The sequence below is a fragment of the Dromiciops gliroides genome, chromosome 1 (assembly GCF_019393635.1).
Source record: "Dromiciops gliroides isolate mDroGli1 chromosome 1, mDroGli1.pri, whole genome shotgun sequence".
Lineage (NCBI taxonomy): Eukaryota > Metazoa > Chordata > Mammalia > Microbiotheria > Microbiotheriidae > Dromiciops > Dromiciops gliroides.
The window spans coordinates 104,943,037-105,015,125 of NC_057861.1; positions in this window are offsets into that span (position 1 = coordinate 104,943,037).

The following is a 72,089-nucleotide window of genomic DNA, read 5'->3' on the forward strand; positions in this document are numbered from 1 at the left end:
CAAATATTTTATTAGTCTTTTAGGATTTGGTACTAAACAGAGAGGGAAAGAAATTGAGCTTCAGTCACTATTTCTGGGTAATGGTACTTTGCATTTGTTGGTTCAAATAAATCCTGTGTTATATTTAGTTGTTTAGGCTTGGTGGTTTTTTTTTGCTTGTTTGTTTTAAATTTTTTTTTTGTGGGGCAATGAGGGTTAAGTGATTTGCCCAAGGTCACACAGCTAGTGTCAAGTGCTCAGGTCCTCCTGAATCCAGGGCTGGTGCTTTAGCCACTGTACCACCTAGCTGCCCCCAGGCTTGGTGTTTACATAGGAACTGAAGAACCTTCATCCTTCTCCCTTTCTTCCATTCCTTTCTTTCTCTCTTTCTTGCTTCCTTCCATTCTTTGTTCATTCATTTTTTCATTCCTTCCTTCTTTCCTTTGTTCCTTCCCTCCTTCCTTCCATTTTCCTTCCTTTCATTCTTCCTTCTATTTTCCTCCTTCCCTTCCTTCCTTCCTTCCTTCCTTCCTTCCTTCCTTCCTTCCTTCCTTCCTTCCTTCCTTCCTTCCTTCCTTTTTTCCTTTCTTCCCTTCTTCTTTCCTTCCTTCCATCTGAATCTTATCTTCCTCACCACCATTATGATCAAGGCATCCATAATATGGGACTCCTTCATGATGATTGTCTTATGAGATAACATTTTGATTAGGTCCCATGATTACAGAGGTCACTCTCCTGCTTTCCCCCCTTATACTCTTAATTGTATGTCTGCCTTCTTTCATTCTTTCCATTTCTCTGAGACATTAAAAAATAATAAAAAAAGTCTTTTCAATTTCCTTCTCTTTCCTACCGTCTTTATTATGAGACACTGTGGGATGGCAGAAAGAATTATGGATTTGGAGACAGAAGAAGACCTGGAGTTTGGATTTAAGATTTGACACTAAAAAACTTTCTGATCCAGGAGAAATCACTTCATTTCTCTAGGCCTCAATTTCCTCTGCTGTAAATTGAGGGTCCTGGACTAGAAGACCTCTGGGGTCCTCACTAATGCTAAATTTTATGATCATATGTTCTAAAGCCCTTCACAACATGGCTCCTGCCTACATTCCCAGCCTCATCATCTATCACTCCCCTTTCTGCAGTATACAATTCAGTTAAAATGACTTTCTTGCTGTCCTCACACATACCACTCCGAATCATTCCTCTGCACCTTTGAAGTAGCTGTCCCCAATGTCTAGAATACATTCCCTCTTCCTTGCTGCTTTATAGAATTCTTTACTTCCTTCAAGACTCAGCTCGAGTCACCTCCTACATGAAACCTTCCCTGATGCCTCTACCCAGTTGTGACAGCCCTCCCTTCTTCAAGCTACCTTGTACCTAGTTTGCATATACTCCTATATGTATATGTTGTCTTCCCCAAAAGAATGTAAGCTTCTTGAGCATGGGGCTTGTGCAGTTTTTGTTTTTCTATCCCTCATGCCCAGGACAAAGTAAGTGTTTAATGAATGCTTGTTGATTTAGTATTTCCCTTATTACTTTGCTGAGAATGGAATAAGTCACTCAATTTATTGAAATATAAATGGATTGTCAATGGGTTGGTTGCTCATTCAGCTCTCCAGTTTGCTTCCCATGTTAGGGTTTCTTTCCATGTTTAATTTTGCCCTGTAACACACATTGTCAGGCATGCAGTTTCGAGTGTTTCCAAATTAAAGCCCTTCCCTCTTTCTTTCCCTGACAGCCTGGTGTCAATGTTTCCAAGCTTCTCACTCCAAGAATAGCTTGCAGTAAGACTGTTTAGCTATTGAAAAAATAAACCCCAATTTCCCTCCCTTGTTGGCTCTCATCCCATTTTGGCTTTAGGCATTAGTGTCTATGATGATGCCAACTAGTGGGACAGGCCACAATTCAGAGCTGTCAGGGAGTGCTTCCAGTCTGTAAGTCTGACTCAGTTGGGGGAGAAATCATTAAGAATAGGTCCCCTGGCTTTTCATTCCACAGTGAGTACAAATGCTGTTATGGAACAATTCTATGAGGCCTTGAACACTCTGAGATTGCTTGGGCTAAATTTGCTTCTTTAGACAATATTTATTGACAGGACATAATAGTTGGATCTTTGTGATATACTCTGGACTGTTTGTTTCCATATATTTTACATATAAATGCATCAACAATAAACAAAATTCTGTATATGGCTATATCTAGTTACCAATATTGTGCTAATATTTTCACACGACATAATATATGATGCAAGTCCACTACCTTCTTTCCCACATGTTTTCTTTTCATTGAGAGTGGAGGAAAATGGAACTTCAGAGCTTCTGTCTCAAAGAGGAGTCATTTCCCTAGACTGGGGTCAGTTCTCCTTATCAGCTAATAATCTTAAAATACTAGCCAGTTTTCTTGTTCCTTCACACTGTCAAACTGTAATGGGCACACAGGTAGGCCCCTGCCCTTGGTTTGGTAAGCCTTTCCCTCTCATTTATAGGGTACTGAAGAAAGAGCGTATTCAAAAAGGTCTTTGCTTCTGGAAATGAGAAACCATGTGGGCCATAGATAAAAAGAAACTCAAACCACTTTAGTGGGACCACTACTCTTGGAGAGAGGCCTGTATATCAAGGGAGTCATGAAAGAGAATCAATCACAGGTGGATTCAGAGGGAGATGGTGAAATGATGATCGGGACATGATAGGGAAGAACAAACCCATAGATCTTGCCCTTGCTAGAACTGAGGAGACTGGTTCAGTGGGGAACCTTATGCACTGAAGAGTGATAAGGCACAATAACTATGTGAGATGGAGTAAATCTGTAGAGCTTTCCCTTGCTAGTCCTGGACAGATTAGCACAGCAAGGAACCATAAGTTCCAAGGAGTGACCTAGACCCTTTCCTTCATTGTTACTATGAATGCTAGGTGGCACAGTGGATGGAATGCTAGGCTGTAGTCAGGAAGATTCATCTTCCTGAGTTCAAATCTGTCCTCAGACATTACTAGCTGTGTGACCCTGGGCAAGTCAGTTAACCCTGTTTGCCTCTGTTTCCTCGTCTGTAAAATGAACTGGAGAAGGAAATGGCAAATCACTTTGACAAGAAAACCCCAAATGGATCATGAAGAGTCAGATATGACTGATACAACCTAACATATACACTCAAGATGTAAGACTGGATAGGTAGGAGGGAGGACTTCGAATGCCAGAGGAGTTTTCATTGGGGTGGCTAGGTGGCACCATGGATAGAGTCTGTAAGTCTGACTCATTTCGGGGAGAAGTTGTTCAGAATAGGTCCCCTGGCCTTTGAGTCAGGAGGATGTGAGTTCAAATCCAGTCTCAGATATTTGACCCTGCTTGATATGTGACTCTGGGCAAGCCACTTAGCCCCAGTTGCTTCAAACATCTGGGGCCATCTCCAGTCATCCTGATACATATCTTGCCACTGGACACAGTTGGCTCTGGAGGATAGAGTGAGGTTTATAACTTTGCACAGCCCTGCATCACTTAAATCCAATTCACTGCAAGTCATGACATCACCTCTTAATGTCATTGTCTTCTTCAAGAACAAAGGAAAAACAACAACAACAAAATGAGTCATATGGGATGTATGGGTCCTGAGCAAAGGCAGGCAATTTGTCGAGGGAGGATAGTTTTTTGCCCTCTGGAAAGGATATAAGAGTTTCTCTGATAGTAAAAGGATTTGAGCATGAGTCTATTCTATGTTTCTGTTGGATTCAATAAAAGCCAATATCTTGTTAGCCTGAATGCTTGCAAGGGAGCCAAGGACCCTTTTCACAAGAGCTAAAAGAGCTGAATTTTAGTATTTCCAGACTTTCCATGGATGGAAATATGAAGCGGAAGTTTTTTGTTGATGTTTGTTTCTTGGATTTTTGGTTTTCTGCTATTTTTGTGAGAGAATCAAATTGTACCTGGGTCTTTTGTTTAGAGGCTGTGATCCAACTGACACACAGGTTACACATGGATGAGCATAGATTAGTTGGATCCCTATGAAGGTGTTCCTGCTTTATGACAAACATGTAAACAGGACATGACTTCTTGCACCAGTCTCGTAAGGGCAATTCCCCAAAACTCATACAAGGTTAAAAAGGAGTAGGATGGCACCATACCACAGCCTGAAAATTTCTTGGTCACATAATAAATTAAGAAACATTTATCAAGGACCAATTATGTGCCAGACACTGTGCAAAAGTCTAGGTCTTATTCCAGGACTGTTTGAATCCCACCCAAGTTCTGTTTGTGAGACAAACCAGAAGTAAATGGCCTGAAGTCAGATCACCAGCACTTGAGTTGTCTTTGACGCTGGTCTTTAGAGGACAATGTTAATTGTTTTCAGTAGAAGGAGGGTAGCTGCTGGTGAGATGATTCCTCAGCTTTACTACCTAAGGGGTTCTTCTGTTCACTGTGAAGACTTGTACTTTCTAAGTTACTGTGATTCACTCCTGCTGGTTCCGGTTATGTCAATGACATGGCTTTTGCTGAGTACATGTGGATTTGTTTACAATCTATCTGATGTCTGTGTTCTAGCCCTAAGTAGCTTGAACCACTGACATATGAGGCACTCTGACTAACATGTGGTGGCTTTATTAATTTAGCAAGCATTTATAGGATGCCTATTGTGCTCCTGGAATTAGAATAAGTATGATGAGGGGAGGATATAAAAAGCTGGAAAACTGTCAGAAGAAGGTGATCTTCTGGAGCAGTAGCTAAAATAAATACTCTCCTGGAAAGAGCACCAGATTTGGGGGTAAGGGATGCAAATTAGAATTTCGGTGCTGCCTCTGATTTACTGTATGACCCTCTGCAAGTCATATGACCTCTTTGGGCCTTCATTTCTTCCTGTGTAAAATGAGGAGATTGAATGAGATTATCTTTAAGATTCCTTCTGTCTCTAAGTCCTTTAATGCTATATGCTATATAAGCAAAAATGTTTGTAATTCAGCAGTGAGGTGGCATAATGGATGGAATGCTGGACCTGGAGTAAGGAAGACCAGAGTTCAAATCCAGTCTCAGACACTTCCCAGTTGTATGACCCTGGGAAAGTCACTTAACCTCTCTGTGCTTCAGTTTACTCATTTGTAAAATGGTTAATAATAGCATCACCCTGCCAGGGTTGTTATGAGGATGCAATTAGATAATATTTGTAAAGTCTTTACAAACCTTAAACTGCTCTGTAAATGCTAGCTATCATCACTGAGATTTTATTGGTATAAGGGACTCCTGAATTGGCCTACCAATACAGGTCAGTAATTTGTAGCCTCAGAGATTTCCTAGAATACTGAGAGGTCAAAAAATTTGCCCAGGGTTGCCCAGCCAGTGTTGGTCACGTGTCAGAAGTGGGCTGTGAACTCAGGCCTCCCTGTTTTCAAGGCTAGTTTACGCTCTGTCCACTGTGGCTCTCTACCTGATTTTAGAGTGAATCTTCTATATTGAAAGTAGTGAGAAAACGATAAAAGCACAATGCAAGCAAGAACATGGAGTTGGGTTGGAAAGTGTAAGTTAAGGAAGTATGGAGTAGGGTAGATCAAAGTGGGATGGAGAGTTTTAGGGACGGCTTCTTGGAGAGCATGAGTATAGAATCCAAGTACTTAAATGGGGCAACTGTGAATGGGTTACTGATCTTGGATTATACAGCCATTTAATTATGAGCTTCCGGGTCATTTTGTGAGCAAACATTTAATTTTTGGTTATTTTTATAAAGTTACAGTTTATCATCAACATTTGGGTGTTTAACTTTTGATACTTCAAGCATTCAGGTGATTTCATTAATAAACTTATTTCAGGAATGGGTCTAGGTTACTCCTTAGTGCTTGTGGTTCCTTACTGTGCTAATTTCTATGGGACTATCGAGGACAAGTTCTATAGGTTTATTCTTTCCCATCATAGCTCTTGTGCCTCATCACTCTTCAGTTGGCAACTACAAACATTGGTGGCTATGTGCAGTTAGAGAGAAAAAAAAGAGAAGCATGATGCACAAGTTTGTGGAGCAGTTGGTGTCCTACTAAGTACTTCACTGGTATTTTCAGCTTACTGTGGTAAAGAGCTCCCTGTGCATTTGTTGCATATTTTCATTCTTTGCCTTTAAAGCTTAAGTTTTATGTTATGAATATGCCCTCTAAATGTAGTGCAAGTCCTTTGGCCTCTAGGCCCAAGTGTGCAGTCAGTGATGTGGCTTAATGAGAAGATAAAGGTTCTAGATAAATGCCATGCTGAAGTGTTTGCAGTTGCTGCTGGCCGGGAGTTTGGTGTTAACCAATCAACGGTTCGTCATATCCACAAAAAGAAGGAAAATATTCACAAAAGTGTTTGAGAATCCACTACAGAAATTGCATATTTTCAAAATTAATATTTTGTTATAAAGAATTATATGCAGAAATATGGATTTCCCAGCAATCTCTAATGAAAGATTCCAGGTTTTGGTAGTCTCGGGATCCTAATCTCCTATTTTCCTCAGGTTTTATGTATCAACATTTGCATTTTTTACTTTTGTGCCATTTTTTAGGAACGTTGAGAAAGTTAAGGATTGACTATATTATTGTTTTATCAAATGAGACACGAAAGGAGTGAATGATGATTTGCCCAACATTGTGCAGTGGTAGAATCAGAGAGTGTTAAAGCTGAAAGGGACCTTAGAGAGAAATCTGGTCCAGAGGTTGCAGTTATGTTTTGGTTCTTATCCATTTTGTTTCTCAATAAATTTTCTCATAGCATCTATTCATTATGAAATAAATGAAGTTCTTGAGTTTATCATGTAAATACACAGAAGAAATAAGATAAACTATTTTTTGATAAAAAACCTCTTTATTTTGGTACATAATAATAGCTCTCATTTATGTATTGTTTTAAGGCTTACGAAGTTCTTGGCATATGCTGTCTCGTCTAGTACCACAACACCACTGTGAACCAAATGCTATTATTATCCTCATTTGACAGATGAGGAAACAGACAGAAAAAGGTCAAATGACTTGTCCAGGGTAACACAGCTATTGTTTGAAGCAAGATTTGAACTCAGATCTTTTAAATTCCAGTCTAATGCTCTATCCACTGTGTGATCTAGTTGCCTTGTGTGCCTCAGGTTGCAAACCACTGATTGGGTCCAATTTCTACACAGGAGGAGAAGGAGGCTCAGAGAGATTGAATAATTTGTATAAGGTCACATAGTTAATAAATAACAAGTGTGAATTGTCCATGGTCATGACCTGGTTGGTGGCAGAATAGAGTCTAGAAGCTAGGTGTCCTGACTCATTTAATCAATAAGTGTTTTAAGCACCTACTATGTGCCAGACATTTTGTTATTTGATTTAACAAAACCTTACTAAGCACATACTATATGGGACAAAATTTGCTGGGTCCTGGGGATACAGATATAAAATCCAACTGAATTTTGCTCTCAAGTAGTTTATGTTACGTTGGGAGTGGGTGCTGGAGGGTAGGACAAAACATATTCACAGATAACTAAATGGAAAGCACATTTAAAATAATTACAAGAGGGAGAGAATATTTACAATTGAGTGTGTGTGTGTGTGTGTGTGTGTGTGTGTGTGTTTGTGTGTTAGGAGGCAGCTGGCTCAGTAGTCAGAGACAGCTGGTGATGCAGTGTATAGAGAGAGTTCTGGGCCTGGAGTCAGGAAGACCTAAATTCAAATCCTGCTTTAGGTGCTAACTGTGGGTAAGTTATTTAACCTCTATTGTCCTTAGTTTCCTCAATGTAAAATGGGGATAATAATTGTTTTTTCCACACAGGGTTTCTGTAAGGATCAAAAAAGACAATATTTGTAAAAAGTGCTTAGCATACTGCTTGGAACATAGTAGGTGCTTAATAAATGATTGTTCCCATCCTTTCTTGTATCCCAGTATTTTCCCAGGACTAATTAATAGCTAACACATATACAATGCTTTAAGCCTTTTATTGTTTTTTGTTTTTTTTTTTGCTTTTGCGGGGCAATGGGGGTTAAGTGACTTGCCCAGGGTCACACAGCTAGTAAGTGTCAAGTGTCTGAGGCCAGATTTGAACTCAGGTACTCCTGAATCCAGGGCCCGTGCTTTATCCATTGTGCCACCTAGCCGCCCCCGCTTTAAGCCTTTTAAAGTACTTTATACATTCTCTTATTTGATCCACACAACAACCCTGGGAGGTGGGTGCTGCTATAATGCCCATTTCACAGATAAAAAACTGAGGCTAAGAATGATTAAACGGCTTGCCCAGGGTCACACTGTTAATCAATATCTATGGCATGTTTGAAACTTTCTCCTCTTTACCTCCAAACCCTGCAATCACTTTGTCCATCCTGGAGGGAGGGAGGCCCTAGATTTCTATACCTCCAGTCTCCTAGCCAGGCCAACATTTCCCCTGCATGACCAATACATACCGCTAATGCCATTGCAGGGGCAGCATCATTAAATGATGACAGGGGCCAATTAAACTGTCCAGATCCCAACTTGGTTTCCATTACTGGCACAGTTAGTTTGGATTCTCTCTTGGCTTTGTTGAGTTTGAGATTACTCAGAAGGCTTCTGACATCCTCCTTGGGAAATAATTCTTCACTTTTCATGCTCTTAGCGTGCTTCTCTCTTAGAATCTTCCCCCACCCCCAATCCCTCGAGCATATACTTTCCTGTTCTCCTTTCACCTTGGCTTCTGGTAAGTCCACCTTCATGCCCAGTGCTTACATTTGCAAACACATAGTCCTTGTCCTCCCTCTTCCCTTTTCCCCTGTTGCTTTTTATTTTAATGACACATACTTAATTCGTTGAACCTTCCCTGTGCACTCTTCCTCGAGGCTCTGAACTGGGGTCTGTCCTGGGAGCTGGCACCTTCCCAGCATGCCGAACAAGTACGGATATTGTGTTCCAAATGAGGTAGGTAATTATTCAGCCGTCATTTGGCATTGCTTCAGAATCCCCTGAATTCAGTTTTGGACACCACACTTAATGAAAAGACATCGACGAACTGGAGGGAGTTCAAAGGAGAGCAGAGAAAAATGATGAACGGTTCAGAGAGTTGGACTCATGCAAGAACTTTGGGAAAGATGGACATGTTCAGTCGACAGAGGAATCTGAACGAGGTGCCTATGAGCTGTCTCTGGATAAATGAAAGTACAGCCTGGTGGAGACGGGACCCAATTATTCTCGTTTGTCAGGCTAGATGGCACAAGAAGTAATGGGCTTAATATATAACAAAAAAAGTGGTAGTTGGTCAAAAAGGAGTGGGTGGGGCTGGTGGGACAAGTTCAAGGAGATTGGGGAGTTGATGGAGCTGAAAACATTCAGGGCTCCTGCTGATGCTGACATCATCCCTGGGGGTGAAGCTCAGAGACAGATATTTCTTCTACCTAGGCCCCATTTGGAAGTGGAACTGCCTGGGGAAAGGTCAGCTTTCTAGTGGCTGAAGACTTTTTTACTCTGCTCCAGGAGCCTATTGAGTCATGGGTAAGGCACGGCGAGTGGGAGCTGAGAACTGAATGGGAGTCGAGTGAAGGTAGTTTTGAGCAAGTGAGAGACCCAAAGTTCAGAACTCTAGCACAGGGGATGGCAAACTTTCTTCATGCTATGATGTTGATTGGCATGGTCAGAACTGGCTCACAAGTGAGGTTGGTCTTTGGCATCTTTGCAGTTTGCCTTCTCAGCAGGGAGGTGCTGTGGTGTTGTAGAGTGGGCCTTGGGTTGGAAAGTGAGACCTAGGTTTTAATCCTGTCATTGACAGAGTCTTACTATGTCCCCTTGTGCAGATGGCCTAGCCTCTCTGTTCCTCAACTGCTTCCCTTTTTCAAATGAGGGAGAGCTGGATAATATGACCTCTTTTTGGCCTGAAGAATTTGTGGTTAATGTAATCTTTGGTTTCCCTTTTTGGGGCAGTAGTAAGTAGCCAGGTGCTACTTTGTATAGAATTGTAGAATCTTGAAGCCTGAAGAGATCTCTAGGTATTGATCCTAACCTAGCATTCATTCTAATATTCCACTTGATGCAGGAATCTTCTTTATGGTGCCTTTGAACAAATTGTTGTCTAGCTTCTGCTTAAACACTTTGAGTGATGGTGAACTTTCTAGGTCACAAAAGTGGTCCATTCCAGTTTTGAATTGTTATTGTTTGAACATTTCTCTGTATTTTCTTGGAGATGCTGCTTGCCCGTGAATTGTGGAGCACTGTGATCTCTTAAGAATCATAACTGTCATCAATGTGCCATTGACCTATTCAGGAATGGAGAGATGCATGGTGGGTATATATAACCTGTAGAATATCACCAGTAGTGATTTATGAGCAAAAAGAAAATGGTGGATTGTCAAAATCTGCTAATAGCTAACACTTCTAGAGCACTTTACCACTATCTTTTTTGGTTCTAGCAACAACCCCATGATATAGTTGGTATTCTTATGATATTCATTTAATTGGTGTGGAAATTGTGATTCAAGAAATGAAGTGACTTCTGCGAGGTGAAGTTCATATATAGTCACACAGGTAGAAAGTGTTAGGTTTGGGATTTGAACCCATATTCTCCTTATTCTAAATTCAACATTCGATCCTTTGTGCTCCATTACCTCTCACTGAAGAAGTAGTTGCTATATGTGTAGTTCTGAATAAGGCCCAGTGATATACTCTTGTTGTTCTTTAGTCATATCTGACTCTTCATGACCCTGTGGACCATCATACACCAAGATTGTCCATGTAGTTTTCTTGGCAAGGATAATGGAGTGGTTTTCCATTTCCTTCTCCAGTGGCTTAGAGTCAATAGAGGTTAAATGAGTTGCCCAGGGTCACATAGCTAGTGAGTGTCTGAGGCCAGATTTAAACTCAGGTCTTCCTGACTTCAGGCTCAGTGTTCTATCCAATGAGCTACTCAGCTGCCTCCATTTTGTTTTATTGTATTTCATTATATCAGTGATACACTCTACCAAAGAGTAAATTGTAATTATTCCAATTCTTGAGCTCAACATGGGCTTATCTAGTTTCATCATTAATTAGCAAGTATATATTGGGCAGCTACAGTGCAAAGGCACTATGCTAGATACTGTGGGGAATACAAATAAGTGTAAGATGTTGTCCTTGTCTTGAAAGAACTTATAAATTAGTTGGGGGAGCGAAATGGGATAGTGTGGTACTAGAGTACTGGAGGGAGAGTCAGAAGGCTTGGATTCAAAATCTGTGTGATTGTGGAAAGCCAATTAATCTTTCTCATCCTTAGTTTCATCATCTGTAAGTCAGGGCTAATAATGCTTACACTGCCCACTGTGCAGAATGCTGTAAGGAAAGTGCCCTGCAAATCTCACAAATTTAAAAGGCAGCAAGAAGATGCATTAGACAGGTGTTGGACTTGGAGTCAGGAAGACCTGAATTCAAATCCTGCCTGAGATACTTACTAGCCATGTGACCCTGGGCAAGTCACCTAACCTCTGTTAACCTCAGTTTCTTTATCTGTCAAATGGAGAGAATAATAGCATCTACTTCACAAGGGTTTTGTGAGGATTAAATGAGATAACATATGTAAGAGGGAGGAAGGTGTATGTACTGCCTATGCGGTTACATGTACATAGTGTTCTATAAATGCTAGCTATTATTTTTAAAACACTAAATGAATGTGAGTTTTATTGATGATGTCATTCATTCAACCAGCATCTGTGAACAACAATCTGTGAAATGTGAAGTACTACTACACGTAAGGTACCAGTGTAGGCACTAAAAGTGATACAGAAATAGACAAGACGGTTCTTGTCTTCAAAGAATTTATGCTCTAGTGAGACTTTAAACAGGTACACCAATGAATATGAGTTAAACTATGATTAGTGCTTTGTAAGTGTGAAAAGTACTAGGAGAATAGAAGCAGCAGGGATCGCTTACAGCTGGGAGAGCCAAGGAAAGCTTCAGACAGGAGATGGCTTCTGAGCTGAACCTTGAAAGGTAGGTAGGATGCCTCAGGGTAGAGAAGGGGGTTGGCATTCATTCCTGGAAGTGTGAACAAAGGCAGGAAGATCAGAGACTATGGGAAAGGGAAAGGAGAGTTAAGGAGAAGGAGAAGGTGGGGGAGGGTGTCACCCCAGTCTACCATCTGGGAGCTTGTATTTTAACTAATAATTCTTGCTAATTAAGCTGGATGATTATAAATGATGTCAGTGCCCTCTAAATCTGAGACCCTGGACAAAACCCAGGTTGCTCCATCCTAGTTACAGCTCCCTCTTATGTTGCCTTTTAATAAAAGTTTTCAGAGCCTTCCTCTCTTTCTCCAGACACTGGGAAGTCATCAGTGAATCACTTGGGATATCCATCTATCAATCCTTGTTCTCCCTAAGTAAACAACACCTCTTCTTTGTTTACTTATATATTTTCCTTATGATATCTTTTAATCCATTTCTTCTCCAAAGTGTTGAGGGACCAATTCACAAGATAGCTGAAGGAAGAGAGGATACCAAAAAGTCATGGAAAAAAAATTTGGACCTTATTAATACTGGAAAAAATTAATTGGAAGAATATAAAAAGTTGATGACCTATGTATCTATTTTCCTATCTATATAGATAATAATTTAGGAGATAAATAACAATACTAGACAATAAGAGAGGAGTTGTTAAAAGGCGATATAAGAAGGAGCTGTAACTAGGGTGGAGTGAACTGGACCTTGTCCAAGATGCCAGATTTAAAGGGCATTGACATTCCTAATAGACATTCAGCTTAATTAGCAAGAATAATTAGCCAAAATAGGAAGCTACCAGATGGTAGGCTTGGGTGACACTCCCTCCCACCTCCTTGTTGTTATTCAGTCGTTTCAGTTGTGTCTGACTCATTGTGACCCCATTTGGGATTTTCTTGGCAAAGATACTGGAGTTGTTTGCCATTTCCTTCTTCAGCTCCTTTTGCAGATGAGGAAACTGAGGCAAACAGGATTAAATGATTTGCTCAGGATCACACAGCTACTAAGAATCTGAGGCCAGATTTGACCTCATGAAAATGAGTCTTTCTGACTCCAGGCCTGGCACTCTATCCACTGCGCTATCTAGCTGCCCCACCTACTAGCCCACTCTACCATTTTCCTCATTTCCCCTTTTCCTTATGAATAGTAACCCTGCCTTTATCAGCACATGTCTGTTCCTTGCCTTCCTCAAGCAAAACATTGAGGGTATGCTCTAGGAAGTTTTGTACTACTTGCCTCAGTTGCAGAAATGACCAGTTCTGGCTCAAACATAAGATAAAATACCAAATGAATGGTGGAGGTATAAATGCTATAAAAAGTTTGGAGAAAGAAGAGATACATTTTAGTTGAGGGATGAAGTTGTGAAAGTGATTGGTATTTGAGTGGGGCCTTGAAAGATGCCAAGCATAAGCTTGTTTTCAATAGCTTCTGATTCTTGTGACGCTGAGCATGTGGGAAATGGAGCAGGTCTCTTTAATATTAAACCTGCCACCATAGTGGAACCATCATATTGGCACACAATACTCTCTATAAAGATCCAATAATGGTATTGAAGAAGATACAATTAGAAGGGGCATCCGAAGCTTCCCAAGCACAAGTAGATGAAATCTCTGCCAGAGGTGACACAACTAAATGTGTTTAGGTAGGCATCAATTCTCAAGACATCTTTAAAGAGAGGAAGATTACAAAAGGACACATCAATATTACTTGTACTAGGGGGCAGCTCGGTGGCACAGTGGATAAAGCAACAGCCCTGGATTCAGGAGGACCTGAGTTCAAATCCAGGTTCAGACACTTGACACTTACTAGCTGTGTGACCTTGGGCAAGTCACTTAACCCTCATTGCCCTGCAAAAACAAAACAAAAAAACCCCAAAACAAAAACAAATATTAGTTATGCTAGAAAAATGACAACTAAGAAGATATTAACAACTGTATAACCATAAACTGGGTTTTAAAATTTCTTTTTTTCTTTCTTTTTTTTTTTATGGGGCAATGGGGTTAAGTGACTTGCCCAGGGTCACACAGCTAGTAAGTGTCAAGTGTCTGAGGCCGGATTTGAACTCAGGAACTCCTGAATCCAGGGCCGGTGCTTTATCCACTGCACCACCTAGCCGCCCCCTTAAAATTTCTATACAATCTTTTTCTTTTTTTTTGGTTATACAATCTTTATAAGAATGATCTATGCCTGCTTTGAGGGCATCCCTTAAAAACATGGGGAGAAAGGGCAGCTAGGTGGCAAAGTGGATAGAGCACTGGCCCTAGAGTCAGGAGGACCTGAGTTCAAATCCGGCCTCAGATACTTGAAACTTACTAGCTGTGTGACCCTGGGCAAGTCACTTAACCCCAATTGCCTCACCAAAAAAAAAAAAAAAGAAACAAAAACATGGGGAGAATGAATTGAAAGGTTTCTTCTAGGTCTGTCAGTTCCCATCTAGGGTACTGCCCTTCAGTTCTGAGCACCGTGTTTTAGGAAACACATCCATAGAGGCAGTTGGGTGGCATAGATGCTAGACTTGGAGTAAGGAAGACTTGAATTTTAATCCTGCCTCAGACACTTATTAGTCATGTGACATTGGATTCAATCAAGAGAGAAAAATCTCAGATTTCATCCAAAGGGAAATTCTCCTACTCCTTCATATGTTGGTTTCTCTCTCTCCCTTCAGTCTTCTCCCTAAAGAGAATCTTCTCTTTTGAAGATGGAAACCAGACCAGGATCTCTCTTCTTCCAAGTTCTGCCCCTCATGAAGGAAATCAATCAATCTCCAAAGAGGATAAAAGTGTTATACAACTGGGCCTGAGTCCCTGGTTATGTAATTATGAGCTTTGTCCAAAAGTGAAATGATCTACCTTGGAAGAAAATGGGTTCTCCCTCACTAGAAGTCTTTGATCAAAGGTTAGATACCAGCATCTCAGGAATGTTGTAAATGAGATTGTGGCTTAAGGGTATATAGCTCTAGATGCCCTTGGGTCCCTTTCCTCTTAGAGATTCCCCCACAGGATGATCTCTAAGTTCTCTTGCAAATCCTATAACCCTTTGATCATATGTCTATAAATGATGAGCAGATTAAGAGATTGTGGTTCTGTGGACAGCATTATTGAGGTTTCTAATATAATTGTTGACTGACACCTCATTAATATTAATAATAGCTGACATTTTATCAAATACTTTAGGGTTTAAAAAGTGATTTACATGCATTATTTATTATTTTATCAATAGTAATAATAATAAGAGAGGCATAATGACATAGTGGCCAGAATTGGGAAGGCCTGGATTCAGGTTCCACTTATGATAGATATGATATTCACCCTCATATATATGGTGGGGACGTTACTTAAACTGTTAGAGTCCTAAACCACTCCCTAATATGATAAATCACAGGTGAATTGCCTATCCATATGGACAAAGAGAGGTTCCTCACTGGGAACTCATCACACTGATGAAATCACAAATCTGGAACAATCACCACAGAAAGATCATAAATATTTATGGACATTTTATTACCTTCTGGCCATTTTAGAATGAGGACACAATGATATGCCTTATATTGATCTTAACTTAGAACAATAGGTCTATGTGAGTGAATTAAAGAAGTTGATTTCTTGTTGCTAAAAATGTAGGACCCTTGGACTCAGTCCAAGAAAAAGTAGTGACATCCTCTAAATAGAACTGGGCCTAGAGTTTGAAAGGCTGAAAGACTCATGTTACCTCCACCTCTCAGGGGAGACTGAAGAACAGGACATAGAAACTCTAGTAAGGGGAGATAAATTTGTGTTGTCTCTGATTAGAGAATTCCTTCCAGTAACTTCTTTTCATTTTCTAACCAGTTTCATTCCACAGTACCTCCCCTGACTTCAGGCTCCTTTAATATGTCAGCTTTTTCCATTAGATTGTAGGCTTCTTGAAGGCAGGGATTGTCCTTCCTTCCTTCCTTCCTCCCTTCCTCCCTTCCTCCCTCCCTCCCTTCCTTCCTTCCTTCCTTCCTTCCTTCCTTCCTTCCTTCCTTCCTTCCTTCCTTCCTTCCTTCCTTCCTTCCTTCCTTCCTTCCTTCCTTCCTTCCTCCCTCCCTCCCTCCCTCCCTCCCTCCCTCCCTCCCTCCCTCCCTCCCTTCCTTCCTTCCTTCCTTCCTTCCTTCCTTCCTTCCTTCCTTCCTTCCTTCCTTCCTTCCTTCCTCCCTTCCTTCCTTCCTCCCTTCCTTCCTTCTTTCCTTCCTCCCTTCCTCCCTCCCTCCTCCCTCCCTTCCTTCCTTCCTTCCTTCCTTCCTTCCTTCCTTCCTTCCTTCCTTCCTTCCTTCCTTCCTTCCTTCCTCCCTCCCTTCCTTCCTTCCTTCCTTCCTTCCTTCCTTCCTTCCTTCCTTCCTTCCTTCCTTCCTTCCTTCCTTCCTTCCTTCCTTCCTCCCTTCCTCCCTTCCTCCCTTCCTTCCTTCCTTCCTTCCTTCCTTCCTTCCTTCCTTCCTTCCTTCCTCCCTCCCTCCCTCCCTCCCTCCCTTCCTTCATACCTTCCTTCTTTCCTTTCTTTCTTTCTGTATTTGTAAACCCCAGCACATATCACAATGCCTGCACATAGTAGGAGTTTCATAAGTGTTTTTTGACTGACTGACACATGATCTGACTATACCAAAGCTATTGGGAAAAACATAGGGAAGATGGACACAAGTGAATGAACAGTTCTTAAACATTTATTGTGTTCTAGGGATTGTGCTAGGTCAGGGAATTATACAGATAGATGACACTGAATATGTCTCAAGGACCTTTCGGTCTACCATAGAATGTGTCAGTGTGGGAATCTAATAAATACTCAAGGAAATGTTATACAAATCAAAGCATAATGAAGTCAAAGGAGAAGATCAAAGTCCTCTAGGAAAATTTAAGGAGGGGAAGAATATTTTTAGCTTGCAGGATCAAGAAAGGTTCAGGGAGAACTGAAAGAGAAGATTTCAAGCACGGGGTGGGTAGTGTGAATGGACAGAATGTGAGGTATTTTGGTAAATACAATTGGCAAGACTTAGATATAAGGGTGTAAATCAGAGGGAAGAACCAGCTATAACTTTAAGGTGATTTAGTGAAACCAGAAGCAGTAAGAGGTAAATCGAAAGTAGGGGGCAGGTTTGGGGACAGCTAGGTGGCACAGTGGATAGAGTGTTGTATGTGGAGTCAGGAAGGCCTGAGGTAAAATCTAGCCTTAGACACTTACTGGGTGACCCTGGGCAAGTCAGTTAACCTCTGCCTGCCTCAGTTTCCCCAACTTTCACATGGGCATAATAATAGCACCTACCTGTCAGGTTTAATGTGAAGTTCAAATGAGAAAACATTTGTAAAGCACTTGGCCCAATACCTGGCCCATAGTAAGCATTACATAATTGTTTATTCCTTTTCTTGCCCCACTGCTCCCCCCATTCCCCTCTGAGTTATTTCAATCTGAGTTTTCTTATGACTTAGGAAAAGCCAAGCCACATGAAACAGGATCACTGCCAGGTTAGATCAGTGATCTGCACATTTCTCTGTCTCTGTTTCTCTGTCTCTTCTTTCCTCATTTCTTTTCATCTTCAAATACAGATTGTGGAGCTCATAGACCACCTGACCTCATGTAAACAAACTCAACAAAGACCTAATAGAGGGTCTAAATTGCAATTTGATTCTGGCTTCTATGTAGGATTGAGGGCATGCCTGTGTCTTTAAGGTTATTGTTAATTTGGGGAAGAGGGAGTGGAGAATCCATACTGTGATTTAATTGGTCTACGAAGCATCTACAAATGCAGATGAGTGGCTTTGAGAGCCTCCGAGAGTTCCTGGGGGGCACTAAGAGGCTCCGAGAGAGAAACCAGTTTATGTCTAGGGCTGGACTTGAGCCTCTTTTTCCTGACTTTGATGCTGGCTCTTTCTATCCACTCTGCCATAGTGCCTCAACTATTCAAAATATACTTCTATATTTTCAATTTAATAAAGCCGACATGGTATAGTGGAAAGAGTTCCATAGTTGAAGTAAAGTAAGATGACTGATGTTAGAATCTTGACTCCATCACCGAGCTAGCTGCCAGTGTGACCTTGGGCAAGTCACTTTAACTTTCTGAGTCTCAGTTTTCTCATCTATAAAATGGATATTGAACAAACTCTAAGTTCCTTTCTACCTTTAACTCTACAACCCTATTATTTTATTGTTGTGGAATTTCCCCCTGGGTCAAAGGGTAAAAGATTTAGCATGAGATGGTCATCTAGACCAACCTTCTCTTTTTATAGATGAAGAAACTGAGGTCAAGAGAGGTCAGCCTATATCCTCTGGCTCCACAGTCAATATTCTTTTTGTTGTACCTTACTGCTTCACTACTAGGGACAGCATGATGTAGATCAGTAGCAACAAACTCAAATAGAAAGAGGGACCACTGGGAAGGATCCTTACCGGAGGCATATTAACTTGGTTTTAAAATATAATGTTATCTGTGTTCTATTGCATTTTTATTTATTTTGTATATATTTCCCAATTATGTTTGGGGAATGTTGAAGGCCACATGTGAGTCTCTTATTCAACACCTCTGTAGCAGAGAGATGGACTTGAAACCAGGAAGACACTGGGCAATTTATAAGACTCTGAATCGCAGGTTGTGTGGACCTGTAGTGTAGAAGAAATTTCCTTATCCAGATAATTCCGTAGACCAGTGAAATCACAGGTCTAATCCCTAGTCTATATCCCCTTGTATTAAGATAGAAATCTTCCTGAATGCCTATGTGCTTGTAAAGTCTGCCCCTATCTTTAAATGTTTTATCTGTTTTACTGACTGAGATTCAGTCCACCACAGTTGGCTAAAATCCCAAGAGCATCTGGCTTGGAAGGCTCTCCATTTAAAAAAAAAACCTGTAAAAAGAGAAGCTTGGATTAGGTGATCTCTAATATCATTCTAGAGACAAATTCTAGGACTAGCTTCTAGGAGCAGGGCTCATAAAGCTGCTTTGTTATTTTTATTTAGCTTATCACTTTAGTCTTTATCAGAGATTGTTAGCATATAAACCACTGTTAATTACGTTGGATATTTATGGAGGACTTCTAATCACCCAATAATATACTGAGCATCGACAGTGTATAAGATGTTGTATTAGGCATTATTGACCTTACAAAACAGCTTGTTTTTGCCCTTGATAAACTCTTTTGTTTTTGTTCAGTCATGTCTGACTCTCCATCACTCCAAATTTGGCAGAGATTCTGGAGTGCTTTGCCATTTCCTTCCCCAGCTTATTTTACAAATGAGGGAAGTGAGGCAAACAGGATTAAGTGACTTACGTATGGTCACACAGCTACTAAGTGTCTGAAGCTGGATTTGAACTCAGGAAGATGGGTCTTCCTGACTTCAGGTCTAGCACTCTATCCACTGTGCCATACAAACTCTTACTATGCTCAAAGTTGAAGTAAGACTTACATCATTTTTATAACTGACTTGTCCCACTTCTGAGTCCAACTAACTTGGAAACTGAAATTAATAATAATAACCAGCATAATATAGCATTTTAAGGTTTGTAGAACACTGTATATATATTACAAAGAACCTCTCCCAAAGCTTCCATTTACAAGGGGTCTTAGACCAGCCATCTCTTCATTTTCCACCAGCTCCGCTCTTCTGAACTAGATTCCATCATTGCCCTAGGAAACCTCATTATCAGGAAATGTATCATCCTTCGAGATTGCATCAGCTATGGTACTCACATCTCATCAGAATCCTCAGTACCCTCTGTCCCTCTGATTGGAGTTCTCCCAGAACAACCATCCCTTTATTTCTCACCAGCTGCACTCCTTTGGAATTACCTCCATCATTCTCCATCTCTTTGGTGGGATGATGGAGGATAACTTTCCTTATTCTTTTTTAGCCCTTTTATGTGCTATCTTCCCCTATTAGACTATAAGCATCTGGAGGGCAGGGCCTATATTTCTTTTCCATATTTGTATTTCATATTTGTATTCCCAGTGCTTAACACAGTGTCTGGCACATAGTAAGCACTTAGTAAATGTTCATTGATTTACTACTTCATTTCAATCAGTCAGCATTTATTAAGTGCCTACTATGTGCCAGGTACTAATATTAGGCTTTGAGGACATTAAAGAAAAAAAATGAGACTTCTACTGCTCAAAGAGCTTGGATTTTATAGGGTAAAATCACACATATTTAAATACATAATGCTCAGATACAAAATAAGTTCAAGGAAGGCACAGGACAGGAAGGCACTAGCACTTGGGAGAAGGTCAGGAAAGGCATTATATAGAAGAGGATGCTTGAAAAGAGTTTTTAAGGAAGTGAGGGATTCTTTGAGGCAGTGTGTTTCAGGCATGGGGCACAGAGACAGAAGATAGAGCACCATACCTGATGAATAGAGAGGTCTGGATGGAGTATAGAGTCTAGAAAAGGTGGTAGAATATAATAAGGCTGAAAAGAGACCTGGGGCCAGGTGGTGAGTATCTTTAAAAGACAAACATGAGTTTATATTTATCCAAGAGGTCACAGGGAAGGAACCACTGGAGTTTACTGATTAGAGGAGCTATGGTGGCCAGATGTAAATGGTGTTCATTTGTAAATGAAAATCACTTTGGTGGCTGTGTGGAGGATTGATTAGAATGGGGAAGGACTTGAGCCAGAGAGAGTAAATATAGGGCTATTGTAATGGTCCAGGGAAAATATAAGGGCCCCAAATAAAGTTATGTAAGCAATGAGAAGGATGGTGGATGTGAGACATTTTGGGGAGGTAGAATCATCAAGATTTGTCAACTCATTGGATACTGGGTAAGATATGATACCAGGGAGGACCCAAAGTCTGATTGATATCTCTTACTCCACTTGGGAAAGTGATTCCCACATTTCGGGTCTATATTTAGGAAATCCTGAAAACATACAACATTTTAATTCAACAAATAATTTCTGAGGGTTTTTTGTGTGCAAGGCACTGTGTGTTGCTATTTTCTTCCATCAGCCACATAGATTTTGCTTTCCAGAGGAAGTATATATTTATAGAGTATGGATTAGGCAGAACATCAAGCCATAAGTGTGGTATTTCCTTCTCTCCTTGAACATATTCTGAAACTTGATGGAGGCTTTTCTTCCTTGCTCTCACAGTGGATTTTACAGAGAAAACCTTTGTAGATGGAAGGGCAGGTTGAAGTTAACTCTCCAGCCATAATGGTCTCTGTTAAACATTAGGTCCTGAGAAATATCAAGCTGTCTCTTCCAGTATTTTGTGGGGAATGAATTTCTAGGCAAACTGGCTACCAGCTATTCCTTATTATTAGAAATCAGGGGCTGTATCTGTGAAGAATTTACTGTATGAAACTGCTGACAGAAAATAGTCTTTGAGAGCTGACACTGAGACTAAGGATTTTGGAGTTTGCCAAATGAACAATTTCTTAGGTCTTCTGGGGCTGCTACCTCTCCATCCCTGTTTATAGCCTGCTTGTGGACAGGAACAGAGAGGGAAAAGAAGTCAAGAGTATCTCATTTAGCTATTTTTTGGCCTCCAATTTTTTTTGGCCAATTTCCAGCACTTTAGCACAATGCCTGGCATATAGTAGGTACATAATAAATGCTCATTGATTGACTGTTAGTTTCACCAGCTTAGATGTTGACCCACAGTACAGAGAGAGAGGATAGATAAATATTATTACATGTTTAGTCTAGCCATTATGCTAGTTTAGGTCAACTATTTAAAAAAAATTGGAACAAGTGTGGTGTCTGGTGTCTTAGTCATTGACATTGTGCAACTAGAATGTTAGATTATAGAACCATAGAATGTGAGAGCTAAAAGTGATCTTAAAAGATAAAATGTTGTAAGAGTCTTAGAACGTGAAATGTCAGAGCACAGAACCCTAGAACATTAAGGTTTGAAGAGATCTTACTGACCATGAAGTCCACCTTCTTCATGGAAACTGAAGCTCAGAAAGTGAAGTGACTCATTCAAGGTCATACATAGAATTGGTTATGGTAGAGACAAGACTAGAACTCAACTCTCCTCTTTCAGTGTTCTTTCTTTACCCTTCATCACACATCCCTGGAATCACTTTTTTGGACTCAGTTTTTCTGGTAAATAAGCATGGATTGTTTGAGTAGGTACAATCCTTGACAAAACTGTTCAGTTGGTAAAGTTTATCTTTGGTGTCTGCATTGAGAATAAGTTTGTTGCCTTGACATAATTGACTCCAATTTGTACAAGGCCACGATTTTGTGGTGAAATGTTTTGATGTTTGTTTTTCATAACTTGTTTTTTTAATATTAAGATAAGCATTTCTGTGGTATGGATTGGTAAATGACATGTGTGTGTGTTCATAAACAGCTGATAAATATGTGGAACCCCCAGATGAGATAGACCACCAATGGGAAAATTTAGCAAATGATTTTGTCACTAACTTAAATCATCAGTTTTCAATAAAATTAATTGATAAATAAATTGGCCAACAATCAGAACATGGGTGTAACCAAGTAATCCCATAGGTATAACTATGGTACCTACTAAAGTGGGTTTCACTAGGTTTGTAACCAAGTCTTGTCCCTACCTTCTCTGAACTTGAGACCCCAGAACATGAGGGCAGTACTGACTGACTTAAAGGGATCTGCCAACTTGCTAAGCAACTGTGGGTCCTAAAGAGTGATACAGGGTCCCTAGCAGGGAAGAGAAGAGCCTTATTATTGAGCAATAGCTAGTTTAGGACTGGAAAGCCCTGGGAAACTAGGTTAGTGGTTTGTTCCTCATGGGGTTGATGTTTGTATTATCTAATGGATAATTACAAACTAATGCATGTACGCTTTGATTAATAAAGTGTGATTGCTAGCATTAAGAAGTTTAAGTCCAATTGGTATTAGCACACATTATGGTAAATTGGTTTTGAGTGTGCTCTCTGTGTTAGCGTCTTTCTAATTTCCTTGTCTGCTCTCATTTTCTTTTTCTTTATTCCCCCATTCTTCTTCCTTTCCATTTCCATACTCCTGTCGATTTCTGCTGAAGTATATACTTGATGTGCTAGCTGAAAGGGGTTCAAGATTTAGCTCCTCTAAGAGGGAAGAAAGGAACGGAAGGGAATAATCATCTATTCACCACCTATTATGTTCCAAGTACTTTACAAATATCTCATTTTATCCACACAACAACCCTGTGATATAGGTGCTATTATTAACCCCATTTTACAATTGAGTAAACTGAGGCAAAGAGGTTTCAGTTACTTACCCAGGACTTCACAGCTTATAGAAGTGTCTGAGGCTGGATTTGAACTCAGCTCTTCCTGACACCAGGCTCAGGTGCTCTATTTTGTAGCTGCCTATAGAGTAATATTATTCTGATAAGGGATCAGAGAATCTCATTTTAAATTCAGTTTTTGTGTTTTGTATATCCTTGAGAAAACCTTGTCCCCTTCATATCCTCAGTTCCCTCTAAAGGGATTGGATTTGATGATAGCTAAGGTCCTATCCAGCTACCAATCCTAAGAGCCAGTACTCAATCAATAGAAAAGCATTTATTAAGTGCCTATTAAAGACCATGCCAAAATAAAAGTGAAATAATTTTTGCCTTCAAGGAGCTTACTTGTTTTCTCTTTAGGGGGAAAATAATATTAGTCAGCAATAAGACAACAATAAATATATCCAATATGTGTATTTGTGTATATGTATATAAACATTCTATATTTCAGTACTAACATCCCATGTTTTAAGTCCCAACATTGTATTCTTGTTTCCTCTTGTAGTGAACATTTTGGAATTTGACTTTTACCATATTCATCATGGTTTAGGAACTTTGAGTTTTCCCTGTGCGAACTTTGCTCCAAAAAGTTAAGCTACTCTTTTTGAGCTGTTGGTCCAAGCCTGAATCTGAAGGGTTTTTGAATACATTGTGTCACAAGATGCTGCTTTGTGAGCCTTCCCAGATTTGGGCAGTCACAGTCAGAGTTATGGAATTCCAGAATTTTTGAGCCAGGAGAGGTTTACAGTTCTTCTGAGACTAACAACTCCCAATGATCAGGCCTGACTAGATAATACCAGGCTATATTTCAGCAAACCCCACCTCATTTTATAGAGATTTTAACTAACATTCAAGGGCTCCACAAACAGAATTCAGCTCTTAACTTAGCTTCTAATTCTTTCCCAAGAATAATACTTGTCAAATTAGGAAATCTGTAGTTTGTTCATCTTAGGCTATAACAAAGGGGGTATATAGCAAAGGGAGTTTAATAAAAAAGAGGCCTGGCAGAGTTGAAACACAAAATAAATGGAGTCCCTACCTATCTGCTTGCAATGAGTTAAAATTTCCAAATCCAGGAGCCATGTTGTTATGAATGGTGAGAGATCACTCTAGCTAGCTGGCTTCAGCCACCTGACTGTGCTCAGCCACATTCTTACTGAATATGTTGTTGTTGTTTGTCCTTCATTCTCGAAGAGGACTATGACATCAGGGTGATATCATGACTTGCACTGAATTGGATTTAAGTGAGGCAGGGCTGTGCAAAGTCATCAACCTCACTTCCTCCTCCAGACTCATCTGAGTCCAGTGGTGAGATATATAGCAGGATGACTGGAGATGGCCCTGGATGTTTGGGGCAATTGGGGTTAATTGACTTGCCCAGGATCATAAAGCTATTAAGTGCCTGAGGTGAGATTTGAACTCAGATCCTTCCAACTTCAGGGCTAGTGCTCTTTCCATTGTGCCACCTAGGTGCCCCATGATACTGCTGTTACCCTACTGCTACCCATCCTGCATCCTCCCAACAAGACTTCTAGCTCTTTCCTTGAGACTGAGCTATCCTGATTGGAGAGAGCTCACCATAGATAGCGGGCCCCAGGCCACTGATAACAGGGGCTGCTAAATGCATACCAACCAGGCCCTCACCTGTTCCCCTTTTGCTCTGGGAACCAAATTAACATGACTATTACTTCTGTGAAGGGTATGTCAATCATGCCAATCAACTATAAGTTGTTCTTTAGTCTTTTTTTAAGTCATATCCTACTCTTTGTGACCTCATTGATGGTTTTCTTGGCAAAGATGCTGGAGTGCTTTGTCATTTCCTTCTCCAGCTCATTTTATGGAAGAAAAAACTGAGGCAAACAGGGTCACACAATCAGTAAGTATCTGAGGTTAGATTTGAACTCAAGAAGATGAGTCTTCTTGACTTTAGGCCCAGCACTCTATCTTTTTTTCCCCCAGGGCAATGAAGGTTAAGTGACTTGCCAGGGTCACATAGCTAGTAAGTGTCAAGTGTCTGAGGCCGGATTTGAACTCAGGTCCTCCTGAATCCAGGACTGGTGATTTATCCACTGCGACACCTAGCTTCCCTCAAGCCCAGCACTCTATCCACCGGGCCACCTAAGGGCTTTATGACTTATATGCCTTCTATTACTTCAGAGACCCAAACTGTTCTCTAGACTCGTCTTCATTTTATTTGTTATCTCCCTCTATTGGAATGTAAGTTCTCAGAGGGCAGGGACTGCCTTGCTTTTCAATATGTAGTCCCAGCTGACACATAGGAAGTACTTAAATAAATGTATTTTCATTTATTCATTTGTTTATTCATTCATTTCCTAGGATCATGAAAGAACTGGTGGTGGATGTTACTAAGACATTCATTATAAGTGGTATACAAAAAATCATAGAGAATAGAAGAGAATGAGTGATGGGCATATGTTATACATCTTTGACCAATAGACAGACCAATCAACTTAATTTTGATTCCAGACCAAAATCTAGAACACATTACTAGGGTCGGTTGGGTATTTAGAAAAAGCAGCTATGATCTCTAAGAGCTAGCAGAGCTTTAACATAAGTTCACACCAGACTAATTTCCTTCCTTCCTTCCTTCCTTCCTTCCTTCCTTCCTTCCTTCCTTCCTTCCTTCCTTCCTTCCTTCCTTCCTTCCTTCCTTCCTTCCTTCCTTCCTTCCTTCCTTCCTTCCTTCCTTCCTTCCTTCCTTCCTTCCTTCCTTCCTTCCTTCCTCCCTCCCTCCCTCCCTCCCTCCCTCCCTCCCTCCCTTCTTTCTTTCTTTCTTTCTTTCTTTCTTTCTTTCTTTCTTTCTTTCTTTCTTTCTTTCTTTCTTTCTTTCTTTCTTTCTTTCTTTCTTTCTTTCACTGGATTGATATATCAGGGAAATGAAATGATATAGTTAGTATCATATTCACCATTATCATCTTTATGCCACTACCATCATCATCCTGACACTTATTCTTCAGTTCTCCATGGGGTCTGTGTTCTCACTGGTGTTGGCACTCCCTCCAATAACACAGATTGCAACTCTTCCAGGTTTTATCATCCTATGTCTCTCATCCACATACTCCCATAAATATGGAATGAGTATAAGCTAGAGAGCATTCCTCATTCTCTCCTAACAGTATGTGCATGTCAATGGAGTCTTTGGGCCAACTGTTGGTTATGCTTCAGACTCAATATGGGACCAACTTATCAATTTTGTCTGATCATATATTTATCTAATGACATCTTTTATACCACATCTCTTCTATAATTCTTTATCGATAATGCATTTTAGCCTGCTCACACCTGCTATGAGTCTCTATTTTTCCCTTTGGGTAATCTTCAAATTCCATTTTTCCAGAGACTGTATTATAACATTAATAACAGTCATATAATATTTCTGGAAAATGTTGGTGTTAAAGAAATAGACCTTTGCTTTGGATATAAGCAATTCACTTCCATTTAACACCAATTTATTAAGTACCTATTATGTGCAAGTCACCATGCTAAACTCTAGGGATATACAGGCATAAATGACATAGCTCCTGCTCTCTGGGAATTCATTCACTTCTGTTGGATGGATGCAGCATATTCATAGATAACTCCCTACAGAAATATATAAAATAATTTGGAGTTTGGAGTTGAGAGAGCAATAGGAGAACTATGTAATTTCCCAAAGACAACCCAGCCTTTTCTCCTCCTACTATACAATTCTGGGTCCAGCTCATTTTACTTTGCAGTAACTGTACCATGTATACTAGTGAATGAGATATGTAGGTTATTCATCCAACTGCATATCATGGTCTAGAAGATAGATAGATAGATAGATAGATAGATAGACAACACATAAAGTAGCATTTGAAAGAGGGGAGGTTAACCCCCAAGGTAAGGAAACTGCAGGAAGTAGATTGGAGATGGAGCCTTGGTGAGTTAAGGCAAAAAGCTCACCTATCAAAGTTGCAGTGTTCAATAGTAGAGTTTGAGTTCATCTGCTTGGTTTTCCTGTGTGGACAGTTAAGCCAAACTCCACTGAGTCATGATTCATCTAATTAAGTAGTTTCAAATCAGAACAATGTCATTCACAAAAGGACTGATATTTATATAGCATGTTGGGTTTTGCAGAGCACTGTACACGCATCATCTAATTTCAATCTCACAACAATATTGTAGGGTAGGCACTATACATCATAACCATTTTACAAATTGGGAAACCAAGGTCCAAGGGGGTTAAATTTTTTGCTAATGGTCACATAGCTAGTAAGGATTTGAAGAATTTTTTTTTTTTTGCCCTAGGTCCTCTTTATTCCAAAGTCAGCACTCTATCTGCCATCTGTCATTTTACCTAGATTTCTGCAAGGCTTTTGAATCAGTTGTTCATACTATCCTGGTGTACTAGAAAATAAGACAATTAGGTGGAATTAGAAAGGGTTAAGTCACCTGACTCAAAGAGTAGTCATTAATGGGTTTATGCCCTCTGGGAAAGAGGTCTCTAAGTAAGTGCACTATGGATCTACTTTTAGCTTTTTCTGTTCAACATTTTTAGCAATGAAGGAGGGAAATAATTATTTATTAAGTGCTTACAAGGTACCAGGCACTGTGCTAAATACTTTAAAAATATTACCTCATCTGAACCTCACAACAACTCTGAGAGGTGAGTGTTATTATCTCCATTTTATAGTTGATGAAACTGAGGCAGACAGAAGTTAAAGACTTGCCTAGGATTATAAAGCTAGTAAGCTTCTGTGGCTGGATTTGAATTTAGGTCTTCCTGACTCCAGGCCTTGCTCTCTATCCATTGAGGCTGCAAATCTGTTGCAGGGAGGCATAGCTAATGCTTTGGATGGTAGAGTTGAGATGTAAAACACACAAATAAATGGACTTTGGAAAATCGAGGACAGTGTAAGGGAAATCTACTAATAGCTAGTTCTTCAAAAGTGGAGTGAGATGCCATATCTGGAAGAGTGGATTCCCCATTATTAGATGTCTTCAAGGTAGGTTGTCCACTTCTGAGGGGGATGTGGTCTATGCCAGGGCTTCTTAAACTTTTTCCACTAGCAACTCTTTTTGATTGAGAAATTTTTATGGGAGCTAGGGTATATAGGTAAATAAAATGTCTATACATAACCTTTTGATGTTGCCAAATTTTTCATGACTCCCCAATTTAGTTATAGGACCCTACATGGGGTTGGCACCCACAGTTTGAGAAACTTTGGTCTAGGGGGTTCTCATTCCCTAATGGGTTGGCTTAGCTGACCTCTAAGGGACCTCCCACATAGATATTCCATGATATTGTCCTTCCCACATCCAAGATTTCAGGATTCTGCCTTGGGATTGCCTGCTCCTAACAGTCTTTATTATATAAATATTAGTTTACAGGTGGAAAATAATACTTTACACTCTTCTGAGGCCGGGTGGAGCACTTCCAGGCTGTTTTTATGAGAATACTTTGCAAACTTCCTACTTCATTGAGTGATTTTATTTTAGATTGAGAAATGGTGTCCAATGGCAGGATTGAGACCTAGTGAGCTAAATCTCTGTGTTCCACCCGCCCCCCCACCCCGCCCCCGCCGGCCCCAATCCTTTTTTCCTCCTGAAAATTAAGGGGCATGATTTCTTTGAAGTGAACAATATTCAACACTTCATCTTCAAAGACAGTGAATTCTCACAGCATCTTACTGAGGATGGTTATCCCTCCCTTTTCACTTGCCTCCCCCTGCCCCAACTCCACACAGTTAAAGAACAGGGTAACTCAATCAGAGAGCTCAAATTACTAGCCTGGGGCCCTCAGAGAGATATAATTATAGGATTGTGAGACCTCTGATGCAATCTAAACTAAGGTGGTGGAAAAAAAAATAAACTTACAATTTGGAAATTTAAGTGGTTAATATATTCAATTTAATAAAACAAATCCTTTTTTAAAAGTAACTACTGTATACAACAAAATCACTGTGGTGGGAGTTGGAAATAGAGACTTAAAAGTGAAATAAGCTTTTCTGTCAAGGAATTTAGATTCTGTTTAATAGAGTGAAAGGTCCTCGAGGTCAGGGACTGTCTTATGCCTCTTTTTGTATCCCTAGCATTTGGCACAGCACCTAGCACATAGTAGGCATTTAATAAATGTTCATTGACTGACCCACTGACTTACTCTTACTCTGGCTACATGACTGATCCACCTTTGTTCCTTTCATTCATGTCCTCAATGAAGTCTTTATACTCCTTGATGTACCATATATGCAGGTAGGTAAAAACAAGGTAATTCAAGGAGGGAGAGGGAATTAAAGACTTGGGTGGAGGGAATCAGGGAAAGCTTCATGTAGAAGGAAGCCTGGAGGTGAGCCTCCAGGGTCAGGATTCCCAGAGATAGACATGAATAGGGAATGCATTCTGGGCATAGAGGTTGCCTTTTCCATATGCATGGAGGCCAAGGACAGCATGTTGAGTTCAGGTAAACTAGTCGTGCAATTTGGTTCAAATGTAGAATGTCTGAAGGGGAGAAAAAGGCTGAAAAGTTCATTTATAATCAGTTTGTGGGGGACCTTTAAAGTCATACTCAGTTGGTATGCTATCTGAGAGGAAATAGGGAGCCACTGATGATTTTTGACAAAGTCTCTCATGCTATTCATACAGGAAAGACAGAGCTGTGGATTAGACAAAAATAATGTTTGGTGACTTCAGAAACAGTTCAATGATTGGGACCCAAAATACTTCATTTATCCACCTAGATGGTCTTTGGTTAACGATATTACCAAGAAGCAAATTTAAGTTTGGTGTTAGGAAAAACTGCCTAGTAGTTGCAAATTAGAATGCACTGCTGTGGGTTGGCAGTGGGTTCCCTATTCTCCCCCCTCCTTCCCTGCCCCGCTCCTGTCCTGGATGTACTGATAAATATTTAACAAATGGCTCTCTGAAAAAATGTATAGCATGACACACTTTTAAGTTTAATTTGCATTATAGCCATCACTTTCTTGAATCTAGGCAATCAACAAAACAATAAATCAAGCCCAGATTTGTGCCATTTGCTAATTTCCAAGGAATAAATGTTCACAGTGAAAATTTGAACAATTAGTACTTTCAAGCTGGTTCCACCTGCCTGCAGCACAACGCTGTCTTCCCCTCACTGGAGGTCTTCAAGAAAAGGTTACATGACTTTTTTAAGGATGTGACCTACAGGGGATTATTATTATTATTATTATTATTATTATTTTACATAATTAGCCATTGAAGTCCTTTCTAAGTCCGGTATTGTATTGCTTCTGAGTGACACAATCAGATCTGTACTTTAGCAGGATTATTTTGGCAGCTTTGTGGAGAGAGTACTGCAAGGCAGGGGGAAAGTGGGAGACTAGAAGTAGGAAGCCTAATTAAGAGGCTATTACAATAGACTAGGTAAGAGGTGATGAGTTTCTGAACTAGGTCAGGGGGAAATGTGAGTGAAGAAAAGGGGTCAGATGTGAGAGATATTGTGGAGGTAGAATTTACAAGACTTGGCAACTTAATGAATGTGGGGATGAGGGAGAAGGAAAAACCAAGGATGATTCTGAAGTATGAATCTGAATCAGTGGGAGGATGGCTGGTTCCCTCTACAGAAATAAAGAAAGTTGGAGAGATGTTCATTTAGGGAGCTGAATTATGAGTTTTGTTTATAACATGTTAGCTTTGAGATGCTGATAGTTCATTTGGATGGAGTTGTCCAATAGCTAAATAATGAAATTTGGGAAAGAGATTAGGGCTAGGTACATGGTTGAGAGGCATTTTTTTGGAGACGATTATTTAGTTCACGGAAATCGATCAATAAGTATTAATTAAGCAACTCTTCTATTCTAAGCACTGGGGATACAAATAAAAAGAATGAAATAGTCCTAACTCAGTAGGAGTTGTTATCATGGGAGAAACAGCAAGGACATGTTTGATTATGTACAGAATAAATAAAACATACGTGCAACATGCAAGGTAAGTAGATTGAGAGGGAAGGTACTGGAAGCCAGGGAGATTATGAAAGAACTCATGGCAAAGGTGGTACTTGATCTACAACTTAAAGGAAGGGAGAGACTTTATAAGATGGCAGTATGAAGGGAGAGTAGGGCAGCTAGGTGGCCCAGTGGATAGATTTCTGGGCCTGGAGTCAGGAACACTCATCTTCCCAAGTTCAAATCTTGCTTCAGACACTTACAAGCTGGGTTACCCTGAACTTAACCTTGTTTACCTCAGTTTCCTCACATATAAAATGAGCTAGAGAAGGAAATGAAAAACTACTCCTGTATCTTTGCCAAAAAAAAAACAAAACAAAACCCAAATGGGGTCACAAAGAGTCAGACATACCTGAAAAATGACGTAACAAATGGAGGGAGAATATTCAAGGCATGAGGGAGGCCAGTGCAAAGACAGGAGATAGAGTGTCATGTGTGAGGAACAGAGAGATGATTAGTTTGTCTAGGTCACAGAATGCAAGAAGGACAGTAATGTACAATGAGGATAGAAAGATAGGTTGGGGTCAGAAAGGTTGTGAAGGGCTTTAAAAACTAAACAGAGAAATCTATAGTTGATTCCAGGAAATTTTTTGAGTAGGGGAGTGAATAAATGTTCAGATCTGTGCTTAAGAGAATCTCTTTGGCAGCAATAGAAGAATGGACTGGAAGGAGGTTGAACTGGAGGAGATATTTTTGAGAAGATTACTCAGGAAGATATAGAATTAGAGTAGAAGTGGTGCTAAGACAGAACTTTTAGGGACACAAACGTTTAAGGAGCAGGATATGAATGATGAACCAGCAAAGGAGAATAAAAAGAAAGTCGCATGGGTAAACAGGTAGCTGTAGATACACACTGGAAATTATGTGAAGAGAAATGAAAGAATGCATGAGCTAGATGAAGATCCAGCAAAGGAGAGTGAGTTGTGGTCAGATAGGTAGGAGGAGAAACAGAAGAGAGCAGCATCATGAAAATCTAAAGAGGAAAGAACATTCAGAAGGAGATGATAAATAAAGGGCGTCAAATCATGCAGACAAATCAGGAAGCATGAGGACTGAGGAAAAGGTCATTAGATTCAGCAATGAAAAGATCATTGGTAACTTTGGAGAGAGCAGTTCCAGTTGAATGGTGAGGTTGGAAACCAGACTGCAGAGGATTAAGAAGAGAGTGAAAGAACAAGAAGTAAAGTCATTTATTGTAGATGGCTTTCTTTTTTATTTATTTAGAATTTTATTTTTCCAAATTACATGTAAAAACAAATTTTGACATCCATTTAAAAAAACTTTGTGTTACAAATTCTCTTCCTCCCTTCCCTCCCAGAACTCAAGTAATTCAATATGTTATACATGAGTAGTCATGCAAAATATCTCCACGTTAGCCAGGTTGTGAAAGAAAACAAAAACAAAACTTCAGATTAAGGAACTATCAAAAAATATGTTTCAATCTGTTTTCAGATGCCATCAATTCTTTCTCTGTAGATGGATTGCAATTTTCATAAGTCTTTCAGAGTTATCTTAGATCATTGCATTGCTGAAAATAACCATGTTCTTCAAAGCAGATCATCTTACACTATTGCTGTTATTTTATATACAGTACATTTGACTCTACATCAGTTCATGTAGGTCTTTCCAGGTTTTTCTGATAGCATCTTGCTCCTCATTTTTTTTGTTTCCAATAAAGTAACTAACAAAAAATATGTTTCAATCTGTATTCAAATACCATCATTTCTCTGTATGTAGATGGCTTTCTCAAGGAATTTAGCTCTATGGCAGAAGAGAAAAAGAGGATGACTATTAGTGGGGATGGTAGGATGAAGGTTTTTTTTTTAATTTGGGAAAGACGGGTGTGTTTGTAGGCAGCAGGGAATGAGCTAGAAGACAGAGAGAGAATGAAGATTAGATATTGAGTGGGGATGATATTGGTGTCTATCTATTGGTAAAGAAAGGAGGATACATGGTGATTAAGGGACATGGCTATTGAAGGTACATGGTAAAGGGTTGGTGTTGGCAAGGAGAAGAATCATCTCTTCATCAGATAAAGGAATAAAGAAGGAAATAGGGAGAGAAGACGTTTGTGAAATATAAGATGAAGAGGAACAGAGAAGAGGAAGCTATTAGAGGAATAGCCTAAATTTTCTAATCTGAGAGGATAGAGGAGGGTGTGCTATGGGAATGCTGAAGAGAGATGAGATGGTTTTGAACAGCCATTGTGCAGAAGGGTATTAGTGATGCAATTAGGGAGGTTTTCTTTGTTGTAGAGAGGGATCAGTTTAGATAAAATAACATCCACTTGTCATATACTCAATCAGTATGGTTTTGTGATTTTCTCCAGCTCTATTTGGCAGCATATGAATAGAAGTTAAGGGAGAGATTATGGAAGTAATCCAGGGTTTGAGTTTGGCAAGACATGATCAGTGAGTGGACCAGAGAGTAAGGGATTCAACAGCAGAGAATAGTTAGAGTTGAATTGATTCAGGAAGGGGTCAGAATAGGGAAGCAGGGAGAGTGTACCTAGTGCAGGGATGATAGCCTGGGGAAGAACTGAGGATGGAGGGAATGGAAGCTACACTGAAGATGAAAAATGAGGGGAAGGGTCCTATGGCTTAAGGGAAGATAGAATGATAAAAGATTAGGATCCAATAATGGAATTTCCTTTTGTGACTTCAGAATTTCATTTTTGAGTATTTTCCATCCTACCTGGTCTGATTTTCCTTGAAATATTTTATTTCTTTATTTTTCTTTTAAACAGTACTTTATTTCCCCCCAATTATATGTAAGTATGAATTTTAACATCCATTTAAAAAATAAATATTTGAGTTCCATATTTTCTCCCTTCCTTCTCCCTAGGATGGTAAGCAATTTGATATAGGTTACCTAAAACATTTTAGTCCATGGGGTCCTACTTACCTTTCTTCTGAACCCTTTGAAATCTGCTTTCCTAAAAACTAGTGTGTCAGACTATACTCCTCTCCTTCTCTATAAAAAACTCTATGCTAGAAGTGTCACTTATTTATTTATTTATCTATCCATCTTTCCATCTATCTATTTATTTATCTATTCATTCATTCATTTTTCTATCTATATTCATTCATTTATCTTTTCATTCATTCAATTATTCATTTATTAATAAATAAATTCATTTACTTATTCATTCATTCATCTATTTATCTATCTATCTATGGGGCAATGAGGGTTAAGTGACTTGCTTAGGGTCACGCAACTAGTAAGTATTAAGTGTTTGAGGCAGGATTTGAACTCAGGTCCTCCTGAATCCAGGGCCAGTGCTTTATTCACTGCACCACCTAGCTGCCCCCTTAGAAGTGTCACTTTTACCCCAGGGTTCCCATTATTTCTCCCCTAGCAACCAGGTTCTCCCTGTTAGTGAGGATCAGACCCAGAATTTTGCTTTTTCCCTTTCTAGTTCCTCCATCTTTTCACTGATGAAATTATTGCCAAGACAAGTCAAGAAATTGTTAGCTCTTCACTTTTGGCAGCAAGGGATCTTCAGCAGATGTCTGTATAACTGAAATACTTCTATCATTAGTCAGAAAGAACTGATTTCAAATCCAGTTTCAGACATTGAGTATTTGTGTGACCTTTAACTTAATTGCTGTCTGCCTCAGTTACCTCAAATGTAAAATGGTGTCTACTTCAGAATTTTCCAATTCTTCATCTCTTTCCTGTTTCTATTTAGGTCTCCAATGTCAAAATCCCTTCTATTTCTCCCTCCTTTGACTTCATCCAAATATGCTCTCATGTCTTCCCCTACTCTGTTGTTTTCTGGATTTCTTCACCAGTGTAACTTCTTAATATACAGTGTTACCCCACTGCCCCTTATACTTACCCTGTTTCTTCTTAAGGCATATGTATTCAGACACATGTGATCCAGTCATGAATTTCATCCTTTCAAGTCTCCCTGATATCTATGAGCAGCAGTGTGCTGGTAAATGTTTGACAATTAGCTCTCTAAAAACTGCATTGCATGACATGCTTTTATGTTTAATCTGCATCATTAACACTTTGTCCATTACTTTCTCAAGTCCAGGCAATCACCAAAACAATAAATCAAGCCCTGATTTGTAGCATTTACTGATTTCTGAGGTGTGAAAGAATGCTTATGCTTAAAATTTAACAATTGGCTCTTAAGAGCTGGTTCAAACCGGTTCTAGTGCAACTCTGCTTAGGAGTTCTCATCTGGAAAATTTATGGGCTGAGACTCTAAGCTCTAAGGCTCCTTCCAGCTCTAAATTCTACATGAGTGTAAGTGCTTTCAGATCCCTTTGGATCTGATACCCTATGGCAAGACCATCCTTGATCATTCCAATTAATCACAGCTCCTGGTTTGACCTTGGCAAAATCACTTCTCATCTTTGGACCTCACTTTCCTCCCTTGTTAAAGAAGAATATTGGACTAGCTCTAAGTTCCTTTTCAACTCTCATTCCTACTTTACATATGAAGGAGTTTCTAACTGTGGAATTATATGCCCTATGTCTTTGGATGGGTGGGTAGAAAGAGGAGAGATGCCTAGGAGGCAGGGTAGCTTCCCTCAGTCCTTCAAATAACACCAGTTAGACAACTCATTCTGCAGGATTGGACTTAGCCAGATCTAGGTTTGCAGATGGGAGTACTGTTAGAAGACAGAAACAGAATTGGGGGACCTTAACATATGTATATATGGTGTTTTATCTACGTGGCATTCCTGGTCCATGTTCTGTTCACACCTGTGCCTAACTAATAGTATCATTCATCGCCATGGATGGATTTAGAAATAGCCTTCCCAGGATTGTTTGATAAAATACAAACTGAGGAGGCAGGGAGAGACAACCTGGATGAGCAAGAAATTCCTCTTTCTTGAATTATGCTGATGGGAGAGGGTGAGATAGGCACACACAGACAGGAAACGAGGACAGAGAGAGAGAGAGAGAGGAGGATAGGGAGAGACACGGAGGACAAAGACACAGGGAACAATAGACATACAGACAGAATCAGAAAGACAGGTAGCTAGGGAGGGAGGGAGACAGGGAGATAGAGTCAGGGAGACAGAGAGATTAACATAGGGACAGAGACAGAAAGAGACAAAGTGAAACAGAGAGAGACAGAGTGGATAGAGACAGAGAGTGAGACAAGGAGAGAAACACATATTCACCCAGAGACAGAGACAGAAAAAGACATAGACAAGGAGACAGACATACAGGGGGGAGGGAGGGGGGAGAGAGAGAGAGAGAGAGAGAGAGAGAGAGAGAGAGAGAGAGAGAGAGAGAGAGAGAGAAAATACATTATTGCTCTTTTATCTATTCTGGCAATTAAGATGGTAATCTAGATGACTACTAGAGCTTGTAATGAGATTATATCCCTTATTAAAAGCATGATCCAGTGAGGTAATAAAGAACATTTCAGTTCTACTTAGCAGGTGATTGGTCTTATGTGGAAGTGGTATAATTCATTAAAGGACACCAGAAGTGGAAAAGATACAGATTTGGTGTCTGTGGTGTCAGCCAGGTCACTGTTACTTGTAATAAAAATCCCTCTTTTCATGCAGTCAAATTGTTCCAGGCTTTGGAACTTTGTTTCTTGCCTTTTTTTTTGTTTGTTTTTAAAACAAGCAGATTCATCATTAAAAAAATGTAATCTAGCATAATAGTGCTTCAGGTACCTACCCAACATCCAGTCTTCTCCCCACCCCGCCTCCCCTTGCCTTTTTAGCACCTTAAATATTCATACTGATTATTATAATTTATTGTGGGCTTACACGCAAAAAGTGATGAAAAAAGACATCCCTTATTTTTGTCTGGCCAGAAAAGTGGAGGGGGGGGCAGAACAAAAGTACTAATAATGAGAGATAATAGATGTACAGCTAGCTGACATGTCCTAAGGCCACTAGGTACTGTAGCACTGGACCTGGAGTAAGGAATTCAGGATTCAGGAAGACGACTTCAAATCCTGCTTCAGACACTTACTAAACTATGCTACCCTGGGCATGTCACTTGACTTCTGACTGCTTCAGTTTCCTCATCTATAAAATGGGAATTAATAATAGTCCTAAGCTTCCAGGATTGTTAAGGTAAAATGAATTAATATTTGTAAAACACTTTCTAAACCTTAACAAACTGTATACATGCTAATAGTTTTCTCTCTCTCTCTCTCTCTCTCTCTCTCTCTCTCTCTCTCTCTCTCTCTCTCTCTCTCTCTCCCTCCCTCCCTCCCTCCCTTCATACTTGGGGATTTCATCAGTGTGGAGAAATAGTGATGCAGAAACTCTTATCAAAAACCCAGATAGGCACTTTTTCTATGACTTGTAGTGACACATATATGCCCTTGAGATATTAATATAAATCAAGAAGAAATCCTTTAGTATTTTGGGTAGATCCTCCTTGGATTATTTCTGGGAACATATGGACAGTAACTTTTTAGTATCAGAAAGTGTGGAAGGGATGTACTTCATATGAAAGAAGGCATTGATTGCCAACACCTGGGATGGCATAGATCTTTCCAAGGATAGAAGTAAAGGTATTCTAAGTTGAAAAGTCTCCTCTAAATTTCTTTTGTATTTACAGATTTATTTATATATTGTCTTCCCCTGTTAGAGTGTAAGCTCCTTCAGAGAAGGGACAGGCTTTGTTTTTTCTTTGTATCCTCTGACTTTAGCACAGTACCTGACACATGGGAAGAGTTTAATAAATCCTTGTGGGATTGATTTGAAATAAAGGCAAATACAGATAGAAAACTCACAGGATCTATATCAGAACTAATATACTGCACTTTGTCTATCCAAATGAGGGTTTAAAAATACCCACTTGGGGAAGCTGCCTGCTTAGTCCATGAAACCACTACTATTCAAGCCACTTTGGGAACTCTTCTGTGGGAAGAGTTTATCTGTAAAGCATGATAAATGGTGTTTGGAGTATGTTCGGTGGCAGCAAATCTTTGTTTTTGGAGAAGGATTTTGGAAAAAGTCAAAGGTCAGTTGGGGGGGTAAGGTTTGGCATCAAATATGAGGTATGACTTTAAAGAAAGGAGACAAGGGGTATGTGTGTGTGTGTGTGTGTGTGTGTGTGTGTGTGTGTAAACAAGACCTTGAGGTAATTGTGAATAATGCAATTCCATTTTAACACTCAGTTTTTGGTTTATTTGCTAGGAAACAAAGACCTAACACAGAAGCTCCTAAACTTTTTTGGGGTATATTAAGGGTCTCTTTTAAACCCATAGATGATTTCTCTGGTTAAAGTTTTTAAATGCACATGATTGCAATGGAAACCAATTATATTGAATTACATTTATCAAAATATTTTTTTTAAAAGTTCAGTGAGTCCAGGTTAAGAATTCCTGGCTTAATCTGTTCTGATCTTGCCTCCCCTTTAGCTAGGAAGGTTCTTAAAGACAGGTGCTGTACCTTTCTCCAACTCTATAAAATTTTCTGGGCTGAGCACATGCCAAGCAAATAGTGAGTTCTCAGTTAACATTGGTTTATGGCTATACTTCAAAGCAGGAAAAGCTATCATAATGGCTCACATTTATATGCCATTCTCCTATTACAAAGGACTTTCTCATCCATCATCTCATGGGATCCTTACAACCCTTTGAGGTAGGGAGTCCACATATTATTTTACAGAGGAAGTGACTGAGGCTCAGAAACATAAAAGGATTTATCCACAGACCTAGTAAACAGGAAAACTGGGATTCGAACCCAATTCCTCTGGCTCAAAGTGCATACAATGTTCCAAGACCTGCAGTGAGTGCAGGAAGGTGTTTCCTCACCCAGACTTTCCTCTACCACTAGTTAGGCAGTAGGGCACTTATGTTCAGCAGCTATTATTTGGTAGTACAGACTATTATTTATCCAATCATCTTTAAATTAATTATTAAATTAATTGAGCTGCTAAAGATGTAAAGATACCCATTAATAAAGGTTGGATAATACTTTTCTTGATCTAAGAATAAAGGGGGAAAATGACTATAATTTCTGTTTGAGTCAGTTGTCTTTTGTATTACTACTAGTTTGCATTTATATAGCACCTACTGTGTGCCACGGGGGTGGGGGACAACTGGGTAGTACAGTGGATAGAGTGCTAGGCCTGAAGAATCTTCCTGAGTTCAAATTTGGCTTCAGATACTTAACAGCTGTGTGACCTCAGGCAAGTCACTTAACCTTGTTTGCCTTAGTTCCCTCATTTATAAAATGGGCTGAAGAAGGACATGGCAAACCATTCTAGTATCTGTCAAGTTTGGGGTTGTGAAGAGTCAGACGTTACTGAAAAATGACTTGAACAAATGTGCCATGCATTGGCTAAGTGCTTTACAAATATTCTCTTATTTGATTCTCACAACAACCTTGTGAGGGTAGGTACTATTACAATCCCTATTCTACAGTTGAGGACACTAAGGCAAACAGAGGTTAAATGACTTGTCCAAGGTCTTGCAGCCATTAAGTATCTGAAGCTGCATTTGAACTCAGGTCTTCCTGACTCCAGGCCCAGCATTTTATCTGCTACACCACTTAGTTGCCTACTACATATTAATCCTACCACATATTTTGCTAACAGTCTCTCTTTGTGGCAAGAGCACTGGATCAGGTGTCAGAGGACTCAGGTTCAGACCCTTGCTGGGACACTAAGGTCTGACTAACAATTTTTTGCAGGAACGAGGAGCACAAAATGCTCCCGATGTTAGTGGAAGGAAAATGCTCCCAAATCAGCTCTTTAGGACAAATTCAAACGGAGGATGCACAGAGACCAATGGGTAGGGCCAACCTGGGGAGACACTCCCCTGGTTGCAGGGGTGGAGAAGCTTGGCACTTTGTAGGCTCCTATTTTCATTAATTACTCTCGCTAACTGGGTGCTAAGCTCAGGTGTTTCTGTGTTGCTGAAGGATGCTGTCAGTACCCCCAATGTTTTAGCGTCCTGAGGGCAAAGCCTGGCTCTGCCCTGGCCTGCTTTTCTCAATATCTTCATCTTAAAAACAAGGATGGTTTAAATTGAACTCTGTTCAGAACATTTTCTGCAACTGATTACGGTTAAGTAGGTGGATTGATGAGGGCCAAGACCGGATCTTAATTATTTTTGTGTCCCCTTAGCACAGGACTTTTTTTGGTACACAGTGAGCTCCTAATAAATGGTTATTGAATGAATATGTCACTGACTGAATGAATATCCTGACTTAGGTGATAACTTGATTCATATTGAATAATAGGAAGACTTGGAAAAGAACTTGGTACAAATCCTCTCTCTGTGATTTGCTAGCTATGGGACTTTGGGCAAGTTATTTTAATTTCCTGGAGTCTCTTTTCTCATGTTCAAAATGAAAATAATAATACCTAATGCTTCCTCCCATCACCTTCCCCTTGCCACATCATCTGATATTTCCTGAAAAGTTGTTTGTTCTATAGTTTAAGTAAAAATTAGAGAAAACCAAAATTCTCAATTTATTTCAAAATTGGTTGGTTAACACAAGGTTCCTTCATTCTCTTTGTTTCTTCCTTCCTTCCTTTCTTCTTTCCTTCCTTCCTTCCTTCCTTCCTTCCTTCCTTCCTTCCTTCCTTCCTTCCTTCCTTCCTTCCTTCCTTCCTTCCTTCCTTCCTTCCTTCCTTCCTTCCTTCCTTCCTTCCTTCCTTCCTTCCTTCCTTCCTTCCTTCCTTCCTTCCTTCCTTCCTCCTTTCTTTCTTTCTTTCTTTCTTTCTTTCTTTCTTTCTTTCTTTCTTTCTTTCTTTCTTTCTTTCTTTCTTTCTTTCTTTCTTTCTTTCTTTCTTTCTTTCTTTCTTTCTTTCTTTCTTTCTTTCTTTCTTTCTTTCTTTTTTTCTTTCCAGGGCAATGAGGTTTAAGTGACTTGCCCAGGGTCACACAGCTAGTGTCAAGTGTCTGAAGCCAAGGTTGAACTCAGGTCCTCCTGAAATTCAGTGCCAGTGCTTTATCCACTGCACCACCTAGCTGCCCCCCCTCAGGTTCCTTCATTCTCAAAGAATCAAATGAAATCAGTGTGTTGGCATGTAGTTACAGTGTGTCTGTCTGTGGCTGATCAGACATACGAGTCAGAAGGCTCTAATACAGGTTGGGCACAAATAGTTGATATTGGGGGCTGCTAGGTGGTACAGTGGATAAAGTACCGGCTCTGGATTCAGGAGGACCTGAGTTCAAATCTGACCTCAGACACTTAACGCTTACTAGGTGTGTGACCCTGGGCAAGTCACTTAACCCTCATTGCCCCACCAAACCAAAAACAAACAACCCCCCATAGTTGATATAAGTTAAGAAAGAGAAGAAAAAAATGTGATTGTTTATTGACTAAAATATATTAGGAAAAATCAAAATAAACTTCAATCTTACCACAAACAATGCGTCATCCCAACAATAAACTTAAAATTTTGATTCCTCACTTGGTCTTGATGAAAGCAAAATTCATTGACCATAATATGTTCTCAGTGAACGCTTGCTGAATCTAGAGAAGAGACATTTTGTAATAAGTTCAAGGAAACTATTATGGTTGCCTGTATGCATGCATGCTTGCACACACAGTACATGTACCACTCATATATGTGTGTATATAAATATAAAATATAAATATACACACATACATACATGTACACATACATACACTCATTCTTTGATTTAGACTTTGGTTTTAAGATCAGGTTATACCAGGAACAAGCAGGTGACTTCTAACAAGTTTTAAATTTTTTGTGCATTTATTCATTTCTCCCTCTTTCTACTCATTCACTCATTCGTTTACTTCATTATTTATTTAGTATGTTTACTGGTTGGAAAAAGGCCCTGAGGATAGAAATACCTACCCCACTTACCTCACAGCAGCATTATGAGGATCAGATACATTAACATGTGAAATGCATCCAATCTTAGATGTTTGTTCTTTTCTGCCAGTTCAATCCTATACTTCCTTCAAGGGCCAGTTCTGTGAAGTTGTCCCGGAATAACCCCATTGCACATTAATCTTTTCCATTCCCTGAATTCCTTCATCACTTATGAACAGGGTGTATTATTATTTCTCTCACTTTCTCATATGCTTCCTTAGATGTGTCTAGTTATGAAATCATAGAACTTTTGAGCTGACAAGGACCTTGGAGATATTCTAATTCAAGGGTATCACCTAGAAATGGGGCCAGTAAGTCTTACATAAAGATTCCTGCTGGGCTACTTATTGACTTAGAAAACTACATATTAACATTATATATATATAAAATATTATATATATAATATGTATATATATAAAAATAATATACATATTGTTGTTCAATATTTCCCAATTGCATTTTAATCTGCTTTAAAGCTGCTCTGGACAGCTGCCAGAATTTCAGGCTACAATACCAGCCAATGGTTTGCCACCTTTGATTCTAGTTCAACTTTTAGATTTCATAGATGAGGAAACCGAGGCCAGAGCACTTATTTACCTCACTAAAAGTTACACAGAAAATTAATGACAGGGGCAGCTAGGTGGCACAGAGGATAGAGCACCAGCCCTGGAGTCAGGAGGACCTGAGTTCAAATCCGGCCTCAGACATTTAACACTTACTAGCTGTGTGACCCTAGGCAAGTCACTTAACCCCAATTGCCTCACCAAAAAAAAAAAAAAAACCACGAAAAAAGAAAATTAATGATAGTCAGGACTAGAACTCGGATCTTCTGATGTCTGGTCTAGTGATCTTTCCATATTCTGCTTAATTAAGAGAATCTTAGAACCTTAGTGATGGGTGGGACCTCAAAGGTCATTCAGCCAAATCTTGACCTCCAGCAAATAGCTTCATGCATATATGAGGACACGTATGCACACATATAATACATGTGTATAGATATATGCATGTGTCCACACATGTGTGTACATGCCTTTGCATATGTGCATATGCATACCTATATGTCTACATTGATATAATCTATGTCTACATCATGTGACCTAGACTAGATTCAACATTCACTAAATGCCTATGTTCCAGACACTGAAATGGGCATTGAAGATCCAACAAAAAAGAAAACATTCCTTGTCCTCATGGGACTTACTTTTAAACAGTGAAGACAACAGGCACCAGTTCTTCAACTCCAAATCCAGTGCTTAAATTGGAAATGTTTTCTGTTGTATCCTTCCAGTTACCCCTATCAATACTCTTTCCTAGGTGATCCTTTCTCTTCTCAAGCTTCCTCTTGTGTGTCTCTTCTGTGAATGCTTGTATTAACTAATCTCAAGATTTAGGGGATAAAGTTGTAGAGGGGAAAGCATTCCAAGAGTATTTGCATTCTCACCCCAAATACTAGAGTCTTGTTTAAGACTCAAGGAAATGAAGGAAACTGAAATGGCTTAGGTGCCAGGAAAGATGGAGTATGTGAGGACATTGCCTCTTCTTCAGTTCTCATTAGTTATTAGAAGTATGGGAAGGGTGGTGTAGTGGGTGAGGGCAGAGAAGGTGAATTCTAAACCAAACTTTCAGACATTAGTCTGGCTGGAAAAGTCCGGAGCCAGCTGTCTACATTAGTTGCTTCTTCTAACTTGAATTCTGTATTGTGTGAACTTGTGTGGTTTCTCCTTTATGGAATTTTAAGCTGTCTTTAGCTTGGAATACCCTGAGACATCAACAGCAGGGTTAATGTTCCGTGGACAGGGAGCTCTGTTTGAGACTTTCTCAAATTCCATTCTGTTTTCAGACCCTTCTGGAAGCTCTTCATAGTGTCCTATGATGAATGCTTGTTCAGAGATGGAGAGAATTCGAGGTGCATTGGAACAATAGGTTAGCTACGCTATAGGCCCATGAGCCAGATTCTGGGCAAGAGGCCCAGTTGGAGTATACTTGGTAATTTTGCAGTGATCAATTATAAGCCTTAAAGTGACCGGCACAGAGTAAGTGCTCAATAAATGCTTCTTTCCTTCCTTCCTCAAAATGCTACAGAAAAATGAATTAGTGTTACTATAGGTAGAATGGATTGGTTTAAAATGAAAGAAACTATAAATGAATGAATAAGTATTTATTAAGCATTTATTATGTGTAAAGCATCAGGACTACAAACAGAGGAGTAAGACATTTCCTTCTGTCAAGGAGCTCATGTTAAAATAGGAGTTTTGGCTGCAAATCAGATGGAAAAATCCCATGATCCTAAGGGTACAATGGCAAAGCAGATGATAATGCACAGTTAGAATACTCTAATGAAAAATAGTTATTTACTTAAGAATAGGAAAAGACAGTCTGTGCAAACTAGAGAAGCTCAGTGGCATTCACAGAATCTCAGGGTTAGAAAAGACCTCAGAATAATGCAGCCAAATCTGAACCTCTATAGTCAATCAATCAGCTTTCATTAATTGCCTATGATGTTCTAGACACTGCTAAGTGTCTTATGAGTATCATACCAACTGTACAGCAAAACAACTCTAGGAGATAAGTGCTATTATTATCCTCATTTTACACTGTAGGAAACTGAGGCAGACAGTGAATAAGTGACATAGGTGGTAAGTGTCTGAAGCAGGATTTGAACTCTGGTCTTCCTGACTCTGGGGTCAGTGCTTTATCCACTGTGTAGGCTAGCTGACTGAGTGTACAGAAAAAAGCAAAAATAGTCCCTGACCTCAAGGAGTTTACCCTCTAGTGGAGAAGACAAGTATGAGAACAATTTGCAAACAAGATAGATATAAATTCTAGGGGAACGATTAGAGATTAAGAAGGACTGGAAAGGGCTTCTTGTAGAAGGTGGGATTGTAGCTGGCATTTGAAGGAAGCCAGGAAATCCAGGACTTGGAAGTGAGTGGGGAGAGGATACGGAAGGCTCCCCCACAGCATTCCCCCATAGTGCTTAACCCGCTTAAGGTTGAAGACCTCCATGGAGACCCCTTCAAGGCTTATTTTCTAAGGCAACCTATTCTGCTTTGGGACAACTCCAAGACTTAGGAAAATTTTCCTTACATCTGGCTAAATCTGCCCCTTTCCTACTTTGAACTGGCTAACTTTTGTTTTGCTCAGGGTAATGTTGACTCATGTGCAGCAAACTTTTCACTTGTGACTTGTCAGCTTCATTTATCCAACTCTTCTCTCTGCAGCTTGTTCCTCATGTCTGACTACTTCCATCCTTCCCTCATTAATCTCTGTTGATGTTTCTTCAAGGCCCAACTCAAATGTCACATCCTCCTTAGATAGAGGTAACTTGTGGCAGAGTGAAGAGAGCACGAAGACCTGAGTTCAAGTTTAGCCTCAGAAACCCTTTAGCTGTATGACCTTGGGCATGTCACTTAACCTTTATTTGCTCCAGCTTTATCAGCTATAAAATGGGATTAATAATAGCACTTTTCCTACAGTGTTGTTGTGAGGCTCAAATGATATATTATTTGTAAAAAAAAGCACTTAGCACAGTGCCTGGAACATAGTAGGCTCTCCATCCCTTCCCCTTCTTTGAAGTCTTATTCAACATCCACTATTCTCTAGGTGAAAGTCAGCTCTTTCCCTCCTCAAATTTCTCATTGGCTTGTTATCTGGCATTCTAACATTTCTCTCTCTCTGTCTCTCCATCTCTATCTCTATCTCTGGCTCTGGCTCTCTTTGTCTATGGCTGTCTCTGGCTCTCTCTGTTTCTGTCTGAGTCTCTGTCTCTGTTTCTCTGTCTCTCGGTCTGTCTTTCTCCCTGCCTCGTTATTAATTTGGTACTTTTCATCTCCATTAGATAGTAAGTACCTCCTGAGCAGGACCATTCTATTTATTCTTGTATCCCCAATGTTTGGCATGGTACCTTACACACAGTAGGTACCTAATCAAACATTTTTAAGGCATGTTACATGCAAGAGTGATTAGACTTGTTCTTCTTGGCCCCAGAGGACAGGAGAGAAACAATGGGTGGAATGTACAGAGACGCAGGTGTGTGTGTTTAGACAAAGAAAATTGTAGACTAGCCCAAAGTGGAATGGGTTGTTCTGGGAGGCTGTGGCTTCTCCTTCACGAGAGGCATTCAGGAGGAGGGTAGATGACCATTGTTGTCATAGAAGGCATTCTTATTCCCCTGTAGGTTGGACCAGCTTGCTTCTGAGGTCCCTTCCAACCTTGGGATGGGTGATTCTGTTAAACCTTTGTTGGAATGAAATGTCAAAGTCCTCCTGATCTGTGCTGGCTGGGAATCTGGAAGAAACCACACTAGATGACCTTCACATAGTGCTTTGTGTTCGTGGAGTGTTTGCATATGTTTTCTGATCTGATCTTTACAACAGTTCTGCACAGTAAGTAGGGCAGGGGTTATTTTCCCCTTTTATCAATAAGGAAACTTACACTAAGACTGGTTGGACAACTTGGTCAGGGTCACATGGTGAGGAAGTATTGGAGCTGAACCTGTCTTCCAAAGTCAGATTCAGGGCTATTTATTTTCACTCTTCCACACTGCCTCTATAGGGGAAATCTCTTCCAAGAACAAAGAAGGTTCCTTATTGGGGTTCTTTGGCTTCTGTCAGTGGTTGCTGATTTGCTTATGTGATTCACCGGTAGCAGCCGGAAACCGGGGTCTGACAACTCAAATAAAAATAATTTAGGCTTCATTGCTCTCATCATTATTGCAACTGGAATAATTATGGCAGTCCTTTGTCTTTGGAAACTTACATCAAAGGCCCTGACAAACAGTACCTGGTGAGAACTATTATTAACCCCATTTTACAGACAGAGAAACTTAGGCACAGATTGGCTAAGTGATTTGCCCAAGGTCATGTAATAAGCCAGGGAATATATTTTACTTCTGTTTGGCTCCTGGTCTGAGGATGTATCTGTCCTGTACTATATAGTTCTGTGGCTGGTCAATTTTGCCAGGCAGAGGGACATAATGGATACATAGAACTTGGAACTTGGAATGGGGGCATCTGGGTTTTTGCTCTGGCTCTGACACTGTGTGAATGGCAGCAAATTACTTCACCTAACCCAAGCTTCAGTGTCTACATCTATAAAATGGGTTATTTGGAGGGAAGCATTTTGTAAAATATAAATGTGAGTTATCATTATTGTTCATTAGGCCAACATTATGAATCCCTGAGTGAAACTGGTGAGACCGAGCCTACGGCATTCAGGGAAGCAGGATCTATGGGAACTAGGTCACTGGCATTAGTATTTTTGCTCAAGTTTCTGAAAATTGGGATTTTTGAAGTAAATGAAACCAGCCCGATAAATGTTGTTGTTCGGTTGTTTTTCAGTCGTGTCTGACTTTTTGTGACCCCGTTTGGTGTTCTCTTGGCAAAGGTATTGGAGTGGCTTGCCATTTCTTTCTCTAGCTAATTTTACAGATGAGGAAACCAACACAAACAGGAATAAGTGACTTGTCTAGGGCCACACAGCTAGGAAGTGTCTGAAACCAGATTTGAACTCAGAAAGATGAGTCTTCCTGACTCCAGGTCTGGCACTCTACTTCACTATCTACATAGCGGCCCCATAATTATTGTTGAGAAACTGTTAATATTATAACTATTGATAGCATAATACTACATATATTTTGGAATGGATACAATATAATACAATAAAATATGAGTTCTACCTCAGCTTCAGATAGAATAATATATCTTGAAAAAGACTACAGATAGGTGGTGCAGTGGATAGAGCACCAGCCCTGGATTCAGGAGGACCTGAGTTCAAATCTGGCCTCAGACACTTGACACTTACTAGATGTGTGACCCTGGGCAAGTCACTTAACCCCAATTGCCTCACCAAAAAACAAAAAACAAAAACCAAACAAAATGAAAAAGAGTACAGTGATGTGCATGTACCTAGATTGATTAAGCAGATTTCTACTGCTAATAGAAAGGAGTTTTTTTATTTGAAAGCACTTTTTAAAAAGATAGCACTCCCAATGACCTTCCTATCTGGCACAGAACGTGGAATGTAGATAGCATTTACACAGCACTTTAAGGTTTTCACAGAGCTTTACAAATATCATATTCTATCCTCACAACAACCCTGAGAGATAGATGCTATTATTATCTCCATTTTACATATGAGTAAACTGAGTCCGACAGGGGTTAAGTGAATTGCCCAAGGTCACATAAATGGTAAATGTATGAGGCTGGATTTGAATTCAAGTCTTCTTGATCCAAGGCCAGCTCTCTATCCAAAGCATTACCATAGCTGCTATTGTGATTTTGACTCTGAAGATAGAAGAAGAAGGTAGACCCATAAAGCACCTTGGACCTGGGTTAGCTAGTAGTTAGGGAACCTGCCTGTGAGTTGTAGGTAGTTCAATAGGGAGGACATATATACATATGCACATATATTTGGTGGGTGTGGGGGTCCTCAATAAATGCTTTTGGAATTCAAAAGTGAATTTTATTTTTGATCTTAGAAATCTAAATGAGAGTTAACAAATAGGGACACAGGTAATTAATTCTTGCCCTTCTGTCACCTCATAGTGGCCTATGTCAAGCTAGGTCATGAATTAACTATGCTGTGTTTTATATAATTTTTTTTTGGTGCTAGAATCATGATTTCATTGGCATAGAGGACAACTGGTAGAGAACTTCCTTTATGAAAGCAGATTAGAACTTTTTTTTTTTTTTCAGTTTATCTTCACTAGTTGCTTTGGGGAACTGAGTGCTTATGTAACTGTCTCAAACTAATATAGCCAGGATATATCTGAGCTGGGACTTAATCTCAGGCCCTTCTGACATCTTCCTAGCCCTTACACTCTCCTGCCTCTCCTGCCTCTATGTTTATTTAATCCAATAAGCACTTAATAAATATTTGTCAAATTGAATCATATTGTATTTTCCTCTTCTAAAATAAAGGTAGTGATCAAACTGTCCTCTTCTCTAAGAAATAGGTTTGTTCTGGGAGATGATGGCTGGAAATCCTCTTAGATGCTGGCTGAGGTCTGGCTTGGCATGGTGCTCAGAGAGTTAGGCTCATGGAGGTGGGAGAATTCTTGGCGATAAAGTCTCAGTTTTCAGGCACCAGAAGCAAGAGTCAAATCAAAAATTGAAAACAGGAAGGATAACTGTTGGCGTAACGAATGCAAAATACTAAATAAATAAAGACTCCTAGCAGGAGAATTTGGGGATTACCAGAAACACGGGTCTTCAAGGAGATATTAATTAGATCCAAAGGTCAAGAAGGACCCGAGGTCAGGCCTGGGTGTGAAGAAACCAGATGTTGAACAAGGGCCAAGCTTTAGCAAAGAGTGTATCATTTAAAGTTGGAAAAGTGCTTAACAGAGGTCTTATTTGAGTGTCACGAGGACACTGTGATGTAGTTCTGGCTAAACAGAGGAAGCTAGATGATGCAGTGGATAGAGCTCTGGGGCTGGAATCAGGAAGACCTGAGTTCAAGTTTAGCCTCAGATATTTACTAGCTGTATAAACCTTGGCAAGTCACTTAAATTCTGTTTGCCTCAGTTTCCTCATGTGTGAAATAGAGTCTACTTCCCAAGGGCTGTAGTGAGGATCAAAGGAGATGATAATTGTAAAGCACTTGGTACAGTGCCAGGTACATAGTAAATCCCATATAAATGTTAGCTATTATAGATATCTAACTGCTTCCTTTTAAGCCCTACCTTGTGATCTTTAACCACACCCTCCTAATTAAGCTGAATGAGTTTCAGCTTTGGACAGTTCTGAGCCATCACTGGGCTTTCCTAGAGGGGTTAGTTAGCAAATGTGGAGAGAATCTAGGACTTGGGATCAGAAGAAATCACATTCAAATCCAGCCTCAGGCACTTATTAGTTATGTGATCCTGGACAAGTCACTCAACCTGTCTCAGCTTCTATTTCCTTATGTGAAAAGTAGGGGATAATAATGCTAGCACCTACTCTACAGGGTTGCCATGATAATAAAATGAGATAATGCAGTCAGGTGCTTTCCAGACCTTAACGTGCTATATAAATATAAGTTATTATCATTTCCTTAGTGCTGAATAGCTGTGTATGAGAGGCAATAGACAAGTAGGTCCCAGGAAATTCAATTTGATTCAATTCACAAACATTTATTTGATTTTTATTATGTGTGCTTGCTTTGACAGCACATACACTAAAATTGGAATGGTATAGAGTGGATTGGAACTGGAAAATAGTAGGCATAGATCAATATCTCACAATGTTCACTAAGATAAAGTCAAAAAGGGTGCATGACTTAGCTATAAAGGGCGATATCATAAGCAAGTTAAGGGAGTATACAAAATTTTACCTGTCAGATCTATGGATAAGGGAAGAACTTATGACCAAATAAGAGATAGAGGAGATAACAGGTGGCAAAATGGATAATTTTGATTACATGAAATTAGAAAGTTTTCGCACAAACAAAACCAATGCAGCCAAAATTAGAAAAAAAAAGCAGAAAATTGGGGGAAAAATTAAAAGCAAGTTTCTCTGATAAAAGCCTCATTTCTTTCTTTCTTTCTTTCTTTTTTTTTTTTTTTGGTGAGGCAATTGGGGTTAAGTGACTTGCCCAGGGTCACACAGCTAGTAAGTGTTAAGTGTCTGAGGCCGGATTTGAACTCAGGAACTCCTGACTCCAGGGCCAGTGCTCTATCCACTGTGCCACCTAGCTGCCCCCAAGTATGCTCTTTGATGCAGCAATACCACTACCAGGTCTGTATCCCAAAGGAATTTTTTAAAAAGGGAAAAGGACCCATATGTATGAAAAGAAGTTCTTTCTGTGGTGGCAAAGAATTGGAAACTGAGAGAATGTTTATTAATTGATGTATAAGTTGTAGTATATGACTGTGATAGAAAATTATTCTATCAACGCCCTACCAAGGGATATAAAAGTAAATGAATAAAAATAAATGTTTTTATAAAAGTAAAAAGGGTACTATGTTGTGTCATTGTTATTGTTCAGACATTTCAGTTGTGTCCAACCCTTCCTGATCCCATTTTGGGTTTTCTTGGCAAAAATACTGCAATGGTTTGCCATTTCCTTTTCAAGCTTATTTATTTATTTATTTATTTATTTATTTATTTATTTATTTATTTATTTATTTATTTATTTATTTATTTATTTATTTATTCATTCATTCATTCATTCATTCATTCATTCATTCATTCATTCATTCATTTATTCATTCATTCATTCATTTATTTATTTGTTTATTTATTTGTTTGTTTATTTATTTGGGCCAGCCATTGAGGGTAAATGTCTTGCCCAGGGTCATGCAGCTAGTAAGTGTCAAGTATCTGAGGTTGGATTTGAACTCAGGCCCTCCTGAATCCAGGGCTGGTTCTTTATCCACTGTGCCACCTAGCTGCCCCATCCAACTTATTTTACAGATGAGGAAACTGAAGTTGTGTTAGGGGGATATCAATACAAAAATAGGCAGTTTTTTTCTCAGAATTTAATAATCTAATGTGGAGAGGGTACAAAATACATATTACCATGATATTAATGAAAATATGATAATTTTAAAACAAAGACCCAGGCAAAGTTATATAAAATATATGATGAAGAAGAGATAACATTTAGCTGGAGGAGGGAGTTGCTGTCATTCAGGAATGTTTCATGGAGAAAGTGACAACTCAGACAGGCATTGAAGGAAGATAGCGGCTTTGGAGGAAGACAGGGAACTGATTTGGGATTCCAGTCTAGCTATGTGGTATGGAACCAGGTCAGAATGGAATTAGAATGAGTTCTCTTTGTCTTTTATGATTTGCTTATAGTCCACTAATAGGGAGAAGACCTTTCTTTGGGGTCCCAGAATTTGTTCATATATAATTGCCCTTCTGTATTGGCCCTGTTACCTTTTATGTGAAGGTAGGGAGAATTTACACAAAGACAGTATAGTATAGAACAGAGGTGATGAACACATGATGCATCCCAACCAGCTAAAAATGTAATTAGAAAATGCTTAATAAAATAAACAAAAATACAATAGAACTTAGTTAATGTTAATATGTGGTTTTCTAAGTCAAGGATCCTTAAATATGAGGTAGTGGTCCTGTTTCTATTTGAATTTGACACCACCGGTAAAGGGGATAGAATCTTTCACTTGGAATCATCCTATATCTGACATTTCCTAGCTGGGTGACCCTGGGTAAATCATTTTACCTCAGTTTCCTTATCTGTAAAATGGCAATAGTAATGCCACTAGTATTCACTCATAGCATTGTTATAAGGCTAAAATAAGATGTCCACTGAGGGCTTTGTCAACTTTAAATTGATATATAAGTACCAGTTATTATTATGAACCAAGATTTTATACATATAGAATCAAGTGAGTTTAGCCAGCACTAAAAGAATCTGATATGCTCCTTAACTTCAGGGTGTGTATAAATCATCATGTTAACTGGTAGTTCTTCTCTCTGAGGGCCCTTGTGGTATGTGAAGTACATTTCATTAGGTTCACAGAAGCCCCATTTATTTAACAGTTTTCTGCTGGTCTAATATCCCCTGTCTAATGGCTTTGGTGCTGTGATGATAAGCATCATGGAAATGCAGAGAGATAGGAAGAGGTAGGTCAGAAGATTGGCTCATATGGGGTAAATTATACATTAGAATTTTCCTTTCCCTACCCACTTGGAAATTCATTTCTTCCCCTGATTCATGTCTTTTCTGGGAGTTCATTTTAAAGCCTTTACTTATATCTCAGGGTCTGTGGATTGCCAGGCACAGAATGGATTCTGTTAAGAGGCCCATTTCTCTTCACAAGCATTTCCCTTTGTTAACAGAGGTGCTTTAAAAAGTCATTATCAACATGTAAATTGAAATTCCCAGCACCAAGAGCAAAGGTGATTAGAGCTTATAAGAGAACTTGGTAAAGGCATTAAAGAATTTATTCTAAAATAATTGACTTAAATTTGCTTATCTTTTCTGCCCTCTCTAAATCCTCCTTCCTCGTCCCCTTCCCCCAACATATTGAACAAATAAATGTATGCTTGGTTTATACTCTTGTTTGTCAAAATGGCAGGAAGACATAAATAAAGACTTACTGGAGGGTTTTAAGTGTAACAAGTTTTGGGGGGAAATGAAAAAAGGAAATCCTTTTTGATTTCTATCAACGCCCTACCAAGGGGTTAACATGGTTAACCTCTGGTTACAGGAAACATAGAATCTTGGACTCTCAGGCTTGGCTGTGTATTTATACACTTGTGGACTTGTCTGGTGCCACTCAGTTGAAGCCGTTTCACATTCAGGAAACAATAGGAGCCTCAGAGACCACCTAGTCCAACCTGTACTTGAATTTGAATGACCTCCACAACATGCTGGACAAGTAGACCCCTAGCTAGGGGGAATGTCCTAGTTCCTAAGGTCACCTGTTTCACTTTTGGACAATGTTAATTGTCGGGAACTTTTTATTTACTACATTTGCCTTTTTATTTATTCATTTAAAAATTTTTGACCTATTGGTTTTTTAAATTATAAAAGTATTTTATTATTTTCCAGTTACATGTAGAGATAGTTTTCAACATTTGTTTTTATAAGATTTCTACTTTCAAATTTTTCTCCCTCCGTCCCCTCCTTCTGCTCCCTCCCCCCCTCCCCAAGACAGCAAGCAATCTGATATAGGTTATCCATGTACAATAACATTAAACATATTTCTGCATTAGTCATGTTATAAGAGAAGAATCATTTCTGCCCTCTGGGACAGAACAAGTAGAACAAGCCTAATCCTCGACCAAGTGACAGCCCTTTACATGGTTGACTTGTTCCCTGCTGCTCTTTTCTTACCCCTTCCACTTTCATGTTTTCTCCTTTTCAGGTTAAAGATCCTAGGTTCCTTTACCCAATCCTCATATGACATGGAAGAGAGGGCTTTCACCATCCCATCTCTGCTTCGTTCAGCTTATCAATGTCCTTTCTAAAAGGTGGCACCCAGAACTTGTTCCTATATTCCAGCTGTGTTCTGATCTGGGTGGAATGCAAGCGACTATCACATTATTCATAATGATCATAAGGCTTTTTGCAATTTTTCTAATTAAATTTTCTTTTCTTTTCAAGCAAATTCAACTTCTCTCCTTTCTACACTCTTCCATTGTCCATGCAAATCCTAAGTATCTTTCAAAGTCTAGCTCAAGTCCTACTTTCCCTATGAAGTCCTCCCTGACCTTTTCATATTTTATTTATTTATTCAAGCTATTTATTTTTTTTTAAAATATTTATTTAATTTTTAATTTATGGAATAAAAGAAGCATTTCCATAATGTATCATAATAAAATGATGATTGCACATGAAAATGCAAATCTATTATGTACAACTTGCTATTCCTTTTGAATATATAATATAGTTATAGCAAACATTTCTTTTTTTTTTCTTTCTCCCTTCCTCCATCCACTTTAGAGATGGCTACTATTAGACACAAACATATATATGTATATATACACACATGTTATATAATACACATATCATATCTATATATGCATATGCATATATAGCTATTATATGATAGATGTATAATATGTATGTATGCAGTGTATCAGCTGTATATACACACACGTATAGATTATATATATGATGTATACACATATAATATGTATAATGTATACAGACATCATATCTATATACACACATATCGATAGATATGATATGACATATATGTATAAAATCATTCTATAGATATTTCTATTTATCAGTTCTTTCTTTGGCTGCAGATAATATCTTCCTTCATATGTTCTTTGTAGATAATTTGGATCTTACTGATATCTCCCTTCTAGGAATTCCTACAGCATTGAATTCCAAACTATGGAAATGACTTATTTATTAAAATTTGTTTGGGGGGGGAGTGATTTGATTATAGGTTGTCGGGTACTATTCTCAAATTGTTCAAGTGAGTATCCTTGGGAAGGCTACTTCTTTCTTGGTCTCAAGTTTTCTCTTCTGTGAAGTGAGTGATTAGGCCTACATGATTTCTAAGGTTTCTTCTAGCCCTAAGAATTTTCTTGCCCCATGACTTTTTAATATATTCATCTCTTCTAATTACATTTTCCCCAAACTAGGTCCATATATTATGACATCTTTTATCTTCTTCAGCGCAGTGCTCAATAAATGGCATATTGATCTGGATATAAGCTTCCCAGTATAAAGATGAGATCATTTTGAAAGGGAATGTGTATATGCTGAAAAATAGCTCAACACTCAGTTTTTCTGTAAATCAGATTTGGAGATAAAAGTTAGGTTCACCATTCATTATCTTTGACATTGGTGTAGCTCTGTCCTGAATGAGAGGAGCATACAAATGTTCTTTATTTTTTGCTTTATTTTAGACACTTAAATGCTTTTGGTACCAAACCTGAAAGACTTTACAATTTAGAGACAGAATTTCAGAGTTGGAAGAGACGTCAAAGGTCATCTAATCCAACTTTTATGTGAACAAACATTCTCTCAACAACATTCCTTCTGAACTTAGCCAAAAAGCTTGAAGACATTAAAAAAAGTGTGGAGGCCAAGAAGAGATCCCCTAACAGTACCACCTCTAGTCATGCATTCTGGATGTTTTGATCTTAACTTTGAGAGGATACCTTTCCTATTTGAATCAAAAGTTCCCATTGTCATCTCTAAGATTCAGTGACTTTCTTCTTCCTAAGGTACCCTAAGCTTCCTTTGAGCTGAAATGTACTTGGAACACCAAAATTACCCTTTACTACTCCCCCTGGATTCCCCAACTCCCCTATCTTCTTGGGAGATTCTGAGACTTGAATCAGGGTGATTAACTAGGAAATATCAGTTTCCATTCATGGTCTCTCTCCTTCCCTCTTTAACTATGTATTTCTTTCACTACAAGACTCCATGGTGGAGAATTCATTGTCTCTTGAGTTATCTTATTCAACTTCTGGGCATGAATTTTGTCCCTTTTTATATATTTGAAAGGTATTTTCTTCTTTACTCCTCTAAATTGTTTATGATGTGTCTTCATTATCTAAGTCATATCCACTTGGAGCTTCTCTTGGTTTATGGTATGAAGTGTTGGTCTAAATTTAATTTCTATACAGATGTAATTATTAAGTTTTTCATTGAATCAAGCCAAAATCCATCTTTCTGTAGCTTCTAACTCATTATCCTAGGCTCAGAGATGTAAAATGACTAGCCACAAATGGCTGGGGCCCTTTAGGGTTAAGCAGAAAAGGTCATCTTCTGCCACACAGATTTAGATAGTTGTTGGAGGGCCTTGTGTGTAGGAGACTGGCAATGTGTGTGGGAGACTTTGTTGCAGGCTTCTTGACCTGGACTTTGTGAATTTTAAAAATATTTTGATAACTGATTATCATTATAATTGGTTTGTAATATGTATTTTATTTTATGCAGTCTAATGTGAGGTCCATGCCACGAAAAAGTCAAGAACCCCTGCTTTACTTGGAAAGACAGAGGAAACAACGCATGTGTTTTGTTTTCAGCTAGAGTTGTGTCTGTTTTATGAACTTGACCAGCAGGATTTAAAAAATGCAACACCTGCCTAGGCAGGTAGTGACCACTGCCTGAGCCTGGCGGGCAGAATTCCTTCTTTATAACAACTGACCTTGTAGGTTACATACCCAAAGGCAGCCTACATAGAAGGAATTACCCTAGTCATCTCATTGACACTTTTAACTGGCTTGATCCAGTGATGTCAGAAGGTTACTGCACAGGCAAACATTTCTCACAGCCTTTGTCAGAGCTTCCCCCATATGAGACTTATTTTTTATAATATTTTTCATTTTATCATTTAATCTTTATCGCCTTTAATGAAAGCCTGCTTGCTACATTGGTGTAATTCTCCATGTTGCTCTGGTGATTTGAACCCAGGACCTCTGGTGAGCAACAACATCAGTCCCAAAGCAAATTCTCTGCTAATCTAGTTCCTTGAGGGTTGAGATTATTTTATTGTCTACTAGATGATACATAGGTGCTTAATGAGCATTTGTTGATTGATTAATGTCAATAAGCATTTATTAAACACTTACTATATTCAAGGTACTGTGCTAAGCATTGGGGATGCAAAAAGAGACAAAATACAGACCCTGCCCTCAAGGAGCTCATACTTTAATGGTGGTTGCTATCGTTCCTCCCACCAATTTTTTTTCAGTCTAAAGACTTTTTCAGTCTTTTACACTCTCCTTATATGACATGGTCTTGAAGCATCTAACCATCCTGGTCACCCTCCCCTGGGCCTGTTCTAGTTTGTCATTGTCCTTACCAAACTTTGACTTTTAAGCTGCACACAATCCTACAGATGTCTGATAGTGAAGAAGAAGGAATGTTGCCTCTGGAGTGAGAGAACTTAAGTTTGAACCCTGACTTACCATGTCACCTTGGACAAGTCGCTGTGGATTTCCTTAGCTGTAAAATGAGGGTTTGGGCCTAGATGACCTCTGAGGCCAGGCCACACACATTTATTAAATATTTAGTATGTGTTGGGCACTGTGCTGGGTGATATAATTCAAATTCAAACAACAGGGGCAGCTAGGTGGCACAGTGGATAAAGCACTAGCCCTGGATTCAGGAGGACCTGAGTTCAAATCCGGCCTCAGACACTTGACATTTACAAGCTGTGTGATCCTGGGCAAGTCACTTAACCCTCATTGTCCTGAAAAAAAAATAAAAAATTCAAACAACAATAAAATGGAGTCCTGCCCTCAAGATGCTTGCAATCTAAGGAAGATAATACATAAAAGGGAGCTGAAAATGAGGCAGGGAAGGCAGAAGGTATCCCAAAAGGAACATCTTGTCAAAGTCCAGCATATCAGAAGCAGATCTGGGAAGGAACTGAAGGTCACTCAGGCCACTCCCCAAGATGGAGGCCCCAAGAAGAATTCACCAGTGGGAGAAGAGAACTGCCATGGCAGGGAGGGATATTCCAGGTGAAGGAAGAGGCCCTAAGTGCTGAGGGAAGGTTCAGGTTGAGATGAGAACTGAAACACGGTGGCAAAAGTTTAGAAAGTCAGAAGCAGAGCAGGGAGGGGAAGGTCTCTTCTTGCTCTAAAGTTGTGATTCTGTGACCTGGGCTGACTGTAACATGACTGTCACTGGATACCACATTTCTATTTGTGCAAAGCCAAGATCATTGTAGCTTTTTTGACACATGTCACACTATTGATTCATTCTGAGCACACAGTGCACCAATATCTCCTGGATCAGCAAAGCTTTATTTTACATATTTTTTGAAGCAAAAGTGGTCTACTTACCCATCAAAGATCTGCCTTTTGCATCTCTCCTAGAAGGTCCTGTTTATTCAGTTGAATTCTAGGTGGTTTTTGGCAGGGCAATGATGATTAAGTGACTTGCTCAGGATCACACAGCTAGTAAATGTCAAGTGTCTGAGGCTGGATTTGAACTCAGGTCCTCCAGAATCCAGGGCAGAGCTCTATCCACTGTGCCACCTAGCTGACCCTGAATTTTAGTTTTTATCCTGTTCAACAATAATCAACCAAGAACTCATGAAAGAAAAAAAAATAAGGTCTAGAGTGCTGACTGTAGGTAAAACAAGGAAGTAAGCAAAGACTGGGTAGCTAGGTGACACAGTGGATAGACTGCCTGGTCTAGAGTCAAAAAGACTCCTCTTCCTGAGTTCAAATTTGGCTTGAGACACTTACCAGTTGTTTGACTTTTTTGGGCAAGTCACTTAATCTTGTTTGTCTCAGTTTCCTTATCTGTAAAATGAGCTGGAGAAGGAAATGGCAAAACACTCCAGTATCTTTGCCAAGAAAAACCGAAATGGTGTCACCAAGAGTTGGATATGAACTGAAAAATGACCCAAAACAACAAGCAAAGGTTGCCTTGTCTATATTTTCCCTTTCTTTTCATACCCATTTCAGGATACCCCCAAGCCTCTAATACTCAATAACTACCCTAGGACTTCCTCTCTGAAAGAAAGGAAAGGGAACAAGCACTTATTAAGTGCCTCCTATGCCAGCCACTAGCAGACTAGGCACTTTACAAATATGATACTTACAATTCTGGAAGTGCTCTCTAAAAGAAAAGTGACTTCTTCAAAATGAGGATAATAATAGCACCAACTTCCCAGAGTTCATACAATAAAATGAGATACTATTTGTAAAACATTTTGCAAACCTTAAAGCACTATATAAATGTTAGATCTTATAGTTGAATTCTTATGACTGCTATTGCTAGCTCACACTATATCATCCTTTAAGATTTGCAAAGTGCTTTATGATATACATTTTCTCATTTATTTATATTTTATTGTATTAATATGTTATATTATTTATAATAGCCATTATTGCATTTCAGCCCCACAACAATCCTATAAAGTAGTTGCTATTGATAGCCTCATTTTATAGATGGAGAAAAAAGGCTCACAGAGGTTGGATTTCCCTAAGTTGGCTAAGCAGTAACTGTCTGAAGCAGCATTTGAACTCGGATCTTTTTAGAGCTAAGTTCACTGTTGAATCCACTTCCCTATGCCACCTCTCAGATAAGCTTCGTGGAGATTGATCCCATCTATTTATTCATGCTTTAGGCTTTCCCATGTTGCTTACTCTTTTGTGACCCAAATCCGGGATGGGAATGCCTACCTGCCCCATAATCCTCAGCTAGTCACAGGTCTACCTGAACCAGGTGCACTTCATTGTAGTTCCAGACATTTGGATAAGGAAGAACACAAACCTAGGAGGGACAGCTAATTTAATAAGATGAATTTAGTAGTGATAAATGGAATAATAATAAGTAACTTCATGTAGTGCTTTAAAGATCATAAAACATTTCCCACACATTATCCTATCTGAGTCTCACTACAAGCTTGGAAGGTAGATCATCTTATCATAGCACTTTTTATAAACAAAGAAATGGCAAATCAGAGTAGTGAACCGAGTTCTTTTCCAGGTTAATCAAAAATTTCTGCTTAGGTAGATAGCTAAGTGGCACAGTGGATAGACTATAGGACCTAGAATCAGGAAGACGTGAGTTCCAATCTGGCATGAGATACTTATTAGATGTGAATCACTTAACCTAACTTCCTTAACTTCCTCATCTGTAAAATGGGGCTAATAATAGCACCTACCTCCTAGGGTTGTTATGAGGATAAAATGAGATAGAATTTTAAAAGTATTTTGGAAATACTAAAATGATATATAAATGTTAGATATTATTATTAATAATGATAATAATAATAATTATTATTGCTACAGATGGATCTAGATTAGTTCTGAGGTTCTTTCTACTTCCAAGACTGTGATTCTGTCTGTTACCCATTTGCCTGGGTCATAACTCACATCACTCTCTTCCCTAGGCAATTGAGTAGAGCTAGTCAGTTCCATTTTCCACAACATTCTGAACTGTCAGACACAAAAATGAGGAACTCACCTTCCCAGATAAGTGGCCTCATTAGCTAAGGCACCCATCAGGGAAGATGGGATGGTTGACACCCTTTAAAGACTATTTCTCTAGGGTAATGTTCTATACCACAGTTGTTGTACCAATCACTTCCTAATCCTTTTCTCCCAAGGATGAATATCCTATAACATTTGGACCTATTAGTAGGATCTAAACTTCCTTCACTCCCAAGCATTGGAAACTGAATGGCCCCTCAAGCCCCCTTTCCTCTCACCAGCACAGATATGGTGCTCCATTAAGATACAGTTCATGTTTGGGGAGGTTTCAGGCTTTAAAAAATTGGAATTAATATACAAAAAAGTCTAGTGTCTGGTAGGTTTTTTGTAGGTTTTTAGGGCCAAGAATCAGAATAAGTGAATCTCCACTGGTTCTTAAATGCACTATATTTTTTGGTGTCTATTTGGGTGCTCATTTCTAACTTGGGAGAAGTATTGAGATTTATGTCCTAGATATATACTACAGTGATGGAGAAAAATAGTAAGGGAAGACCTTTTACATTCCTGGGAGCCTTCTGCATCTTCTATATACACATCCAGCCTCATCCTTCTGCTCTCACTACTGGTCTGAATGGTCCTGCTGATGAATTTGTGTAGCCTGTGGGATTTTGGCTGAAACCATTCCAAGTAGCATGATGGAATGAGAACAACAATATCGGACTCATATGGTGCTTGAGAGTTTATGAGGCATTTTCATTTTTTTTATAACACTTTTGTAAGGTTGGTCATGCAAACATTATTGCAGCCATTTTGTAGTTGAGGAAACTGAAGCTTGCAGGGGGCAAGTGAATTGCCTTGGATCACACAGTAAGAACTAGTGCTAGCATGCAAATCCAATTCTCTCCTAATGTCAATTCAAAAATTATTTCCACTATATAACTGTGGGGTTAGGAGACCCTCCCCCACCTTCCAAAGGCAGCTTGATATAGTGGGGAGGGAGCTGGCTTTGACCTGGGTTCAAGTTCTGCCATTGATACATACTGCCTGTGTGACCTTGGACAAATCACTTCCTAGTGCTCTAGGCAACTCTCCAAAGCTATAAATTGCAAAGAAGGTGTCTCTCTGTAGTGGTAAAGGGAGTTCACTCCTCTGGGAATTCCACAGTATTACAGATCTAGCCTGTATCCCCTCTTCTAGCCCCTACAAGCCCCTTTCCCCACTTTGTATGGTGGAGCTATGTTCTAGTTGGCTTTGGGGACAATCTTAATCCAAGCAGGGTAAATCTCTTTGGACCTTAGTTTCCTTATCTGTAAAATGAGGGGGCTAGACTAAATAACTGTTATGGTCTCTTTTAGTGCTAATATTTCATTTCATTTCTTGGTTGAAATTGGTTCCTGCCCAGTTGCTGAGATCTATATGGCTAGGCTGGTGACAGGGGTTTCCTTGTGTGCAGAAGAGAAGATGGAGGATCACAGAGCATGAGTTGGAAGGGACCCCAAAGACCAAATGGTTCAACCTCCTCATTTTATGGATCTTAATATTTAAAGTTAGCAAAGACCCTAGGCTTGGACAGGTTTTTCAACTGGGGTCTGTGAACTTAATTTTTAAAACTATTTTGATAACTATTTCACTATTCTTTGTAATTATAGGTATTTTGTTTTGCTCCTTTAAAAACAAGATTCTGAGAAGGTGTCCATGGGCTTCACCAGATTGCCAAAGGGGTCCATCCTCCCAACTCCATTTTATAGATGAAACACAGAGATTTGCAGTGACTTGGCCAATATTACATAGCTAGTAAGTTATAGGGTCAGGAAATACCCCCAAGTCCTCTGATTCTAAATACAGTGCTTTTTCATTGTATAATGGTTTAGGGAGCAAACATTTTAAAGCAAGTATTAATGTGCTTATGGGCAGCTATATGGCTAAGTGGCTAGGGTGCCGGAGCCAGGAAGACTTCTCTTATTGAGTTCAAATTTGGCCTTGTATACTTACTAGCTATGTGACCCTGGGCAAATCACTTCACCCTATTTGCCTCAGTTTCCTCATCTGTAAAATGAGTTGGAGAAGGAAATGGAAAACCACTCCATTATCTTTGCCAAGAAAACCCCAAAAGGGGTCATGAAGAGTCAGACAGGACTGAAAAACAGCAACAACAAATGTGCTTATGCATTGTGCTAAGTACTTTACAAATACTATCTCATTTGATCCTCTCAACTACCCTGTGTGTGTGTGTGTGGGGGTAGGTGTTATTACTATCCTCATGTTATAATTGAAGAAACCAAGGCAGACAGAGGTTTAGTGACTTTAGCTAGTAAGTGTCTGAAGCCAAGATTTGAATTCAAGTTTTCCTGACTCCACACCTAGCAGTTTATCCACTTCTCCATTCATAGCTACTTCTTATATACTTATAAACTTCTTATAGCTTTAAGCCTATTTGTATGGTCAATTTTCATCCTTGTCCTTCTGACCAGGTGACAGATACTAGATAATTTTTCCTGACATGGTATTGTTCAGTTGAAAGATCCCCTAATGGAAGCAAGCAAGCAAAAAAAATATACCTGAAATCATACTTAGGCTTTCTGGCTGTCTTCCCAATGAACATCCATGATGCCTATTGGTAGGATGAAACTGATCATCATAGGCCTTCTTGCTGATTCTGGAAATACAGAGCAAGCTGCAGGGGATCATAGAGTAAATGCAAATATTAACAAACAAGTGACAAAGCTAACAAGCAGTGTGATCAAACACCATCTGTGAGCATAATGAGTCTTGCAGAGGTCGGCGTTATAGTAGTGATTTCTTTCAACAGATTTTTTTCCTCTTGCGGGTTCTGCCTTAAATTTACTTGAACTCATCATCCCTCTTAATACAATGCTGAAGTTCCCATCTCCCTGTTTAGCAAAAAAAGTCATACACTCCTCTTCTTCTTGCCTGATGATCATAGAATCTTTTTCTTGGCTAAGCTCCACATTGTTTCTTCTCAGAAATGAATCAGTACCAGTAAAAATACACATCAAAAAGAAAATGGACCATAGTTTGTTCACCTCTCTCCTCAGCCCCTATACCTTGCCTGAGTTTCATACAGAACTATGTGTCAGTAGCAAAGGGCTGAATGGAATTATCGATTATACCATCTTCCTTAGCATAAGACCATTCAATTAGGGAAGGGGAATATACAGGTGGGGCAGATGTCTCTCTCCAGTCAGTTACCAACAATTCTTTTGTTGTTAATTATAGATAAGTGGTAAAGGATCCCACTATGAGTCTATTAGTGCTGGTGACTGTGAAACTAGATGCACTGGTACAGATGAGACAGAATTCCTGCAAGCAAGTGTGGTGATATTTAGAATATGGGATTTGATGCCTGTGTAAATCCCATTCTGTGGCCATTCCCTCAACTTGAACTTGAATTCAGAGGTCAGTCCCAAGAGGGTAGCTGGTGATCCTTACTTTCATTGTTCTAGGATAACTGTGAGGGGATGGGGTTTTGGTACTGTTCCTTATTAGTTCCCATCAGTGTGTTCCCCATTAACAACTGGTCAGATTCCATGAAGTTTTAGAAAAGGTATTTATGTACCAAGAAATTATAGCAAGGACAGTTGGTACAAAATATTACCCCATCCCTCAAAGATTGAGACACATACTGACCAATGCGTACACTCAGGTCTCTGGGGTACAGGTTTAAATACAAAAGTTTTGAGGCACATTTGTAGAGAATACATGTGGCAAAGGGATAATGATAGTTACTGAAAGTGTTTTACTTCCTCCATAGAGTCCTCTCCAGGTTCACTTTAGTTACTGTAGTCTGCTAACCTCCTAGGCCAAGTGCCTTTGTAGAATTGATAGTTTCCTTCTGCCACAATGGAAAACATTGCCTGAAGCTGCCTTTCCTCAGCTAGCTATGGCTCCTGGCTGGATATCTCCTACTGGCTCAGTTTCTCTGATCGCAGCTGGATGTACTCTTTGCCATTAGTCTTCTCTTTTAAATAATATAGTCATTGCTGGTGGGGGAGGGGGCAGGGAAGAAACTATCCTTTCAGTCCAAACTGCTCCATCTGCCAAGAGTAATTCCCTCTAAGGTCTTAACTTTAAGTCTTGAAAACGGAATCTTCCAAACTGGAACTGTTTCCCCACTACATTGGTTCACTACTTGCCTGGCCCACCACTTGATTACTAGACTGAAATGGCTTGCTATTTTTATGTGTAGCCCTAGAAGTGTGACTTGATCTTTTCAAACAATTACAAGATTCTTCCCGAGTGTCATCAACTGCCTTTCATTCAGTGGCCAAAATACTATAACCCCCTCAAATTGATTAAACACTTATTCATACCTTGCTTATACTTTTGATTGATTAATTCAATTGAGGTCTCTAAGCCTTCTGTGATTATACTAATTGATGTGGGGTGGAACCCACCCTTACACCTGGCTTTAGGATTGTGACATATAGCTAGTTGATGGTAGTGTCAAGTTTCATCCTTTTATTCCCTTGATGCAAATTGTCTGCTTCTCTGTGCCTTCTGTAAAGAGATTGGATTTACAGGTGCTAAATCTTTTTTTTTTTTCTATGTACATTCAGGGACAGGTGAAGAGTCCTCATTAATCTTACCTATTTGAGTTTCAGAAGTAGATTGGCAAAAGACCTGAGTCAGTTACAATCACTTTGTTGTTATAACATTATTATTGTTTATTATTAGTCATTATCACACCTGTCATAATCAATGTGATGATCAAATATATATCTGAAGAATCTACTGAGATTTTACTTCTCTTAACACTTTTATTTCCAAATCTTTTCCCTGACTTTTTGACCATGTGTGGGATCATTTTTAGTTCATAATATGGGACTGTCTTAAGAAAATGGTATTTGTTAAGCTATAAAATAAGATTTCCCTGTACAGACTACATCCTAGTAAAATTTGGTGAGAAAATATATGGCTAGTCATTCTTATGTGCATGGTGAATCTAACTAGACAGGAAAGAACAACTCACAAGTATTATCAATGAAGGACTGTGTTATTTTCATTGAATTTTAATATATTATTTATTAATACTGAATAGCACTAACATATCTGCAATTTTTCTCTTACCCAGGTCATGTGTTTTGGCTTCAAAACTATCTTAAATGTGGAAATTTTGTTGAACAAATCATTGGCTAGAGCTTTAAGTTTGCAAATTCCACTTTTCTGATAATAAATATAAGGAATAGGGATCAGGACTGGCCTTATGATTTTATTGGCATAGGAGGAACTCCAAGGTGAGAAAACTACTTCTACCAATATTGCTAATATTTATATAACTATACCTAGTATACATTATCCCATTTATTCAAGTTCTGGAACTGCCCATTAAAGAGATATTTTGTGAACACAGAAAAATGGTATTAGGCAAAGAAAATGTTTCAGCAGAGATACTTCATTTTGTGTTTACTCAGCTGAGTCAGAGGGTAATCTAGCTTCTCCTCCAGCTCCTTAGCTGATCACAACTAAATGGGGTCTCTTGCTCAGTTTATTTCTGCCACTCAGATTTAGAAAAGAATAATGATATTGAAGGCTACCTCACTTTCTGAGGATATAGAAGTAGACAAGTCTTACCCTCTGTGGGCTCAATACCATGGACAGAACCCACGGGACTGGAGACATCAAATCAATCAAACTAACCTCATTTCCTTTGTCAGCAGGGTTTTTATCCCATATGAGACCAAAAAGTAGATCTCAATTTGGGGTAGGAACTTGGTAAAATCCTTAATGCTATCTTTGTGAACAAGATGGACAAGCAAAGCCTGAATGATAGTAGAGTTAGGTAGATTTATACTTACCTGACCTAACATATCAAAGAGTATTAACTGTTTTTGGAGCACAACTAAGCTCTACCAGGTCCTGTGAAAGTGGAAAGACTATAAAGATAACTCCAGCATCTACTCTTTCTTTGTATCCCTAGGGCTCTTGCTCACAACAGTCACTTAATAAATGTATATTGACTAATTGTTGTCTAAGACTAGCTTAGCTAAAATCAAAGAGACTCATTGCCAGGTTGGTCACAGGGTGATGGATTTTTTCAGCTACAGAAAATAATAAAGACCATATCTTAATGTTAATAATAGATAACATTTTATAAATATTAACTTATTTGATACAACAACCCTGGGAGGTAGGTGTTATTATTATCCCTATTTTACAAATGAGGAAACTGAAGCAGTCAATAATTAAATGACTTGTCCAAGGTCACACATGTAGTAAGCATCCAAGGCTATGTTGTGTAAGTATTAAATAGCAAAGCAAGATCTGAACACAAATTTTCTTATTCCAGATATGTTGCCTTTCATTTGCGGAGATATTCTGTGGTATAATGGTTAGAGAGCTGTCCTTGAAGTCCTGCTTCTGACACATGCTGACTATATGACCATGGTCAACTCACTTAACTTCTCAATGACCTAGGCAATTCCCTGTGACTGTAAATTGTGGAAATCTTTCTGAGCCTCAGTTTCCTCAGTTATGCTCAGAGCCTCAGTTATCCTCCTCAAAGGAGGATAATAAAAACCTATAATACTTGCCTCCCAGGTATTAAATGTCAAAATATATGATTTTGAAAACTTGAAAGCATTAAAGACATGTCTTTTGCCATTATTTTACATTCTCCTTTCTCATTTTGTAATTTTACTATATGCGCCTGTATTGTTACTTAGAAGCTTCATGTAAGTCATCTCCCTCTATAACAGTCAATATGTGTTTCTGGAGGTGAGGGATCAGATCCTGCCCCTGTCTTTTCCTAAAGTACCTAGGATGGTGCTGGACATTAGAGGTACACAGTAAAATCCTTCTTGAAGTGAATAAATCTCCACACATAATAAATTCAAGCCAATAAAACATGAATAGCTATTAACAATAACTATTAACAAATTCAATAATGAAGGTCATGTTTATAGCAATAATCAATTTGATGCAATAATCAGTTTGTTTAAACTGACCTCTTCTAAGTTTATTACAGTCATTCCTGCTTCTCAGTAAGAGATGGTTGTTATTGAATCTCACAAGTATACATGAATTGCACACTCTTATTTGTCATAGCAGGGGTTCACTCAATATTTTCAGAGAATAATAGCTATTAGGAAGATACAATTTTACATTGAGCAAAACTGTATTTTTCAGAATAGATTGTAACTATTCTTCAAGTGCTCAATTTAACCCCAACCTTAAGGAACCATGATATAATGGGGATATAATGATAAAATGGACTTGGAGTCCGGAGTCCTGCTTCTAACACAAGCTATGTGACCATGGGCAAGTCACTCATATCTCTCTGAACCTGTTTCTTCATTCGTAAAATGGGGATAATAATATTCCCAGTACTTACCCTACCATGTATCTTTAAGTTTCAAATGTGATAATGTAAGTATCAGTAAACCTCAAGACCCCATATAAACTTTAGCTACTTCATTATCCTGCTTTGCAAGAGGCAGTGGGATATAGTGAATTTCAGGTTTCACTTGTGACACTTGCTTACAGTGTCATCTTGGGCAAGCCACTTAACCCTTAGTGTCCCAGGAAACTCTCTAAGACCTTAAGTTGCAGAATAGGTGCCAATCTGCATTGATAGAAGGAGTTTCTTTCCTTTTTGGGAATTCCTTATAACAATGAAATCACAGTTTTGGATTCAAACAAAATGAAATCTCCCTCATCAATCCTTCCTTCATGACTCCAGCCGATATTGATTTTTTTTCCTTCCTTGATTTCTTTTGGGCAACTCAATTAAAACCTCATTATATCCATCTGACATTTGAGTTATGAAGACACAATTTAGGAGCATCTGTGGGAATAAGGAAGTGCTTTCCCTGGAGTCTTGAAAAAGGGAAAATGCCTCTCAACTTGCTGAATTTCCTTCTTCTTGTGTGTGCCAGAAGACCAGTGTGGGTAAATGTGTTCCAAGAATTTATACGTTTTCTTTTCTGGTGGTGCTGCGTACCTGTGATGGTGGGCACAACCATTATTTAAGCTCCCTCATTTTCTTACTGTTACAGGTATCAGAATTGATCTTCTAGACTGCTGGGAGTAGAGTCAGAGGATCCATTTGAATCTAAGCTCTGCCACAGATTACCTGTGTGATCTTGGACAAGTCATTTAAACTTTTGGGGTCTCAGTTTCCTCATATGTAAAATGAGAGGTTTGAATTAGATAGTTTTGGGGGTTTCTTCTATTTTGAAATCTATGATCTTATGACACTATAGAAATGATATTATAAATGGCATTTGGGTAGCTAAACTTGCCCATAGTAATGCCCACTATGAAAATGAAACTTTGTGGGTGAAGAAAGAAGAGGAGAAAGGAAGAGAAGAAAAACAGGACAAGGACCAGGAAGAAGAGGAAGAAGGGGAGGGGAAGAATCTCATAAGGCATTGGCAGGAGATGGCTAAACTCAGAGGTAACATTTTTATAGTATTTTACACTATAGATATTTTTGTATATTTCATATTGTTAGTACTGCGCTCCATGGCAGGGTAGGGGGGGGGGACGGGGAGTGTACAAGGTGTTCAGGTCAGACTAGCACCTGTGGTATGAGGGCTTGCCAAACCCTTTTCAGTGCTGCTTATCTACAGTTGGTGTCCACCCGTCACCTAACTCTCACCTGTGGCTCCAAGAAGCTATGTGCAGTGGATATACCCCAGTGTTGGCAAACAGGCTAAAATAGGTTAAGGTTGACTGATGGGTCTCAAATCCATTAGTGAGTTGGGGGTGTGTGTCTACACCAAGCATGTAAAGACTTCCCCCAGCAGAATGAGCAGATGAGAACAATTTGTTACAGTGTCCATGAAGGTAACTGAAACAGGTGCTGTGGAGTGCTTAGGGCTTGGTCAGACATCAGAGACACTAAAACCATCCACTGCATCATGGCCTTCACCAGTCATCTTGATTTTTGTCTTGCCACTGGACTTCAATGACTGGAAGGCAGAGTGAGGCTGACAACTTTGTGCCACTCTGCCTCAATTAAATCCAATTCACTAGTGAATCAAGATATCACCTCATTGGTCCTCTTCAAAAACCAGGGGAAGGGGCAGCTAGGTGGTGCAGTGGATAGAGCACTGGCCCTGGAGTCAGGAGTACCTGAGTTCAAATCCGGCCTCAGACACTTAACATTTACTAGCCATGTGACCCTGGGCAAGTCACTTAACCCCAATTGCCTCACTAAAAACAAAAACAAAAACAAAAACAAAAAAACCAGGGGAAAAGAACAACACCTCTCTCAAGGCATATTAGATTTCATTAACTTTTTTATTGCTATTGAGCATTTTGTTGTTTAGTCATTCAGTTGTGTTCAAATCTTTATGACCAAAGATTCTGGAGTGGTTTGCCATTTCCTTCTCCAGTGGCTTAAGGCAAACAGAGGTTAAGTGACTTGCCCAGGGTCACACAGCTAGTGAGTATCTGAGGTCAAATTTGAACTTAGTTCTTCCTGACTCCAGGCCCAATTCTCTATTCACTGTGGCAACTGGTTGCCTCTATATTCAGCATACAGTGCTCTAAAATTGCAAGATATTTTTCAGATAAATGTCCTATCCTCCCCTCCCTTATCTTGTACTTATATATTTGATTTTTTGAGCCCAATTATTTTATATCTATCCTTATTAAATTCAATATTATTTGATTCAGCCTAATATTCTAGACTGTCAAAATCTTTTGGAATCTTGGCAGTGAACAAATGCGTAAGCTTCCAACTTGTGACAACTACAAATTTGACAAGTAAGCCATCTATGGCTTTATTTAAAGCATTGATTAGCAGCTTTAAATAGCATAGGGTCAAGCACAAATCCCTGGGGTACTTTACTGGAAACCTTCATTTAAGTGCACATTGAGTCATTAATGACTTTTTGGGTCTGGCCATTCAACCAATTGCAAATCCACCTCTTTTTGTCTAGCCCACATCTTTCCATATTTATATCTCACCTTTTTTTTTTGCCCCACAAGAATATCATATTTTCCTAAAATCTAATGAAACTATATCTACTGCATTCCCCTGGTCTTAAATTTTAATTGTTGTTGACAGAACCTATGATTTCATTATTGTAATGAGCTGCAAGTAAAGACCTTCTTTTGCTTATGACCATTGGTACCTTCTCTGCCAGGGACAGAGGTTAAGTGATTTGGCAGGAGTCACCAGCCATTACATGGTAGATGCCAGACATGAAACTTTGCCTTCCTGCTTACAAGGCTAATTCTCTGTCCACCATACCCCACTTCTACTCTGTAGTCCCTCTCTATAATAACCTTTACAGGGTGTCTCCAAAAGTCTTATTGAAGTTTCAAACTTTTTTCTTTTTTTGTGAGGCAATTGGGGTTGAGTGACTTGCCCAAGGTCAAACAGCTAGTAAATGTTAAGTGTCTGAGGCCAGATTTGAACTCAGGTCCTCCTGAATCCAGGGCTGGTGCTGTATCCATTGTGCCACCTAGCTGCCCCTCAAACTTTTTTTTTGGTGAGGCAATTGGGGTTAAGTGACTTGCCTCGGGTCACACAGCTAGTAAGTGTTAAGTGTCTGAGGCAGGATTTGAACTCAGGTCCTCCTGAATCCAGGGCTGGTTCTCTATCTACTGTGCCACCTAGCTGCCCCCTTTTTTCACCTTTTTTTTGGGTGGGGCAATGAGGGTTAAGTGACTTGCCCAGGGTTACACATCAAGTGTCTGAGACCAGATTTGAACTCAGGTCCTCCTGAATCCAGGGCCGGTGCTTTATCCACTGCACCACCTAGCTGACCCTCAAACTTTTAATAATAGAAAACTTCATTAAGATTTTTGGGATACTGTTTAACTTTCTCAAAAAAGGAAATACATTTAGTCAGGTATCACCATTTCTTAATAAAACCATTCTGGTTCCTTGTTCATTTCTTGATGTTTATTCACCCTCTCCCTATTAATATGCTCAACATTTTTGCCAGGAAATGAAAGAAATTCATGGGCAAAGAGTTTGCATGTGCCATTGTATTTCCTTTTTAGAAAACTGGGACAATATTTGCCCTTCTATTGTCCCATACTGATTCTCCTATTCTCTGTGATCTTTCACAGATCTCTGCCAGTAGCTCAGCAGTCACATTTGGCAATCCTTGAAGATATAGTTTATTTGGGCCAGGAGACTTGAACTCATGAAGGGCAGGCAGATGCTTTCTAAAGACCTTACTTATCTTGGGTGACAACTCTCTACAAGCCATGTTTGTCCTGTCCTTTCTAGTCCAAAGATCATTTATTATACCTGGTAGAGAAAGCAGAAGCAAAGCAAAATTAAACAAATATGATTTCTCTCCATCATTATTTATCTTAGACATTATTTATTTATCTAGTGGTCTTTTCCCTTCTCTGAAACCCCTCTCTCCCCCAAATATACCAATAATGCTTCCCCAAAGCAACAATAATGAGAAATTCCTCCAAGAACAATAACAAAATATTCTTAAAATGTTGTACTCTGCTTTACTTCCAAGCCTCAGCTTATTATGAGCATCCCTGATACTATCTTTTCAGAACCCTGCTATACTTTTGTATCCATCACCTATTTTTTTTGAGGAGCAATGAGGGTTAAGTGACTTGCCCAGGGTCACACAGCTAATAAGTGAAAAGTGTCTGAGGCTGGGTTTGAACCCAGGTCCTCCTGAATCCAGAGTCAGTGCTTTATCCACTGCATAACCTAGCTGCCCTCCCCCCCAAACACCTTTTTTGTAGTATTGCTTCAAACAACTGACTTAAAATCTACCCTCCCCCCACTTTTGGAAATGCTACTCTCCTGGTGGCTATGGACATGCTATGTGGTCCTATTCTGTCTGTATTTGTACTATATGATTCAGATAATTTCTAAGGTATTTCCTAGCCCTGAAACCTATAAGTCCATGAACTTATGAATGCATTGCCATTTAGGATAGCCCATCAGTCAGTAAAGATTTGGGTGTTCACTAAATA